The sequence below is a fragment of the Atractosteus spatula genome, chromosome 8 (genome assembly GCF_055471065.1).
Source record: "Atractosteus spatula isolate fAtrSpa1 chromosome 8, fAtrSpa1.hap1, whole genome shotgun sequence".
NCBI classification, from domain to species: Eukaryota; Metazoa; Chordata; class Actinopteri; order Semionotiformes; family Lepisosteidae; genus Atractosteus; species Atractosteus spatula.
The window spans coordinates 23,204,779-23,276,867 of NC_142713.1; the positions used below are offsets into that span (position 1 = coordinate 23,204,779).

The following is a 72,089-nucleotide window of genomic DNA, read 5'->3' on the forward strand; positions in this document are numbered from 1 at the left end:
CTGATCAGTTTCACACACCAGGAAGAGAAAAGAATGGGATTTTTTCTCTTCGAAACGTGTGTTGTCTTTATGAAATTCGTGTATTTTAAACATTTAATTAAGAAGTAAAAACCTTACAGCGTACACAAAGATTCTGAGCTGATCACGAGGAAGAAAAATCACCCATTTTTCGCGCATAAAAAGTGGTTTTTAACTCTCGAAACCCGTTTTTATAGGTTTTAAAGTCGTGCGATGTCTAAGTTAAGCAGGAACACATCATTATATCTCATTTTTTATTTCTTTTTAAAAAAAATAAAAATCGTTTGCCCAGCCTAGTTAAAGCAAGATAGTTTGTGAAAGAAAATTATTTATACTTTATAATATTTATATATAGTACCACATATATAATATTAAAATAAAAAAAAAACTATAATTAACATCTTAATTTTATTTGAAATTGGACTATACAAATCTATTCTAAAAATGAATTGATCTCAGAAACATCAGCTGGACAGATGGATAGACAAATTGAATAATTAAACCTAAGTCTTAAAAGTGATTTAAAAATGTGAAGAAAATGTTTTACGAACCACTTCACTTATAGAGGGAATGGGGAGGTTTGTGAGCAGCGATTGCTTGTTCACCGGGGGTGCCAGCTGCTGGTAGCTATATTAGGATCACCCCTGTCTTCAGTTTCTGCTTGGAATAACAACAGCATAATCCTAAATACTATGCTAAGAACTGTGCTGTGGTAGCTCAGACGGCAAGGACATCTAGCTTCCTCAGGACCGGAAAGTCCTGAGTTCAATCCCAGATAGGGGCAAGTGATGTAGCTTGCTTTAAATCCTTCCAGACAGGTCCCAGGTCCACTCAGTGTGCTTCCCAAATGAATACTGGGGGGTTAATCCTTCCGGGGGTAATAGGCTGGTGCTGACTGCATTCTCTTCACTTCCAGTGTCAGAAGGTCAAGAAAAATGGTGGCCCTTTCCCCCATGGGCCTTTATGGCCTGTAATGGGGACCTACCTATAGTACCTACTATCCTAAGAACAGGATCAGCTTGTCTCCAACTTTGGTCTGCTGGTTTTTGTCACAACTGTAGTCCCTCCCCCCTTAAGGGCGCTCCGGCCCTTTCACTTTGGACTTGATTTTGTGCACCTGTCTCCTGTTCCCCGTCCACCTTAAAAGCCAGGCGCTGACGTTAATCCGGGCTCTGCATCTGATCTCCGTATCGTGCGAGTCCGGGACCTGAAAGTGCCTGGTCCCATTAAGGTTTTAATCTCTGTTCCTGTTCCCATTCCGCCAATTCTGACCCGGTTCTTGTTTTTATCTAGTCTGTTTTTGGATGGACCTCCTGGTTTTGGACTTCCCCTTTCGTGTTGGATTTCCCATTTGGATTACTACAGGATTGTTTGCCGCGTACTCACCCCCATGTCTTTTTCCCCAGTGTTTCCTCACCATTCCGAATTGTGTCGTCCGCATAGGGTCCGGAAAGAACTGTTCATTATAGTTTTTTCATTTCAGATGAGCACACAGCTGGGGATGATCCTGAGATAATGTCGTACTAGCTAGTATTTATCTTAGTACACAGCTTTATGCTAAATCAGCACGTTAATTGCAGTTGACTCCATGGATGCTGTACCCACCTCTGTACAGTTCTGCAACACCGCAGTTGACAGTCTGTTCCTGAAATCAGTGACATTAAACCCTTCTGGTTTGGAATCAGACTAGGGATCCTGGTCTAGGGATGTTCAAATCGTACATCAGCAGCAGCTGACATCTAATTGACTTGGACCGGGCTGTAAAAGATTGTACTTTCAATGAAAATTTCATATTTTCACTCTCTGAAGTCTCTCTGAAAGACTTACACATATTTTACAGAACGAGTCTAAATAAAAAATGAAATTACAAAAACATTTTTGTAATGTATCCGATCCGCACATGGACAACTCTGACACTGAATGGAAACTGAAGGACTTGTATTTTACAAGGAGAAACAAAATTAAGAAACAAAAGATTTCCCTGGTTGTGGCTGTATACACAGCTATACTGAGACAGACACTAACATACAGTACATTATTTCTGCACAATTACTTGACATCCTATATAAAAAAAAACCTCAATGTGCCCATCTAATTAAATTTCCACAAACGGTCACAATTTAAATGAGGTTTATTTACAGTACTTTTTGTGATTGGGTATCTCTATGGTACCTGTGAATGTGGGTCTATTGTTACTGCAACCCACCCAAAAACAATTTATGGTGGAAAGTCCACCATACTGTACCTGAGCAAAATAAATTAAATTTGAGATTGCCAGTTGCCTTAGAAATTATCTGTCAAACACACGTAATGTCTTTATTTTTTTCAGGTAAGGTTGTATACAATATATTACATAAGTAAATTGCTAATGATCTGCCTTGCTAACAAGGTAAATCAGAAATGTTCAATACAATATTGCATCAGTATCTTTTTTCTTAGTAATGACTGATGCTAAAAGTTGAACTGAAGACCAAATGGACAAAATAAATAAAGTCAAGACATAGTTACAATCCACTGATGGTTCCCAATCAACAGGTCTGTAGATCTAGATGTTTTAATTGATGTTTATTTATGAGTCTGTCAACGAGAAAAGATAATCACATCCCATATTTACAGTTCTTCAAAACATTTTTTGCATTGGTTTCTCAGCAATTGCACACAAAAACTCCAGTTCTTTCCTATTTGACTTAGAGCCTGAAGCATAATAAACATACTGTATTTAAATTCTCAATTTGTTCAGAGGGTTAAAATTACACACTCAGCTCTTTGAAAACTTGACACTGTAAAACTGAAGAAGTAATCATTTCATGACCAAAAAATTATTTTTCTGACATTTTGTTAAATATGAAATGGGATTTTCCTGCCATTCATATTAAAATGTACTGTAGTAATAAAAGACAATGGGTGATGCAATAATACTAATACTAATAATAATGAATAGTGCAGACCAGTAAACCTAATTGACTGTGAAATACAGTAATTACTTATGTTTGAGTGTTCTTATTTACATATATATTTCACAGTTTGAGTAATTTGTCATGTAAATTCACAATAATGGGAGGCAGACCCACAAATTGATTCAAATGATTTAATAAAAATATACTTTAAATTAAAGAAATTTTGTTTTTTAATAAAAATGGAATGCATCTGATTTAGGGATGGCTGATATACGTACAAGTAAAAACAGGATTGTTTCTGTTTTTATTATCATTTGTAAACCTGATTAGAAGCAGCTCAAATCTTAAATTGTCCCACTTTCAAGGTGCTTCAATGTGAGTATGAAATCTATAGCTTTAATGCAGTGCACTGTATAGTACTTCTGTTTAAGAGTGTTTAGTGATTGCCCAAAGTACAGTATCTCTATATTGTATAAATTGGTTTATACTTGTTATAGAAATCATCAAAAGTCCAGATTCTTTCTGATGGCTGTAATACCTCTTTTTTACTTTTGTAGAAGAATGTTTTTTTTTTTGTACTGAACATGCAAATATTGAAAACTGGGTAAAAAGACAGGATATTGTTTGACGTCTTACACTTTCCAATATGTCAATAACTTAGAAGTATTTCATCATTCTTAAAAGAGTGCTCATGACATACCTCCTGTAATGGTGATGAATCTTATTGCCTATTTAACAAATGTTGTCCATTTTACCAAGATACCAGATATTCTTTCTTCTATTTGTATAAAATATAAATGGGGAAATTAATAAAACTCTAGCATCTTTTTGAGTACATAAAACAATGGAAGCACATAGAAAACTGAAACTTGATTGAAAGTCTTCTGCAGAGAAGGAAGTCTGGTTTGCAGGAAATGGGCTTTGTAGTCTATTTTGGTCTGTCTGATACATGATGCAACTTCTTAAGAGGGTTGCTACTACTTCTGCTGTTTGTGATCTTTTACCTGTTATCTTGTGCTGTGTTCAAATATTCCGAAGTGACAAAAAGAGAGAGTACCAATACTGCCAATAATTTTTCTGATCTACAACAATTTTAGATGACCAAAAATATTAGATTCTACATGGTTGGTGGTAAAAAATTAAATTCATACACACATGCACACATAAACCAGAGACATTCCACTTTACTTTTAAAATACCACAGTCCTAATGGTAGCCCTACCAGCTTAGACTGGGACTTCACCTTTGAAATGATTTACATTCATTTACTTTTCATCCTCTTCAATGTTTTACTAAAGTAATCAATTAAAATGGAAAAATACATTTTCATAGGACTACCTAGTAGACAAAGGTCAAGAAGGGAACAAAAATCAAATTTTTTCTTTGTGGAATGCCAGACAGTGCAGTCTTGAAATCACACAGATATTCCCAAGTGTTGTAGTGCATGCCCAGATATACTGTACTACTGCCAGTCTTTTGTTCTTCACTTTATAAATAACAATACACATAACTGCATAAGCATTTATCATATTGTGACATAGTTAAGACGTCACTTTACACCAGCTGCTCCAAATCACAATCATTCCTGATGACTTTCTAGGCAAATTTCCTCCTACCTACATCACTGCCACTGTTTCCCAGAAATTCTCTCTTCCTGGGTCTCCTGATCTGCGTCTCTGGGTGATCTTTCCAGATTTCAGCAAGAGGTCCCAACTCCTTATTATCAGCCTGCCAATGCATCTTTGCCATCAGCCATTTCACCAATCTTGTCTCCTGTTTCTCAGGCACAACCAGCTCCAACATAATTTGAGCATTACAGACTGAAGGCCATGTTTCTGGTTTGGAAGGAGGTTGGTTGAGTGAATGAGGAGATGGACAAGGTTAAGGTCTATTAACAATCTTAGGATCAATTGCAAGGCTGATCTTTCTGTCAGGGGACAGAACCAGAAAATGTTAGGACACCTGAGCCGGAGGTCGAATGTCAGATAGAACCAAAGCCAAGGAAGAACAAGGCTTGTTTATTGTGAATAGATAGCAAAGACAGAAGGAAACTCTCTTCCTGGATTTTTTTAAGGAAATGCAATGCCAGTGGAGAATCCATTGCAGTTTAGTTAGATGGTTCAGCATTTGATAATGGGAACTTATTATGGAAGATATAAAGGGAACAATGCAGGTGGTATGGTGTAGGCGGAGTTGTCCAGAGGAGGCCGTCGAAAGAGATACTGACGGGGAATATAGAGATGTTTCTCTAGCAGAATCATGGTAGCGGATCCTAATCTTCAATGAAGCAGAGAAACATGAGAAAATAAACCTTCAGTCTGTAATGCTCAAATGTGCCAAACCCTGCCTTCTTCCATCCTTACAACCTTGTAATTCTGTCTTACCTTCGGCATTTACAGAGGTGCTCAGTTTACTCTACACATTTTACCCCCTCAATAACTTTAGGAGTACATGCATATTATGTTGAATTCATCTTTCTGTTTTGGAGACTCTACTTTCTAAGAATTTTTCCACTTAAGCTGTGGATTGTCTGTTCCACTGGAACCAACATTTCTACTCAGGAGTCGTGTATTTTAATCTGTGCTGCTTCATTTTCACTGGTGTCAGATCCTTCTCATGTGGCATTTGCTTCTCTCAAAATTGCACTTCACACCTCTGCCCTACCACTATCTCAATCATAATCCTTTCCCCTTCCCCTTTCCCTTTTGAATTAAGTAATGGGTATTCTTTTATTCTTGATTTTCCAGGATACTTTGTGGCCACCCCATCTTGTTGGCCAAAAGTAATTTGTTCTGCAATAATTTCAATTCCTCATCCTGCTCTTTTTTTGCCATGTGTTCCATATCAGTATTTTCTGTCACAGAGCTCATGTGGCAAATCTCACCTCAATTATGCAATGCAAATAATCTTACCAGGAAGAGCATCTTTTAGATCTTGCTTCATAATTCTCCTTCTTCCATCACCACATAACTACCACTTAAAATTCCAAAGCACAGCTCCAGTTGTGGCATTTATTTTTGGAAAACTAGAATATGCTACCCTTCTTTCACAATGAAGATCTCTAGCTTTTTACAGCTGTTACTGTAGCTTTGAAGGCTACTATCAAGAACATCTTTTCATTTAATTCACTAAAATGGCTCTCTCTTACTACCAATTTCTAACCATTGCAGCGATCATCTCAGGCTATATATATAGCATCACTAACAAACTCTGGATTCTTCATAAAACAGTTCTCTGGCCACTCATTTTTTAATAGGCACAGCCTTCTCATCATTCCACCAAGACATTCCTGATTGTCTAATAAAGCATCTAAATCTTCAGTCATTATTCCTTGTGCTCACTCTTTACTGGAACATATAAAGCTTTTAGCATTAACAGTGACAATGTTGTGTAAGTACAACTTCAAATCAGACACACAGGTCATAGAACCTCTTGCTTTCCTTGAGGGAAACCCCTGTTGTTTGTGACCTTATAACTATCTTAACAACTAGTCACCAGGAAAAATATTCCACAAATGTCAGATTTACTAAGCAAAGACAAGTAAATCCAATATCAAACAACTAGAAGAAACAGCCGTTTATGACATCAAAGAACCATTGTATCCTGTGGGTAAAGTCCAATAATCATGCCAGGAGCCTTTGAAGGAGCTGATCACAGCAATATGATAAAGGACAACTGAAAAACTGTGATATTTTATCCACTGACACAGTATACATAGTAATGGAATGTTAGATTTGACATGTGTGGCACATTAGTTTTTTTCTTTTCAACAGTCTTTGTCCACTACAATATATTAATTTACAATGAAACACAATATTAAAGGTCGGTTTAGTACAATAATCATCTGTAGCTGTGTTTTGTGACGCGCATAACCCTTTGGTATTTTCATAATGTAGCAACTCCTTTAAAAGTGTTAAAACCTGAAATTTGGAAGACAGAGGTCTGGACTATTGGGTAGGCTGAGTGCCCTGCAGTATGTTCTTTCAAGTTGTTGCTTCATGATTTGTATAGATAGTCACCAAATAAATGAACTTTCCTAGTCAGCGAACCTGGAGTTTGGCCATATTTCATACTGGTTATTTTCAGCATTTATGTATAAAAATTTGTTCTGTGATTTGGTACTACCTTTAGTAGTAGTTAATGACAATGCATAAACTTTTCCATGAACATACCACATTTCATCCACTGTAGGGTATAGATAAGCATGTTGTATTTGATCAAACTATGGTTTGTTTTATTAATACCTGGTTTTGTATTGGTTTTTTTGCAAGGGGAAGGATGACTGGCAATGTTGCATAATCAGGTGAAGAGATTGCAGTTCTCTTGGCATATTCATGCTTTATTAGAAGTTGCTAAGGCGATAAAAGAGGGCAACCCATTCCACATTGTAACATTTCTCTGATTCAATGCAAAGAAATATATTTTGAGTTAATAGGTTAGCATTTAAGGGAATTAAAGTGTAAAAATTCTAAAACTTTGTTGTATTGCAAATGTTCTTGTATGACCTTCTCGAAAGGGTTTGTGCCAATCTTGAGGTCTCTATCAAAGTCTTTAGCTTGATGTTGACTGTCACAAATGAACTGACCTTCATGCATCACAAATGACAAGACCTTGGAGCATCTTTAAGGTCTTCAGTCTCTCTTTAAACCTCTTCACCCTTTCATAGACATTTCATGCTTACATTTAACTCATATTTGTATATTTTAATATACAGTACTGTGATTTCTGAATATTAAGAAATAATATTGATACATCCATCAATACATATATTCTTTTTTTCATTTTTGATGCAGTATTGACCCAGTTGAATAAGAAAACCAAAATTTTGTCTCACAATAAGAGAATGAACATCCCTGGGATTCTGCATGTACTGTATAATGTTGATATATTTACATAAAATTTTACATAAAAGCTGAATATTTTTGCGACAGAGCTCTATTTGTGTGGGGTGTTTTTTGAGCTGTCATTTCCCCCGACATTATATTACAAAGCAAAAGCTACTTGTGTTACAGGAATATAACGCGTTTAATTTTCTTGTTTATTCTGTGCTGTACTGTACAGTATATCTAAAGATGGCCTAACCTGCTGTAGGTTCTGTCTCACCCTATGATACTGAGCGTATTTAGCGGGGATTCAGAAAGAATATGCTACACAGGCACTAATTCCAAATGTAGGGGGATGCATGCACGTTTGATTAATGTCAGTTTAGTTAGAAAAGATAACCAAAGAGGTAGGTTATTCTCCAGTAGTTTTAAAAGGTACATTTTAAAAAAAAACCTTTGCTACACACCATAAAACCTTACACGCCTCAAAACAAAAACGTAACGCTTTCATTGTGGTTTTTAGCAACAGTCGTAGTAGGTTCTACCAAAAACCCGGGTGGCGTAGGGGAGCTGTAATAAAGCCACATCAGAGAAAAACAAAAAAGATGTAAAGCTCTTTTTTAGCGTCTATGTATTTTTTGATAAGAAAGCGAAGTTCGTAATCAAACGTTTGACCGGAAGGCATCCAAATATTTTACATTATTAGTCATACACTTGGATAGGCAAATGAACGCCCCTACACAGTAACATCTTACTGTGTACAGCCGCGAGTTCTTCAGTAACCAGCAGAGCTCCGTACCTCAGCTTCCTTACCAGCAAGTGACAGTCATTTAAATGATGGTGAGTGCATGTGCTGCTGCAGCATTCTGATATCATACAAAAATCCAGTAGGTTATTCCGCTAAATCTAAAGGGAAAACGTACAGCCTATTTGTACAAAAAACAGTATACATCTTGATGCGGCGATAGGTAAGAAATTAATATTTTATAACTTAGTTTATGTGGCATTTTATGTGCATGATGAAATGGATGTGGCACATGGATGCCAGTCATATGTGACGGCAGGGCGGGGGATTAAATGTGCACTGTACTCCTTACTTGTATGTATGAATAAACCGTAGACGTTTTCATTCATAACGGTAATTATTTATATAACTCTTCAAAAATGTACCAGTATTCCTTGACAGAATAAATCAAGTAACATTTTCTATTGTTTGATTTTCATGCATTTATGTAGTAGGTACTGTAATATTATTTTAATACAGCGTATGGTAATTACTAAGGTGGCCTATTTTAGCGGTCTTTCATATACAGTACAGTACTAATATACTATACTAATGTATATTATATACGGTTTATTTAGGTTTTTATTGATACAAAATAAACTAAACAATTTCTCATTAATGGGCATATTTAATTTTCAATCGAGAGACGGGGTGAGGAAGAAAATGTCTAAAAGATATTTACACGAGGCTAATCGAGGAGGTGTAAAGCAGATCTTTGCCTAATCACTTAAGCCGCGTACATGTGAGTCTGCACCATTCTGCCGCACACTGTAACAATTTACAAATAATGCAGAATAATTAAGTAATTTGATGTTTGTCGGCTTTGTGCAATACGTGGTCTGTATTTATGGCGTTTAATAATATCAATAATGATTAATTATAAACGTTTTTCTAACTTGAACAACGCCAGTAGTGATAGAAGTGAAAATGAGTTTTGTGTTTGGGTTTGTATGCAAATGAACCTCGGCTGGTGGCATATTGCGTCACATTTTAAATTATTAAGGTACCTGGAAACAGTATCCCCTGTAAAGCAGAATGTTTATTGAAAAGAGACGTGTTAATTTTATCCCTTGGATAATTGCATTTAAACATGCATGTAATTCAAAAAAGGATACCGATGAAAGCCGAATGTTAAAATGACAATGAAAAAATCCTGATGGGCGGCTTGTATACTTGCAGTTGCATATTGGTAGAATGTATGAACAATACAACAGAAAAGGCCGATTAGAATATTTTGTCATAGTGCTTTCGCTTTGCTACAGTATGGAGTATAGAAGTATGTACCCATCGTAAGATAATTAAAACTGTATGTATCATCGGTTTAGTTTAATTTTCTTAGGGTGTATCACAAGTCTGCATGGCCGTCGGTACAGATTACACTAAAGAATTTTAGTCTGTGGTATGGCATGTGACTTTCAGTAATTTATAGCCTGCGCTAAATAACACAGTGACAGAAGAAAACTGCAAAAATGGCCAGTTAGCTTTGTTACTGCAATATGTCCTCATGTAAGGTATCTCAGACATTAGGTATAATTATGTAATGATGAAATGGCATACAGTGTAATTAGTTTAAATGAAAAAATAGATTTAAGAAAGGTAGGGATTAGTTACTGATTTTATCAAATCACCAGACTTGTTACTTATACTTGCTATATCAACACAATAGACATCAGCTATTAAACGAACACGCATACTCAGATAAAGAGTAAATATTTTGACAAGTTTTAGTGGTTTAGAGACACGTTTTAGAGACACCTGAAGGTTAATGTTTGGATGCTTTTTGTAAATTAATTTAATTTACAATTAAATTGTAAATTAAAAGCTTTGACTTTTTTTTTCTTTTCTGTAGATTTCTTTCTGCCAGATAGTTACTGAATAATTAGTTTCAAAATTCAGTGCAACACAGTGGTACATTGGATAAAAATCCTTAAATCCTAAAGACAGATCTTAACTGCCACCACCAGCTGTGGCTTGAAATCCCTAGTAGTGATGCAGGAATGGCCTGGTGCCACTGTTATTGGGTGGGGCTGATTCAGCTGGCATGTCTTTGGCGCACCAGACAACAGTGAGTCCTGCTGATGCAAAGGAACCTGCAGGATTAGCTGGTATCGGTAGGAGCTCTCTGTCTTGCAGATGCTGTCTGAACTCTAGATTGGCACTGTGAAAAGAGGCAGCCTGTCAGCACATTTGTGTGTGTGTTGAGGGGGAGGGTGGGCATAAGTATGTACAGTATTTCTAAGCTTTTTTTGATTATCAACAAAGTATAATTGTGAGAGAAGTAGAGTCATAATTCTTATCTACAAAATACTTTTAAAACAGCTTTTTGACACATATGTTCTTCATATCATAAAACTCTATGTTGTACTTTTTATACTGAAGAAATAACTGAATTACAAAAGACTGTGTATACTGTATAACTCTAGATTGCCAACCATCCATTTTTTGTAACCACTCTTTCCCAAGATAGTTAAAGTGAGCTGGAGCCTTAACTCAAAAGACACAGGGCACAACCTGCCAGTGTGAGGAGACACATGTATTTGGGGTGAGCAATTTAGGGATGACATCTTAACTCGTACAGCATGTCTTTCAACTCTGTGAGTATGTACCGTAGGAAAACCCTTACCAACACAAGGAATAAGATAATGATTCTTGTTCTTGATGATTTGCTCATCTTTCAGGGTTCAGGATTCAGGCTCAATATTTCAGGAAGTGAAAAATACAGTACTATGTGAAATGACTAATTACTAATGACTTAATTGATTCATGCTTAGACATAATATATTGCTTACATTCGAAACTCTCACAAATGTATTTTGTATTTGGGGTGGGCGGTATAACCGGTATAGATGGTATACCAGTAAGAGATATGTGCCACAATATGGATTTGGCTATACCGTTTATACAGGTAGAGAATGGAGTTTGATGTTTACATAGATGGCACCGCCAGCATCGTCGCAAAACAGGGTTTGGAAATTTTTTCTATTGACCCGTCATAGGTTAAAATTTTGCCGGATTTTAGCTCCAGTTATATAATTCTGAAAATGTTCATCTTGCTGATATTTGGAAATCTGATTTCCAAATATTATTGATCTTCAGTGGTTCAGACGTCTGGTTTATTACGCATCTGAGGTCATTGCAGCCAATAAAGACACGCGGATGTCCTCTTCCCTTTTCCGTGAAAACAAACGCACGTGTTCGGTGCGCCTGTCTGCAAACACAAATAATGCAGAGAAATAGAGAAAGGCGGCGTTAGCGAGACGGGAACAAGTGACGAAATTGTTGAAAAGAAGGGTGCTTCATCGGTTGTTTAGAAATGGTTCGGATTTAACAAGTCAGACCACGAGCAGACCTGTATCTACAAACTATAGTATGTCTGGCAACGATTAGTCAGATGCGGCAATACAAGCCACCTCTTCTATCACCTAACGACGAAATATGTATGCGAGTATGAGGAAAGTACGAGAATAAACCCTGAATTAAGCAGTTCTAGTGTTGGTGTGAAAAGAAAAGCCACAACGCAGACGTTGCTGCCTGAGTCATTAACTAGTCATTGTCCTTATGACAAGAAAAGCACCTTCTGAGAGGGCATTCAGCACTGGTCAACTTTGTGACCTGTCACAGATCTACACTCAAGCCGGAGACTGTTGACAAGGTTGTCTTTCTGGCATGTAATCTGTAACCTGAAGTACAATTTAGTGTGTGCAAATACTCTCTTTTTCAAATTTTTACACTAAGTAGCCATTTCAATACTTATTCAAATGGCTGCTTAGAGTTATTACTTTAATGCTTGAATATTTAAAACTTTTTTTGTAATTTTGTTTTAAAAAGTATTACATATTTACTTATTTAATCCATGTTCATAAATTCATTGTATTGTTTCAGTTCTGCAAAATAAAAATGTTCTTAAAAATGTTCGACTTCTACTCCAGTTCAATGTGAAATTTCAAAAATACTAAAATACTAAAGCACAATACCAAACAGCACAGTAGCTAACCAACAGTTAATAATAACCTAATAGTTAAGTCTAAGCAATAAAAACTTACTATCCAAGACTTGTACTCCTTTTAAAGCATGTTCTATTGAAATTATGAGAAAAAATCTATATCATGATATATATCGTTACCGTCCAAAATTAAAATTACACTGTGATATAAATTGTAGGCCATATCGCCCGGCCCTATTACTTGTTATGCAACACTTTCATTTTGTGACCTACAGACATATTATAATTTTAATATTATTAAATTGATGTTCCCCTACTCCCCTATTGTCTGTTTTTGGCTATTTTTAGTGTACACATTTGTATATGTTACATTGTGTTATATGCACCGATATATATATACTGTATGTACAGTACAGTAAAAGTGAAATTGTGTTAACAATAAATTACGAGAGGTTCAATATACTTTTCCAGCATATTTTTTGGTAGTGGTATTTGGTCAGTGGTGTGGGTCTTATATTGAGTAAATGCGTTTCTATCAAACAGGATTTTAAGTGCTTGAAATCAGGTGAGTCTCTAAGGTAATTCCACATCTGGTTTACATGATATTATTTAAAGCTGGTTTAAGCCTGACAAAGCAATTAATCCTGTCCCATAAACTGCACTGTCTAAACTCGTCACTTATCCTTTAAAAAGTTCCTACTTTGGAGTGATTTCCAAGCACATGTAAACTCAAGGTATGACAATGAATGACTTTTCTTATGACAAGTATGTTTTCGTGCTATTCAGTAAAATGGAAAAATCATGTTTAATTTAAAAACGAACGAATGAGAAGAGATTCTTAACTGTAATTACTGTGATAAAAACCTCTATGTAGGTATAACTTGACAGGTTGTTAGGTTTTCAGTTCAATTCAACATCCTTTATTTATCCCCATCGTTTGCAAGCCCGATGGCATCTGGAACAAAGATAAGTTTCCTTTTATTTGTTTTGCCCTGTACACAGCATAAACATCTCTCAAGGCAAAAAGGCAAAAGACTGATGAAAGACATGAGATGATTGGATCAGAAGTTAATATTCAGAAATCACTTTAAATAAGTCTGTTCCTCACTTCTTGAGAGCACTCTACTGTTCTAGTTATATTTTGATAATAATCCGTATATTAATAAAAAAAACGCTTTATCCAGAGTGTAGTGCTTATTTCTAAATACACCAATATGCTTTAATTATAATTTAAAGATACAATGTATTTTAACAACGAGTCTTATTTTTCTTTTTTGTTTTTATCCTAGATATTTTGTGATAATGAAGAAATAAAATCCTTGAATATTAAATATACATTGCCAGCATATTAACTTTTGTTCTTCAATCAAAAGAAGTGTCTGTTTTTAAAAGAACCTGTATTACAAAGGGACTCGGCCAGATCAGAACTTCTCCCCTTCCCCCTCTACCAATAGACATTTTCATCCCTTTGTACTTGTTTGCTAATCAAATGCCCAAAAACAGCAAAGTCGTCAAGAGAGAGCTTGACGATGATGTCACAGAGTCTGTCAAAGATCTGCTTTCCAATGAAGACCCTGTTGATGATTCTTTCAAAAAAAGTTCATTAATAGTAGATGATGTCCAGGAAGACAAGGAGAGAGACATTGAAGAAGGTTCAGACACTGAGGAGGAAAGGCCTGCCTGGAACAGCAAACTGCAGTATATTCTGGCTCAGGTGGGCTTCTCTGTAGGCCTGGGCAACGTCTGGAGATTTCCATACCTCTGTCAGAAAAATGGTGGAGGTAAGCCCATCTCCTAAGATTTGTCCTTTTAAAAAGCATTTTGTCTAAAGTGCTATGTAATTTTATGTAGCCGGTATTATAGTTAATTTATGTTTAAATCTGTGTTTTTACCCTGCTGAATGCTATTATTTTGCATTTTTGGTGTTTACTTACTGTCTGTCGCTCTTTTAAAGGTATTGTACATGGAAGTCATTGCTCTTTCACTGGATTGCTGTTTAGTAAAACACATCCCTTGCCCTCTGGGGTATAGAATGTTTTTTTAGAATAATTAACCATAATTAGTTTAAATATTGTAATTATGATCATGGTAAACTACATACACTGTCAATTGGTTAAAAATAATAAGTTTGTAAGGTTGTTTTGTTTAATAACTGCCTGCACAACTGTCTACAAATATATCAGTAAAATAGAGGACTGAATGTTAGTTAAACAGGCTCTGGAACTAGTGATCAGTATTAACTGTAAAATATGCTTGAGGATTCAATGATGCAAAGTTTTATACTGTAGATGTTTTGTGAGAAGCAACTCACTTCTTTCATAATTCAGAGTTTTAGTATTTTTGTCTTGGAAACAGAATTAGCCAAAGGTACGTTCAGAGGGACATTATATGAGAAAATCTGAACACTGAAAACACAAAACATTCTAGCAGATTCTTACTAGTCTTACGTTTTAGAAAGTTTGGATTTCCTTTTTAATTTTCACTCTCAGAAGACAATAAGAATCTAGAGAGAAAATTAATCCACAATGTGCATGAATCAGAAGTAGCAAAGCATGAAGAAGTGTTGACAACAATTCAACAGGTTTTCTTACCATCTACAGTGGTTATTAAATCTTTGTGTTTTACAATGGCTCCAATTATTACAGAATGTTTTATATGGAGGCATTTTATGGTTTTATACTTACTGTATGATTTTGTTTAGACATATTTGTCCCCAGTAGCTTCAGCTTTTTAATGTGTCAAGTCATATTTTTCATTATGAGAAATTCAATTAAGTCACTTTAAGGGTTACAAAATCTCTTTGTACAAAGTGATTTTGCAACTGGTGTAAGTATTATACAGTATGTAGGATTAAGTTGAAATGTTCACTTCAGATGTTAAAGAAAGCTTTTAGTAGGTGAATACAACATTCAGATACTTTTATGTACTGTATACAGTATATTGTACGTGAACCTTGACTTGTGAGCCAAGAGTGACATTAGTTACAGTACATTAACACACTAAAATTGTGCTTTAGTGCTCACAATTTTTTTAAACCTACCCAAAGAAAAATAATAGTTATTTTGGATAGCCTTTTATCCTGCTACTTAATTACATGGTACATATTTGATCATTTTTCTTTGCTAAGCACCAATTAAATCAGTTATCTGAAAGTGTAATCACTATTGCGAGTTTCTGTCATAATACGAGTGTCACACGTTTCCCACTGTGATAGAAATACATCCCATTCAGAGTGACAGCTAAGATTTCTTTTATATGTACGTTTGTGGCTTACAAGCCAGGGAACAGAAATGATCCCATAAAAGCTGCTTACAATCCTGGGATCCTGGGATTTCTTGTGTTGTCAATACAAACTGGACAATTTTCACAACCTGGCTGTCCTAAAAAGACACATTTTTTCATTGGATTTAAAACAGCGAGGTCACCAGTAGCAAAGCTCCTGTCTTGTCATTTTTTCCACCAAGTTTTAAATGTTAGTAGCAGTCTGTTAGGTCATGCCCTAATTTAATTAACAGCAGATCAATAAGCATAAGACACAACTGTTTTACTTTTTTTTGTGTAAGTTCATTTACTGCAAAATCCATATATAATATACAGCATCACCTGTTAAACTAAAGTGCACTTTGTTCTTGAAATTTTGTTTTCTCAAAACAGTGTTTTTTTCATTCCAGTTTGGGGTAAAACAGCAGTGTATCTTCACTGATTCTGCTTGCTCAGAGCCTTATGATTGAAACTGGACATGAACAGGATTTTTATAAGGTGTATGCACAGTATTAAAAATCAGAAGTAAAATTATTTTTTCTGATTCTTTATCTAAAAACAGTTTATTTATTTTCAAGCATAGTGCATCTCACTTTGTGAAGTTTCATGTAGCCCTTACCTCAGCTGCTATCTGAAATGACAACTAAATTGAAATCCACCACATTTCTTGGATCCTATTTGCACTGTCTTGCTCTGTTTAAAATTGTCATGTATCATCTATGAATCATTAAGATCTGTTACCTTGGCTCTTACGCTGGAAGATATTATCCCTCTAATAAAAAGCAAGGCTTAGCTAACCTGCTCAATCATCATTTTCAAATTTACCACTTGTGGCAATGCTTTAAAAATTGGCTGTTGCTCTTCAGGTCAGAGCTTACTTATCTGCAAAAAAGACGCATGAGCCATTTCAACCTGGGTTTTGACTGTAGTAGTAATGAAACAGCTCTTGTTAGAGTTGCCAACGATAATTTACTTCTGGCTTCTGAAAATTTGTATCCACTCTTGCCTTGTTGGACCTCAGTACTGCCTCTGATACTGTTGAATGGAGGTCTGCTGGTATTACTGGTTGTAGCAGGCCAGTAGCAATTAGCCTAATAGTTTCAGCTGACCTGCTAGAGGTTGGTCAGATCTCTATCACTTATAAATTGATTCACAGGTGGTGAATTAGTTCATTAAATGGATAATTATTGAAGGGCTAAGAGCTATATTCTCACATAGATTTTAATTTATAATAGTTTGGTATATAAAGGGATCTCGGTGAGAGTTGGTGCTTGGCTGTTAGAGTAGGTTTGGTTTGTTATACAGTTAAACTGTGGCTAAAATAAAACCTTGTTTAGTATTTTCCTCTTGGTTTGTCCATGCACTCAAGCCTCACAAGCCACCTCTTGAGAGTGATCAGAGAATTGTTGGTATCACTGAAACAGCTTTGGCATACAGTAGTTTAAAATATCTAATAGAAGATTTGTTCAGCTTAATAGCTTGTTAGCAGAGTTTGTCTGTGGTTCCTCAGGGCTCAGTTCTTGGTCCCATTCTTTTTAAAATCTATATGCACATACTCATAGAAGTAGTGTGTCAAGTATTTAACTTATTTACTTCTGTTTATGGATCTGTGTGCTTTAGATACTTTCTAATATCAATAATACTTATACTTTTTTAATAAACTTATTTTGTAAGTTTCATTTATTAAGGTGCAGGTATTGCTATTTAGGGTGATCCTTTTCCTGGCTTTCTCTTGTCACATTCACTGATTTCAATGTTGTAGTTAGATGTTTTAAGCTGCACCAAAGCCTCACACAAGCCTCACTGTTCAGTCATTAATTGGCTCCTGCTGGGAGAAAAAATACTTATATGAAAATATCTGTTTAAAGAGATATGTAAATCCAAATGCTGAGACCAGTGAAAATGGCTTTTCAGTCAAATTTCATAGTCAGGGACTTCTAACAGGTATCAATAAAGGTTCTGTGTCAAGATTTCAATAACAATCAAGGTTTAAATGTCCCGATAAATGGTAGAGTTTGTGAGAATTTCTTATATGTTTCAGGAAGAACTATGAACAGTTTGTCCTATACCTTAGCTGAAATTTGGGTCAGTTAGAAACATTAGTTGTGCAATACATTTATCATCACCCAGTTTGGAGTGGTCAACCTTTTTCTGAGTAAAAGAACTGATTGCATCAGGGCCATCCATAAGGAGTGCCAAAATCTTCCAGTGGCTTAGTCAATGAACTTTGCTATGAAATGGAATGTGGTGCAATGTGCAAAACTTAGCCTGAGGCTGTGTGTCAATTCAGATGGAACAACAAGAAAATTCATTATCTTCACCACTGTAGTTACAGTATCACATTATTAAACACAGAATTAGAAATCTTGGCACAAAGATGTTCTGAGGAATAACATGATGATTATTTACCAGTGGGTGGCCATTTTGATCTTCAGTTGTCATTACAAATACCTTCTGTTTTCCAACTATAACAGGGACATCATCACTTGTCACAAAAAATATTTTTCTGATGTCAAATGCTCTGTCCTCGAAATAATTAACAAACATCGTTGCTATGACTCATGTGGGCTACACACGATTTTTAGAGTTTTAGGAAAAATAAAAATTAATCCTAGTCACAGTATCTCAGAAGAACTCCTAAACATGGTACATCATTTATATCCACGCTATAGATCCTATCCTGGCTGGCAGTAGGCACAAGGCAAGATACACCCTGGATGCCAGTCGATTGCCAGGCGAACACACAGACACAAACACTTTTAACTAGGGACAATTTTCCCACAAGCCAGTAAACTAACCATATGTCTTGAATGGCTTTGCACCGTGGGAGGAAACCAGAGCACTCACAGGAAACCCATGCAAACACAGGGACAACATACAAACTCCATGCAGATAGCACCCTAGGTCCAGAATTGAACCCAGGGCTCCCGGCACTGTTAGGTAGCAATGCTAACCACTGCATTACTGTGCCGCCCTCATCCCTACTCTCATTTAATGAAAAATGGATTAGAAAAGCATTTCTGACACTATCATGTACTGTATGCTATTATAATGAAAGCTGTTTTGAAATATATTGCATTGTAGACTGACTGGGAAATTAGAGTAAATGTAAAGTTACATTTTACAATATTTCACAGAAATATATAAATATAAAAAACAAAAATATTAAGGTCAATACCAATACAATAGAAATATCTTTACTACTTTATTTAAGATCATAATTTATAATGGGTTTATGATTTGTCCTGTTCTCATTTTACTTTTAGTCTTTGCAAAGACACAACATGATTTGTTTCAGAACGAATGACCACTAGAAGCTCACTAATCCTTAGTTCAGGAAGGATTTTATAAATTAAGCAATTAAAATGAGCTGGTCTGTAGAGAAAACACTTACAGTAGCTGATGTGAGTAACTGATGGCATATACTGTGCATTAACATATTGAATTAACTAACATGTCTGAGGTTTTTTAATTGTAGCTTTGCAGGGGGAACAAAAAAGTTGTTTTTCCCTAACCTGAAATGAGGTAATAACATAGTTTTACAATATGGTCTGGTTTTGCAAAGCCGTGTGTGGAAGTCTAATGGTGAGCACACAGAATTTACATGAAAAATATACATTTTCATGATCACTTACAATGTAATAGCACTTTCCACATAGAAAAATCTTACAAAACCTCCCATGAAGGCATTGTTAGATTGTATTTTCTTGAAGGAGATGAGATTTTGCTCCTTCTAAAGCTTCACATGTATAACTTGTTTCATATGTCAAGGATTCCTTTTCTGCACACTGATGCTCATACATTATATTGTTTCTAAACATATCTGATCTGACAAAAATTAAATGATACGTGAGAGGGGACATTGTTATAGAATATGTTATACTCTCAACTCAAACCAAAAGTATATTCTCTTTGTAGTATGACTGTCCCTACAAATCATCACCGCTAAAAGAATCCAGATAATGTACAAAACTATGTATTTTTCTTAACTATGAAAATGTAACAAACTTTTTTGCCTATTTCTAAAAGAAATCAAAATAAAACTTCTAAAAATAACCATGACGAGCCTTGCAAACATGTTAACTAGTTCCTAAAAAACATAAAAGTAATACAATAAGCATTTTACTTTTTTATTTATCATTCTGTCTTCAAAAAGGGCTGTTTGCTTCTGAAAAGGATAAAAACAGTTTGGGCCAGCTGTATTTATTCATTGTCATCTGACACACTGACACAAATTGGGATCTGAGTTTAATGACTTAATGCATTTGCGCACATTTTTTCTTTATCCTGTTTTTCTGTTCATCATTATTCTGTACACTTAATGGAACCATAAGTATGGAGTAATAGGCAGCTGTGTCTTGTTTGTACATGATGTTAGAATCACAATAATGAAATTGCCTTCAATCTGAAGAGGAAACAAATTGAGGCAATTTACTTGTCATGCTTTCAGCTACAGTGTTTTTCAAATCTTTTTCTACTGTTTGTTTGTTACAGTAGATATCTAAAACAAATTATTTCAATTTGGAAATAAATGTTTCACTCTGTGGAAAACAATAGTTGATAATATAAACCTATCAAGATGAACAGAGTGTGCCTTGTTTACCTGAAATTGCTTGAAAAAGACATAAAAAAAGCTGCATTGACCTCTTCTGAGCCAACCTAATAATATTGTAAAAAATAGCAAGATAGAAAGTAAAATTAATTATCATAGAAATTAAAAACAATGTCTGTCTCAATTTGCTCACTTTGATATAATTAATTCACATAACCTGGGGCATTGTTCTACAGCCTGGAAAACATTAAGGCACTGACCCTGTACTAGACAGCAGGTTTTTATTTGGCAGAGTCTACTGGCTTTTAGCAAAATGATGTAGGAACATGTATCAGGATTGAATTTGTATTTGTTTTGATTTCAACCTGGGCCCAGATTTTTGAAAGTTTACACACACCACTGCTAATAATCCAAGGACAGCATGCAATTACACAGTAATAAGCAACTCTTTTTTTATTTTCAGAACTTACATATTCATTACTTCTTTCAAACAAACTAATGTAAAATTAAAATAGAATTGTCATCTTGTGTACCTGTCCTACTTGTGATCAAACATGACTACAGAACCCTATATGCAGGGTGTTCAAGGGCTGCTCATTTCATTTACTTTATTTTGTTCATAGAGCTGCTCTAACAAGTGTGAGGGTGGTACCACTGGAACAGTTGATGCTAGTCATTTTTTCTTTGCGCAAGTCATCAGTCAGAGAGATTTAAAGATCAGGTATTTGGTCATATTGGACACCTTTGTCACAAATGGTTTTGACTACCATTTTCTGTACTGTAGATCTGAATCCCCTTTTTGTGGGGTTAACGTAAAGAAAAATTGCATATTAAAAACCTGAAAAATATTCTGAATGGCAACTGGTATTATAAAAGACCCGTTAATTGTAAGAATTAAAAACTTTTAAACAAGGTTGACATATTGTCATTTTTCAAATTTGATGATGCATATTTGATAGTTTTACATAAAATATTATACATTTTGTAAGATTAAAAATTAATATGACATTGCTAATGGATAATATGTATAAAATATGATGACTCATAACTTAAGGTAGAGTATATACAGTACATGTAGGTATAGGCCATAGGCTATAGGTACGTTTAGATATTAAATATCTAAAATTGGCACCCATAAAGAACTTGGTCCACCGCTTTAAAAATGAACTGTATCTGTAGGTATTTCATAAAATATTTAGGTGTAAGTACTGAATAAATACAGAAATAAAAATGGAACAATAAATCTAAAAATCCTGAGATCATCTATCAGATAATATTCAAATTCTTCATAAAATCAATGAAGACACTAGCAGGAAAAGAAAAGTCAAATGAAATGTATATAAAAGTAACACAATTAATTATCTACATGAGTTTTATGTACTTGCATGTGGTTTATAACTTGGTTTGTTCCTTAATTGACAGGTGCGTACCTAGTTCCTTATTTCATCCTATTGGTGGTGATAGGGATTCCACTGTTTTTTCTCGAACTGGCAGTAGGCCAGCGAATCAGAAGAGGAAGCATTGGAGTGTGGAATTACATCAGTCCACGCTTGGGAGGGATAGGATTTGCAAGCTGTGTGGTAAGTGAGGTAGCATTTAATGTAAGATTTGTCATCGTAAGATTAGGGAGGCACCTTAAACTGTATATTATATAGGAAATCTTTAATGAGTGACTAAGAAGGAAATAGCTGCTTTTATGATCTCCTAGTGAAATCTTGATGTCTTTAAGGAAAATTATATTATTTTGTTTCAAATAAGGATTGCAGCAGCCCCTGAGATAAATTGAACCCAAAACACAAATCCCATATTATAACCCAATAATTCTAAACTCATGTTATTTATCTAATTACAAACATAGTTTGGCCTAATTGATATGCAAGAAATTGTTTTTACCATGTCCCACTTAAGGGAATGTCTATTAATTTTCTTTAGTTTGCTTTAAAATAACTTGGTTAAATATTATTAAAATACAGGTAACCACTGATTATTACAGTGATTATAGAAAGTCACTGCCCCCTTTCAAAATGTTCACCTTTTGTTGCCCTGAAGCCAGACTGAAAATCAGACTTTTTCCAGTTGTATTTACAAATTGTACCTTGCAATATCCATGTGAAAAAAGAAAGCAAAATTTCTGAAAACAAAAAGTAGAATAACTGGGTTGGATAAGAGAACACCTCCCTGAGTTAATACTTGGTGGAAGCACCTTTTGCTTGAATTACAGCCTTGAGTCTGTTTGGATACATCTCTAACAACTACACACCTAGGGGGAGGAATATTTGCCCATTCCTCCTTACAGAATTGTTCAAGCTCAGTCAAACTGCGTGGTGACCGTTGATGGACTGCCCTCTTCAAGTCATTCCAAAGATTTTCAATGGGATTTAGGTCGGGATTTTGACTAGGCCACTCCAGGACATTCACCTTCTGGTCCTTCAGCTGCTGTACGGTTGTATGGCAGTGTGCATTGGGACATTGTCATGTTGAAAGGTGAACCGTCTTCCCATTTTCAACTTCCTGGCTGATGGATGCAGGTTTTCTTCATGAATTTGCCTGTATTTTGTACCATCTTCCCTTCTATCCTGACAAGTGCCCCAGTCCCAGCTGAAGAGAAACACCCCCACAACAAGATGCTGCCACCACCGTGCTTTACTGTAGGAATGGTGTTCTTTGGATGGTAAGATGTATTGGGTTTTCGCCAGACGTACCGTTTTGCATTCTATTCAAAAAGTTCGATTTTGGTCTCATCTGACCATAGCACCTTTTGCCACTTAGTTACAGAATCTTTAAGGTGCTTTTTAGTAAAGCATAAATGAGACTTTTGATGTGAGTTTTTTTCTTGCCGCCCTGCCATACAGGCCAGATTTGTGATGTTGTCACATGCACACAATGACCATGTCTTTGCCATAAAGGCCTGTAGCTCATTCAAAGTTACCATCGGCCTCTTGGTAGCCTCTCTGATCAGTCTCCTTCTGGCTCAGTTATCCAGTTTAGAGGGACGGTCTGGGTGGTGCCATACGCCTTCCACTTGTTAATGATGGTCTTGACTGTGCTCCATGGGATACTTAAAGCCTTTGAAATCATTTTATACTCATCTTCACAACTTTATCTTGAAGTTCTTTTGAAAGCACCTTTCCGCCCATAGTGGATTCTTTGCTTTGAAATGCACTTGCAAGCAGTTGAGTCCTCTAGAAATAGCTGCTTTTATTCTGAGCTCATCAAAATCACCACAATTGATCACAGGTGCCAATTAGTTTGTTGTGTGATCTGTAAGGTGATTGGTTATTCCTGAGCATGTTTACAAATGCAACTGGGGGGTGTTCACTTATCCAAATAAGGTATTTTACTGTTGTAATATTAATTAATTTTCAGAATATTTTAGAATTTTATTTTCACTTGGCTAATGTGGGTTACTGTGTGTAAATAAAAATTTATTTTCAGTGTCATACAACAAAAGGTACAAATTATGAAAGGGGTTGATGACTTCCTATACCCACTGTACCTTATCTGCTTTATAAAGAGTGCTATTTTATAAATGCTATTTAAAAATGTGCTCTGAAGCACATGTTGCTGCTGAACAGTGCAATTTACTGATTTTTTTATTACAGTATAATAATAGTCTTTAAAAAACAAAATTGTGAAAAATCATGTTAGTAACGAAAGCATAATACCCGAATAAGTCAATGCATAGCAAAATGTTTTTTATCTTCATATAGATAGTTTGATGTTAAAGATTACATTTCAGAACTGTAAACTGTATAAAAGTAGACTATTCACAAGCACAGTGAGATTGAGAAAATTGAGAGCCTTTGAGTGGTAAGCCTTTGAAACTATTTTTTATAATGTTTAATATATCATATTCATTTTCAGATCAGTGCTTCTATCTAGTAAAATAATTATGTACTATGCCATTCTTTCATGTGTGATCTGTTTATTTTTAACCAATCTACAGGGTAGGCACTGTCTTTTTAGGTTTAAGATAAATGAAAATGTTCTGTTCTTGTTTCAGTTATTGACAGCATAGTACTTTAAACATAACCGAAAATATGTGATGAACAAATGTCTCACATTACCATCCTTATTTGTTTGGTGTAAATGACATTTACTATTTTATGTTATTCTGCTGTGTATTAAAGAGCTTTTAACAAATACCACACAAAACTAGTAAATAATACCACAAACAACTAATAAGATCGTAGATAGTAAAAACTAATCTATATTCTTTTTAATTTAAGGGGTTAACTTAAAGACAAGTTTCTGGTACCATTCATTTTTATTCTAAATTTATAGTAAACTATTTGAACATAATGAAATATATAGAGCAATAAAACAGAATTTCTGTGAGGGGTGCTCACAGAACAGAAAAGAAACTTAAGGAGAAGGGGCAGATTAAACAGATTTTGTAACTGAAAATGTATGTTTCCAGGCTTACACAATTTATGCACTAGAGCAGAGAAAGTTAATTGTACTTCTTTCCTATACTTAAATGCAACCAAGGGAAACAGACGTATCTCAATCTCCACCCGAGCCGCACAAAATAGATTTTTTCTGCAGTTACAGTAGATGCCCCAGTAAAAGAGGCCTGAAGATTAACAGTAACCTGAATCGTTATCGAGCAGAAGAAGTCTGGGGTTTGTTGGCACACCATTTCACAGCTTTGGTTTTTTGTACATCTCAACGGAGAGGAACTAATTGGTTTCTCTTCTCATTTGGGGGAGTCTAAATGTATCCTGGGAGGGGGTAAAATGACCCGACAAGGAATGATGCAGCCTTCCTAGCAATCTTGTTAGCAATGTGTCTGTTCTGACATGCACTGCATTGAAACTTAGTTTTGTTTTTTGACCATTAAATCATCACTATCGTTTTCTGATGAGTATTTTCACTTAATGGATCAAATACTTGAACAGCTTGAAAAAGCTATGGTTTCTGAGGTTTTTGCCAGCTTAAATTATTTTTCTATTTCACCTGTGTGTAATGGTACAGATACCTACAGTAGAACAACAAAGGGTACACCATGTAAATTTTCCAGGCATTTTGAAAAAAACAAACAAACATTTGTATGCTGTGTTAAAGAATATGGTCTGCTATCCTGCAGGTCTGCTTTTTTGTTGCTCTCTACTACAATGTCATTATCGGATGGAGCCTCTTCTACTTTTCACAGTCCTTCCAACAGCCTCTGCCATGGGACCAGTGTCCGCTGGTCAAGAACAACACCAATACATGTAAGTCTCTCAAAGGTCTTGTATGAGAACTGTACAGAATTTCAAGGGCTGTTTTTACCATTTAGACAGAGGGCTATAACATTTATTGGAGACAGCTGAGGTATATTTGTTCGTGCATTAAAAACATGAGCAGCCAATCAAAACCCAACAAGATAAAGAAACCACAGACACCTAGAGTGTGGGAGACCTGCAATGTTAGACCGAAGACCTCAAATGTGAATTAGTTAATATTTTCAGCTACAGTATAAAGTCTCTAGGCTTCTCATAATCTATTCCTTTGTGTATAGAAACCAACACAACAGTTTTAACATAACTGTAAAGTTTACAATTTCATAAAATACCCCAGAACATGAAAATAACAGAAAATGTTACATCAGACCAAAACTTTACCATTCAAATAATTAGTTTGGAAAGAGAATTGTGTCCATATAAACAATTTCTTTTCAAGAACTCTATAGCCCAGAATTCTGCTCCAAGGCTATTAGTGACTGGCAGTACATATGTAGTCAAGTGCCATTGTGGTGGATAGAGAAGAGTCACCAGGGGGGATCCTAGTCTTGCCGAGTAAGAGTGGTTCCTGTTCCTGGTCAAGTGCCAGTATTCAGGAAGGCTGTTCGCCTTTTTCAACCAAATCACAACTCTGCTGCTTGAGCTTTTGGCTTAATTGAATGTAAGTGAATCTTAAGCAAACTAAGGTCTTCCATTGTACATTATATGTTTGTTATAGGCAACTAAGAAAGCAAAGGTATTAGCTGTCAGCAGCTACTGTATATCACCCTGTAACTCACAACTGGCAATCTGCTAAAGCTAAGCAGGTGTGAGCCTGGCCAGTACCTAGATGGGAGACCTCCTGGGAATGGGAAGTTACAGCTGGAAGAAGTGGGTCCTAATGCCCTAAACTGTATAAAAACATTATACTGTAAAAAAAGTGCTCTCCTTCAGATGATACATAAAACTGAGGTCCTGATTTGCTGTAGTCATTAAGAAATCCCAGGGTGTTTTGTGAAAAGAGCAGGAGTGTTACCCTGGCATCATGGCCAAATTCTCTATTGGTCCTTACCTAATAATCCCCATGTATGAATTGACTTTTCCACTGACAGCTAATGTGTGATGAGTGTACTGGCATACTATGGGTGCTATTGCATCATCCAGATGGGTGCTGCACATTAGAGATGGTGGAGTGGAGTCCTCATTACCGTAAAGTGCTTTGAGTGGAGTGTCCAGAAAAGTGCTATAATAGTGTAATAAATAATATTTTTATTAATAATAAACACTAGAACAATAAATAAGATATTAATTAATATTATTTTTTATTATCATCTGAATGAAATATATATTGAATACAAAACAAATCAATATATCTTGAATTTGTTGCTTTTACAGTTGTGGAGCCTGAATGTGAAAAGAGTTCTGCAACCACATTTTACTGGTACAGAGAGGCACTGGATATCTCAGACTCTATCTCTGAGAGTGGAGGCCTCAACTGGAAGATGACCATCTGCTTACTTGCTGCGTGGGCCATGGTGTGTCTGGCTATGATTAAAGGAATCCAGTCTTCAGGCAAAGTTAGTATTTCTTCTTGTAGTTGTTTCTTATCAAACATTTGGTGCAACAAGCAGATACATGCACACCATTTGATCTCTTAATCTCTACACAGTGCAAAATATGGGGTATACTATACTGTGGGTATACCAAGCTACTCAATTGGTAAAAGTACCTATCTATGTGCAGTTTGAGTTCTATAATCGTGAGCTAAGCCTATCAAAGTCATATCACAAGCTGACTGTATCCAGCAATCATCAAGTTTGGCCAAAATTGACTTAATGCCACAGAATGTAAGGTAGAAATTGTCAACGAAGACACTCTTGGCTCTCAGAGGTGCATGAAGCCTTCCAAGGTTATTTGCAAGCATGCAGTGCTCTTGGCGCAGGATGTGCCTCTCCTCCAATCGGACACTAAGTTCTGGTGTGGGGCAGTGTTTCCTGTGACATGTTAAAAGGTGAACGGCTTGCTGGTTTGAGAGTTGAGGAAGTCTGCTTCCACTTCCACTTCATGTGTGCAGTCTTGGTTCATAACTGTGAGCCAGTACTTGAAAAACGTAAAGACTTTAAAGCGATATCTGAACTTCATTACACATAGTATGTATAGAGATTGCTTGTGTATTATATGGAACAAATAAAAAAATGAAACAGTGCATAGTGTAACATAGTTTTATAATGACAAACAGAAGTTATCGAGGGATTTCAACTATTTCAACTAAAGGGAGCTGTTCATTAAACATTTACCACTCTGATAGGTTTACGTCTTTGCTAAGAAGAACGCAGTACAAATGTTTAAGCTGGCTTAATTATGAGTTCATATAGGACATTGAAACTTTTAAGGATTACTTCTTACTCAGAAGCTGAAAATGTGCTGCTTTTTGTTAAACAGAGAAAGGAAATGTATAGTTCTCTATGTGATTTGTAAATGAAACCTGGTTACTTAAGAGCATTGTATCAAAACATCTATTTTATCATGCATTTACTACCTCAGATTCAGCCTTATGTGTTGTCCATATGGAAAACATATCTCTTTACGCTTGTCTTATGGAAGACATGTGAAACAATTTCTTTAAACAACGCAAATATATTTTCAGGATTTTAGGATGAACACAAGGGGTACTTAGAAGATCACAAAAAGTTAAATTGGAAATAAATCTTGCCTTATATTATTTTTTTTATTATGATTTTCTGTAAACATGAATTATAAGAATTTTGTTTTTTTTCTGTGTATACAATATTTTCTAATATGTACCTGTAGGTTATTTAATTAATAACTATTGTTCTTATTATTTTGGTTAATTTCAGTGTTCCACAGTAGCATAATGTGTTAAGTATAAGTCGTGAGCACACTATGGTATTATAATGGTAAATGGAAAGGAATTTCTAATTTAGTATGGTCACATTTTGCTTTCTTATGTTTTGTGACATAAAATAGTTTGTTGTAAGATTTGAAGTGCCATGTTATGAAACAGCGCATCTAATATCCTATAGAAACTTTCATCAGGCTGTTAAATTTGCCAGACATCTTATGTTTTCTGTTTCAAAGCCATGTCTAATTTATATCAGAACTTCATTTACATTCAAATTATTTTAGAAATCCAGCTTCTACTTGTACTTTTCAGATACCCTGAATTTCCTGTCTTGGCTGTATCAAATCTGAACTACTATGTAAACTACATATTTTGTTCTAGGCTTCAATTTCAGGTGAATGTTCTAACATGCAAATGAAAATCTGTCTTGTGATGTGTGACCTTATCTCATCACTGTATGTTAATCAGCTGACTGCCCCCAAGTGCCGCCAGCACAGTTCAGAGCTATAGAAAGTACACAAGAAAGTTGGCCTTACTTCCCATGTGATGCTATAGCCTGAGGCTGAACAATACAGCTATATTTAATGTTTAATAAAAGGTAATGGACAAAATATATTTCTACTGAACATTAGAACAGATTGTTCATTAATTACAGGGGTCTATAATGACAGCCAAGTCAGCATTTTGTGCATAAAATCTCATTTTGATATGGCAAATACAGTATTTGCCTCTCCATAAATTCATAAACCAATGACTCTTTCGGTTCAAACTAAAATAAAATGAATGTCCTATATGTTAACGTATTTTGAAGTAACATACCCCTAACAGTACTTTTTCATTCCAGAGAAATTATGTTTGCTTATGTAAATGATGGAGGCTCTCTCACCTAAAAATGTGGTCTATGTATTGTAGTCTGCACAGTTCTTCCATTGCTTAATTATTATGTGAAATAATAAATGTTCTGATTATACTGTAAAAAGAGCATTTACAATGTTGTGGCATTATATACTGTAAAAGCCGTATGACATTCAAAAAGCATTAATTACTGATGAATTTGAAGAATCAGTGAGTGAATCCTACTACTGTGTGTGTAATTGTTGCACCACTTAAACCCAGAGATTATTTAGCATACTGAAGATTTTTCAAAGTAAGGTGGTATCTGCTAAAAAAAAAGAGACCCTACAAAAGATGAATTGTGAGTTAAATTTCCCTTACTTTCAGAGAAGGTATTGTACCTTTTGGTAAAAACTTTGTATTACTGTTTTGATCGGTTGAGTTAAATACATTCAGCACCAGGATTTACTTAGGTTAATATTACCATTTTAGCTTAAAAGACTTAATAGTCTTGAAAGATGAGTATTTATTGACTTTTAAATACTATTAAATATAATGCATAATATGGTTTTAATTTAGACTTTTAAAATCTTTCTGGAGATTGTGTCAGATGACTCATCTCCTTTGGTAACAAAAGTTTTTATTCAGTTATTATTCAGTTTAGTCAGATCATTTAAGAGAAACAGTCAAGTTTGAAATTTAATTTTATTTGAAAGCCTTTCTGAAAAAAAAAAACTTGCAGAATTCTGAAAGAAATTCTTATTCTAAATCTGGAGCGTGGCTATTGGGAATTCAGAGTTTGAAGAGTGAGCATATGGCATTCCAAAAATGGTAACAATGGATTACTTAAAAAAACAGGATATGGAAGAGATGATAAACTTATTTCCTACTGTATATATATATGTTTAGATCAATTCTTATTAGTTTCCATAGTCCTCAGATTCCAGTTAAAAAAACATTTAGATGTTAAGTGGAAAAATATTTTCAGAAAACTTTAATAAGACATAATATTTTGTAGTTTAGAACTTATAGATTCCGTGTTGCTACTGTATCAGCTGTATATACTGTACAGTTATAAACTTGAAACCATGGTTTTCAAAATTATGGTACTGTATGTAGCACTCTTTTCAAACTGCTATTTAAATATGTATTACTCATCTTTCATTATGATAGACAAAGGACTTTGAAATGTCATACACATTCAAAGATTACAACAAAAAGAACCTCCTGAGCCATTTTATCCTCAGTAGCGTATGCATACACTCATTTTTATGGAAACCTCATTTCTTTTATTGAATGTATTAACGTTCCATTCATAGTATTTTAATAGGTTTGAAATGCTTTTCCTGCATGTGGAAGAACAGTTGAGAATCTCTGTACTATTTAAAGCCAAATTACCAGCAGATGTTTTTTTTCATAGTGTGCTCAGTGTTATAATAATAAAATGTTCAGGAAAGCATAGGCACCTATAAATACTGAAAAAGAAATCAAGATTGTGAACCTGTAACACAGGCAGTTAGCAACTATGGGACCAATATCATGGTGATTGGTGATCATGCATGATTGCACATTTATCACTCTTGACACAGAGAATGCGTTCTTCCAGTGTCTGTGGCCAGTGAACAAACCCAAACCATTCAGTCATTTGTATATCAATATTATCGACCAATGCAAGCAAGTAAGGAAAGCAGTCATCTGAAACATCATTTTTTTTTAAATTAAGAAACTAGCAACACCGGTCTGTATCAAAACATACTTCTCAGTTTCAGGTATAGGCAGGCAAACAAATCAATAACATGATTCCATTATAATAAGAATTGTACAGTATGTGACAAAATTAAATTAGTGGTCAATTTCTGAAAAAAAAACAACGTGTTAATATACCCTAAATATATGCTCTTAAAATGTTTTAGACATGATTTGTTTTGCAATCCTTGGGTGGAAACTAATACATACAATAAAATCCAAATTCGGCTGTGAGCAGTTGTCTCAAAGTATTGTGTTTTTATTAGCAAGAGCTTGCTTTTACAATGAACACATAATAGATGAAAAACTACTGTGCAATTTCTTGATCTGGGTTTTCCTTTTAAATGGTTAGTAAATTGTTTTAAATAGTAAAAATGCCTGAAGGTTTGTAGACCAACGGGTGTAGTGCATTGCACTGTATGGATTTCCACTTTGGAGAGCCCTAGACCCACTTTTTACTCATTCCTAGAACATGTGTCATAATATAACATCCACGCTGTGTCAAGGTTGCATCCAGATGTGTCTGATAATTAAAGAAAATAGCTAGAATATTAAATCAGCAGTGTGCCTGTTTTGATGTGAGAATTACCATGTAGCTATATTTCAGGAAAACTGCATTCTTGACTAATTATACCTTGAGTCTTAACTATGAAATACTTAACTACTTAGTACAGTTCATACTGTAGTACGGCTAGGGTATTCCTCAGTGTTTTTTATTTACACGGTTTCATCCATCTTACTAGGACTTTCCTTAAAGGTCTTGAAAATTATTATTAGCTTTTTCCGTGGTACTTTAAGAATATTCCTCAGATGTTTGAAAGCATGTAGGTCCCTCAGATATGTTAGAAAACATGCTCTGAAAGCAATTATTGAGTGGAAAAACGTTATCCTCTACTTTAAACCAGTCTGGAGAGAATTTTATGAATTCTTTCAGACAGTGAGTTTTAAGTTCAGGAATGCAGTTTTATTTGAAACACACACCTTTAAACATGTAGACTACATCTTTGGGAAGGCTTGCTTGTTATTTTCATACAGTATGTCTTTTTGTTGGTGTAGTAGATTACTTTCTTTCAGAAAGAAGACAGAAAATCATAATTATTTTGGAGGACACATTTATGACAGATACTCATGAGTATGTATGAGTATTCACAGTTATGTAACAACAGAGACTGAGATTTTCCTTTTCTTTTTTCTAGAAGAGTCTTGAATGGCATCTTTGCTGTGGAAATATGTTAGTTCTCATTTAATGTGTACTGTACTTTTACAGTATCTTTCTACAGTTTAGTAATTTCAATGTTTTCACTGATCTATTGATTCTTTTTCGATTGAGTGATTTGTCTGTAAAAGGCCTTCCCTTCAGAAAAGGATGACAATATATTTTTGACATATGGAGATTGAAATATATTTTTAGAAATATATTTTTTCTATTTGTATTAATTAATACAAGTGTGTTTTTGTGTGATATCATTGGTGGCAAATGGAAAATATTTTTAATTCTTTAGATATTTGTTTTGATTACTGTTCAATCAGTTGTCTTTTAAAGTTGGTTCTGTATCAGTTTTTACTTTTCAAAGATGTTTTGTCTTCATTTTTTATTCTTTTTTCTTTTTATTTCTATGCTTGATTTCTTCACTAGGTGATGTACTTCAGCTCCCTGTTTCCCTACGTGGTGCTGATCTGCTTTCTTGTAAGAGCTCTTCTCCTGACAGGATCTGTAGATGGCATCCGTCACATGTTCACCCCCAAGGTGTGTGGCTTTTCGTAAATGGAGTCAGAAATGTAACCCAACTTGGACTTAAAGCATTTTTTCTTTCCATCACATTGTTCAGCACTGAGGGGTGTGATTATCTATATTTATGTGATGCCCTACAGTATATTAATTAGTCATGCCAATTTACTTTTTTAATGTTTCCATTAATTGTCTATTTATGAAAACACATATCCCCAGTAATCTTTCTATTTGCATGTAAGATTTTCCTGGGAATTACTTTGTCTCTGGAGTTTTGAGACCATTAAAGAGATAGAGTGAACCAGTTCTGAATTCACACTGAAGAATCAAGGGACATTCATTCCCAGATGTGTGCTTTTACTTCTGCCTCTTCTGGCACTGATGATGAATTAATTATCTACTTACTTCTGAAGATAACAAAATAGTGTACTGCCCCAAACACACAGACATGTTTGAAGTTGAAAATACCATTTGGTTTTGGTAGAAAATTGTCGATTTCTTTTACTAAGCTGAAATTTATATTTTTAAAACATTCCATTGATATTGAACCTTTTTTAAAATAATGGTTTAACATCTGAAGACAAGGGTGTGTTGAATTTAAAGCAATGTGTTTCAGGGCTTAAAAACTGGTGTTGAATTGTTTGCTTAAGTGGATCTGTTACGGAATTTGTTTTGAAGAGGGTTTAGATACACCTTGTGTGAGGAATCATATTTTCTCTTTGTTGTAGTATGCATACTGAACATATTATAGGTGTTTCAAGTATAGCAAGGTGTTTGAGTATACAAAATATCTTCCAGAATTGTCTTATATGATATTGTTCCTTTTTTATCCTCTTTACATTATTACCAATAGCTTGAGATAATGCTGGAGCCAAAGGTATGGCGTGAGGCAGCCACTCAGGTGTTCTTTGCACTTGGTCTTGGATTTGGAGGCGTCATTGCCTTCTCCAGCTACAACAAGCGGGACAACAACTGCCACTTTGATGCTGTGCTGGTGTCTTTCATAAACTTCTTTACTTCCATCCTGGCAACATTGGTGGTGTTTGCTGTTCTTGGGTTTAAAGCAAACATCATGAATGAGAAATGTGTTGTTCAGTAAGTCATTTTTTTCCCATTCACTCAATCTAAAGTCACCTTTTAATTTCCTGTTCTGCTTGATTTAATAAAGCCTGGTTTAGCCTGCAGTTTTGAGACACACCATGTGACATTTGCCCCGGCATTATGTTTTCTTAAACAAAAAGGAGTCTTATAGCATAACTTGACATCACAGACTTAGTCATACACACTTTATTTGATAGTTTCTAAAATTTAACAGTTTCTTATTAATTTCAGAATTTAAAAGATTGTGCTTTAAAATCAGAAAATTTGCACTAAGAATATTCCTGTTTTTTATTATTTTATAATATTTTGTTATTATTGAGCTTCTGTTACTGACTTTAAATTTATCTTAGAAAGTGGAATGCTCAATTAATAGAAAACATGAAACAGTATTTTTCAGTATCTATAGTTATACAATTACAGTTCAGATGTTTATTCAACTGTTTTGTAGGCTGGAGATCACATGATATCCATTGACATTTTTTAATTAAGGTAGTCAAATCTTTTTGTCAGAAGGAATTTCAGAATTAACATGCTCTTTCAAGTGTGTTTGGATAGCTCAGGCTCTAAATTAGATGTTACCATGTCTTGATGTATTTTCATGTAGAATCTTTATCAAAATATTATTTTCATGTATTGGTAAAGGTAATCATAATTCAACAGGTTATCACTATGTAAATAGACACTAAATGATAAATAAGAGGTGTGCAGTGTTTTCCAGTTTACCTTATAATCTCAGTGTTCAAAAGAACGGGAAAAGAAAATGTTCCTATTTTGTACCAGAGTACACAGGAAACAATTGCTCTCTGAACTTCTCATCCTTTTGTTTCACTATAAAACGTTCTGATTGCATTTGAAAAAAAAGTTGACAGAAGATGGGAATTTAATCCCAGCTCATAGCCCACGTTCATAAGAACTGAAAAGTGACAGAAGAACTTTCAAAATGAGTAAAAATATAAAATAGGACCCAGTAAACATTAAGTTATTTAAAGTTATTGTAGCATCAAGAACAGATACAGATTAAGACATGGACTGAATTATTATTTCAATCAATTATCAGAAAGTTTGTAGTTTGTTTATTTTTCATGCACTAAACAATATTTGATTCTCTCCTTTTAAATACTACAGAAACACAGAAAAGATTGTAGCACTGCTTGGCAGTGGCATCCTAAGCAATAACCTGATTCCCCAGCACATCAATTTCAGTCATGTGTCTTCAGCTGACTATTATCAGATGATAGACATTATCAAAGGAGTAAAGGAAAATGACTATACCTCTCTGGGACTTGATTCATGCAGTATTGAGGATGAACTGAACAAGGTAAGGAATACTAGTTTCATTAAGTTTCAAGACCAAATTGAAACAAAATAATTCATACAAAATAAACATTGCGATGTTCACTCATATACAAATAAATGTCAATGTTATGATAAACCTTCCACATGAGACAGTAACCTAATAAGAGGAAATAAATAGTTTGATCAAATTCTAATTACAAAATTGTCAGTGTACTTAATCATTTAGAATTAAAAATCAGCAGTTTCATATCCCCATAATTAGGAGGAATGAAGCAGAGAAGCAGCTACAAAGGTTTAGCTGGTTTAGAGGGAGGAGCGCTACAAATAATATGTGCCGAGTTTTTGTCAACCAGCAAGTACTTTAATATAAGAGAGTGGATTTGCAATATAAGAATTTGATCTCCTCCTGTTAAAAATCATCATTTAAGCAATTTGGTCAAATTCTAATAGTGAATATTATTAATATAAATGAATATAAAGAGATGGAGTACTTTGATCTTAACATACCTTGCTGAGCAAAGGACAGTACTGGCTGAAGATCATTACTGTCACAAAAGTCAAAAGGATCCCCAAAACAGCAATGCAAATTTCTTTGAGCACAAAGATTAAAGTGCATCAGTTCAGCTGCAAAGTTTTGTAGGAACCAATCTGAGAATGATGCCGGCTTTTATGTATAGTATAACCAACAAACAGTACCTAGCTTGAAATTAGAACTGATGATATGATCCAGAGGGGTAGCTAAAGGTAAATTGTGCTTATGCAAAAGCAGGATAGGAATATGTAGTTAGTTATCACTTGTGACATTTGCTAGAACTAAATGAATGAGGATGGTTTCCTAATGTAACTCCCAAAAGAATAAGAAATATCCAATATGTTTGCAGTTGGTTGCTTGGGGTTGACACTGCACCAGTTGGACACCAGTGGAGCAGGGGGTAACACCATAGCAGCCAGGGCCCATCACTGGGAACAAATGGTGAGGGCTACAAACAAGGAGGCCTAGACCCAGTACAGACTGATTCCATCAAATATAGACTGGGTCTATAGGTGCAGTGGGGAAGATGCTTTGATGAGAAAGGGAGAGAAAAAATGTGGAGGATGGAGTTAGTGGGTTTAGGAGAAGAGAGAAGGAGGAAAAATCAGATGACCACAGTTGATTGGAATTCCAGCTAGGGTTGACGCCACAAGGACAACAGAGAGAAAATAGCAGGCAGCATGGTAGGTGTGGGCACCCATTTGTGTTCCGTGGAGAATTTGAGGTTGATGAGATGCTTGGTTAAAATGAAGTGAGGTGACTCCCGGCCTGGCTTAGAGAAGGGGAAACAAAGGTTGTCTCTTTTAAAGGTGTCTGTTTCTGATGATACAGAGTGCTAGTAAAGATGCATACACAGGTCTGTGAGTATACAGTTTATAGGGGAGTGGAAGTGTGATGGAATTTGACGAACTCAAATTTACAAACCATTTTGTAAGGTGAAACATCAAATATTTTTCAGCAGTGATATTTTTATTTTGGTGAGGAAGATGCCTTCCCTCAATTTGGTGCTGAATCTCCAGTATAGGGCTTTGTTGCCTGATGTGTTAAAAGACAACTGACACAAAGATAGGCAGGTTGGAGTGGTCTGCCTAAACTTATTCATTCATACAGTAGCTCAGAGACAAGACATAAAAACAAACAATTGCCTATCCAATATTTGGTGGTTATAACAAAATAAGTGGCGATTCTAATTTTATAGAAAATGTTTTTTAACATTACACAGCAGAGAGTGTTTTATGGTAACTTAAAGGAATATTGAACTGATTGTGGCATTATACAGTATGTCATTTTCAAGATTACTCATAATGTTTACTGTTTAATGGCTATTAAATAATTGATATTAAACTGTTTACATTGTTTTGTAATTTTGGGGTTACATTAATTAGAAATTTAATACCCATTCTTTCATCAGATGTCTATTTTTAATTTCTGGCTCGCAGCTAAATTAGTTTTCCACTGTCTTTACTTTGTTCAGATGGGGCATGAATAATTGACAGCATATTCACAGTAAAATAAAACAGTTCCTGTGTGAACTTAGTACAATATACAGTGACTATTTCTAAAGTGATTTTCATGTGTGCTTATAAAGGAGGAAAGTTCCTGTAACATGTTTTTTTTGTTGTTTTTAAGACATCTGGACTGTTCTAATCTTTTAGCATAGGAAGAGTTTACAGTTATGTTTTCTGCATGTACAAAACATCTTAGCACAAGTGTCATAAAAAAATCTAAATGTATGTGGAAAGTTCATTTTACATTCATTTTGGCATATTAATTTACTGGTTAAATTGCATTGAAACTTTGTATTTTCTGCACAGGTTTTAAGGGTGAATGGCGAACACTATTAAGAAGTGCTAGAAAACAATCATTGTTTGCAAACATATAGTAAAAGAGAACAGGAGAATGTGACAGAACAAACAGTAGAACACAAGTAATACACACATGCTTTCCACAAACCCACATTTCCTCAAACTCCCTGAATGCAAGACGTGTCTCCTATTAATTTGCCCTTGGGAGCTGTGACATCTCAAGGAGAGGAAGCTTTTATGCCAGTGGGAGCTGAACATATTTGCCCCATGTAGAGAGAGTTCAGACATTTTTATCCAACTACATGTGGGTGCACAGTCTCTCTAGATGCTGAACCCCCAGGGCATGACAACTGCCGCACTGCAGCACCCCTCTGTTCTCACACATGCAAATATCCATGTGTACAGAAAATGTCCTTCTTTAACTCTTCAGGGCTCCATATGCTTTGGCACTCCTTCCACAGGTGGAAAGACTGACATTTTTTGCAATGAGAAGATAATACATTACTTGGACAGGTGCTCAGTATAGCAACAGATTTAGCTTCCTTTCACTTGGTGAACAATTTAAAGATGAAAACTTTTTTCTGTGGTTTACAGGCAGTCCAAGGCACAGGCTTAGCTTTCATTGCCTTCACTGAGGCCATGACTCACTTTCCTGCTTCTCCATTCTGGTCAGTTATGTTCTTTCTCATGCTTGTCAACTTGGGTCTTGGAAGCATGTTTGGGACCATTGAAGGGATTATTACTCCCATTGTAGACACATTCAAAGTGCGAAAGGAGTTCCTAACAGGTGAGTGTGAGGTATTCTAAGAAAACAATTTAATAGCACAAGTATTTTTTTATTCTCCCAGAACAAAATCAGTCTAATATGTACTATTACTAATGAGTACTAATATGTATATGGATTTCAGGTCTGCAACAGTATTTCATAAACAAATCTAGGTCACATCAATAAATGCTTCAGCTGCACATACTGTATATAAGAAAAGATAGTTTAATCTGACCTCGTTATTTCTTATTCAGTTTTTCTATAGCTGTTCGGGTTCTTTTCAGTTACACATAATTCACTGTAATTCTGGAAATCAAGATGTCTTTAATACTCCCTGTGATTTTGTGTTGTCACAGAAGATTAAAATTATTATCTACAGGAACAAATATCATGCAAAGGTACTGTATTACTGTACTGTATGTATAGAGACAAATGCGTTTTTTTTTGTGGTCCAGCCTCACAAACCCTGAGAGACACTAATCAGATCCTTACAGAAATAAATGTTTCAAGTACACATCTACTTTGTTTATTTGACAATTGCATAGAATCTAGGCCAAAGTTTTTTTTTCCTAGTCTTCTGCTTGTATTATAACACAATGTAATGTCCCACTTTGAAAATAAAGCCATTAGTCTCTTGAATTTGATACTTGTTTCCCTGTTAATATCTCATAATGGAACACAGGCAGGTAGGTAAAACATTGATATTTATTATGTGGGACATTAAAATACCTAAAAATGATTAAATTAAACTAATTTGACCCTTTTCACATTAGAAACAATTTCTTAGACTTAATTCTTCTTCATGTATATTTTGTCAATGAAACAATGACAAGCAGTCACCAATCCAAAGTTTTGTCTGATAAATAATTTATTTTGTATAATAATGATTTTGTATATTAAATTATTTCTGTGTTAGCTAATTAACACCATGCTTCAATTCACCCTGCTAAAATATAATTTTTTCCCCATGTGGGTAAATTTCCAAAGTATGCAAAACACTAAATATGTAATTTTACATAGTGTTTCTTCTCTCTTTCTTTCCAGTTGGATGCTGTCTCTTGGCTTTTAGTATTGGCCTTATCTTTGTCCAGCGTTCTGGGAATTATTTTGTAGCTATGTTCGATGACTACTCTGCCACCTTGCCACTTCTTATTGTCGTCATCCTGGAGAACATGGCAGTAGCATGGATCTATGGAACAGACAAGTATGTTCTCTGCAGCTAAAATTGTTATGATCCTGCCTAATACAGTATATCCGGATTGGTTGTATTTAAATTCATATGGCCCTACTATATATAGAATCACATATCTCTTCCTTTCACTGAAACAAAAGAACACTCACATCTCAAAGCCATTTGGATGACTCAGGGGAACCTATTTTTCATTTATATTTAGATATAAATCATGTACATACAGTCACTTACACGTACACAAATTGTGGAAACCTCTAGTCAATTAAGTGGAAATGGCTGCTGTACTAAATGTGTATTTTACACAAGAGTTGTAAAAAAGGAAGAAAACTACTTGCTTTAGGCAGTGAAAGGATTAAATAATAGTATTAAATAGTATTGGCATGGAAAGGGTTGACATTTTTTGGGACCTAGAAGCATGATTACCAAATCTGGTAGATTAACATATCCCCAGGACCATATACGTGTAGTATTGTTACAAATAAGGGGTTACAAAAATGCAAGATATCAGGAACTGACAGAGAGGATTAGTCAATAATAAAATAAATGATCATAACCCCCAACTCGTAAATGATTTGTCCAGAATAAACCCGAGCAGTTATTATTAGAGGTACAGTAAGTGAATTCTTTGTTCTCTGGCATAACTTTGGTGAAAAGAGTAATACTCCGTGCACACTTGGTTAAACAAATATTTATTATCAATGACACTGACACATGCTACACTACACACAACATAAACATACATCACACAAGTTACTCTATGTATACAGTATGTACAGACAAGGTGATGTAGAGGCCTAACGTCTTAATCATCCAGAAACTGCAGACTGCTACCAAGTGTTCAACTCCCAAGCAAAGCCTACAGAGGCTGAAATAAGAGATACAGTATGCCTTCTAAACTAAATGCAATTCAACCTGCAATTTAAAGACAAAAACTTTTTTCTGTGGTTTACAGGCAGTCCAAGGCACAGGCTTAGTTTTCATTGCCTTCACTGAGGCCATGACTCAGTTTCCTGCTTCTCCATTCTGGTCAGTTATGTTCTCTCTCTCTCTGCAAACCCGGATGCCACAAAATAAATTGGAGCCTATCTCCCTATTCTAAAAATGGATCCTTAACAGAAAAAGCCGTCTTTAACTGACGTATTCTTAACTCAGACACCCCAAGTTCTCTAAAACATGGAATAGTAAGCTTTTTCTGGCAAGGTTTAAATATTTAGCTCCAATAGGGTTTGGTTCGGATGATCATGAAGTTTGGTCTCTCACCTGGCACAATACTCTTTTCCTCTCTCTCTCTCATGGTCTGACCTTCGTTTCCCCTCTTTCTCTCTCCTTACTCTCCTTTCTCTGTAGTGATCTGATCTTATATGGTGTCTTTCTGGACTGTTGATTGACACTTAATCATTTACCCAGAATTTAATTAACTAAGGTAAACCAGAAGATTCTTTTGATCAGTTTCTCACACCCAGCACAACTACTGTAAATAAACATCTCTTGGTTAGAAGCTCTAGGAATTAGAAATATTGACACTAGTTTGGTATTTCCCATTGTGTTTAGATTTTTAGAGACCTCCATTGTCATCTACCTCAGCCTGTAACAGTATTTTACCTTTTGTACTTAAAAAAAACAGTACAAAAAACAATTATTTAACAACCATTGACACCACTCTTCCATAAGTTGCTGAAGACAGTGATGGTTCAAATAATTTCTAATAATGTGCCAGTCCATTTAAAATGGTGTCAGAACTGAACTACATAATGCAAGACAAATATGGTCATAAAAAGACGTTTATTACATTTGGGGAAACGTATGGATTAAAAACTGATTGTAACAGATAAGGAATGATGTAATACGGCAGGGAGCCACAAGAACCTATTTTAGGACCAGTGTTCTTTCTAATTTATGTAAGTGATCTAAATTCTGTTAGAGTTAGTAAACCAGTCAATTTTCAAGCAATATCAAATTTGGAGAACAAACACTGCTGGAGCTTCAAATGAAATTAAAAAAAGATTAAGATAAAATTCAAGACTGGGATACGCCTGACAGGTTATGTAAATGTGAATAAGTGCATAACAAACTATTGATACAAACTGGGAAACACTGAGTTTGAAGAAGCTATTTATGAAAAAAAAACTACTAGGAAATATGAAGCAATAAAAAAAGTTTCTAGGATATATAGTTAAAGCACAGAATTTAAGTCAAATGATTTTAAGTTAAAAAAAAATGTACAATGCACTGTTGGTAAGACCTCAGAATATTGTGTACAAGTTTGATCAGCACGTTAAAAAAATAATATCATTGCTCTTGGAGGCTTAACGAACTGAACCTTTTGAGTCTCAAACACAGATGACTATGATGGAATATAATCAAATTGTTCAAAATCATCAATTTTATCATTCTTAAAGTCAACCCAGTAGACTTCTTCCAAAGCAATCATAAAACTTTAGTGTAAATTTCATTCAAATGCACTTAAAACCAAGAACAGGAGCACTTTACACAAAAGGTTGCGGAAGTATGGAAAGAGACATACTACTCTGTATTTCTCTAGGTTTTCTGAATGCAGGAAGTCCTCTATCACCAGTGTAGTCTTGGTATTTTTGTAATTGAAGTAAAATACTGTATTCTTTGTTTTGCTTTTGACAGATTTTTTGAAGATCTTAAAGACATGCTTGGATTTTCCCCATTCAAATTTTACTACTACATGTGGAAGTATGTTTCGCCCCTAGTTTTACTTGCCTTGCTTGTGGCAAGTATAATTCAGCTAGTAATGACCCCTCCAAGTTACAGCGCTTGGATAGGAGAGCTGGTAAGTTCTGATCAGAATGCTATTGTCAGTACCATAAATTGTGTTAAATTACAAGCATCCACCTTTTTTTGTTTTTTATAGTAAGGAAAAAAAACTGTCTAGTACAGCGGCTCCTCATCTGTTGTCCTGTTTTTTTTTTTATTTTGTTATCTCACATACACATGCTCTTTTATTAACCCTGAGTTATTAGCGTTAAAATGGAAAGGAATTTGTGCCCAAGGTAGTAAAAGTATATTTTTCCATTCCATTTGTACTTCATAATTGTATTAAATATACTGTACATTTAAACTGGGTTATACAGAGTGAAAACCAAGAAGAGCTGCCACTTTTTCTCAGAAATCGCCATCAATATCCATTGTAATACCCAGTATTACCCACTAAAATTTATTTTGAGTGCAGTATCTGGTGCACGAGCACCACAGAAACAGTGATTCAAATCTTGGTTGTGACATTTCTGTTCTGTCTATAGCACACCAATTGTAACCTGACAAAAAAACAGCCTTTTTTTAATTTTACAATTGTGGAATGCATTGCTGATACAATATTGAATAATAACCATATCAGCAGAAGGAAGGGACAGAAAAAAATCTGAAAAGTAGTAACTCTTTAGTCTGGTATTCTCTGCACATACTTCAAGTATCTTTCCATTGCTGTTGTTGACATGTAACGTGCAGACACATGTGGCATCTGCATTGAGTGCAGCTGCATTTTCCTTCCATCTGGATTAAAAGTTAAGGAGCTGCCACTCAACACAACCATATCAAAAAGATTGAAAATACATTTTTATATTGCCTAAGAGGCCTTATTTTTCTAACAGACGTTTTTGCTTGTATGCGAACATCATGACCATTTGTTTCCGTTGTAAAGATAGATTTTTCTCACATAACTGACAAAAAGCTGTTAGAAGGATACAAAGGTTTCAGTGTACCCTTTCATTGGTCTATGTTTTGTGGATTTTCAATGTATATACTGTAGTCAAGGAGTTTTGCAAGTCCATCAATTGTAAGTAGTAGGACGTACAATAGCACCATTACTCCCACCAGCCCAACGAACGAGAGTGGGATGTGATCAATGTTTGGAGAAGTAGCATAAAAAAAAGTTTTGTTTGTGTGTGTTTCTTTAGTGTGACATCATGCTGAAGCATGTCCTAACAGAATCTGTAAAATAGACAGCAGACATACCGAAAACTGCTGAAGTGTTAAAAGAAATACCAGTGCTCTTTATTTTACAGAAGCGTGGAAAATCAAAATTGACCCCAAACAAATACCAAAGCTCAATTTAAGCTACAGTACTGACTAAACTACTCCACAAAGTCTCTACATGTCATATTGGGAAACTGAGCTGATAACCAGCTTCAAACCACTTAGTCTCTTCCAGACTCTTTGCAAATATTGGTTCCAGTCTCACCCTGAGACTTCACAATATAACCACTTCCAAAATTCACAAACCTTCCTTTGTCCTTCGGTCAGCTGCTTCTTTCGCCCATCCCTCTGGTGAGTGTGAACTGCAGAGGATTTTCACTCTGCCATACAGGAGACTGACCAATCCAGAAAGCTTCCGCTTCCTGCTTTTTAAACTGTCTCCTGTCCAATTGTTTTCAAGTAACTGGTCAGGTGACTGAGAGCTACAGCTCATTTCCCCAGGGATTTCTGGGGAATGTGGTCCAGACAAGTCTTTACTCTCACAGTACATGAATAATATAGATGTTAGGCATATCAGATTTAAGGGACATATAAAATGACAGCCTAGAACCTAACCCACCCATATTCCATTATTTCAATGTCTTTCTTTATTTCATTATTATTACTGCTTCTGTTAACTAAAGAAGAACAAGTTCTACTGTCTGAATATAGCTTATTTATTACAACATGCCTCATCTTACCCTGCATGAATTTCATTTAACGAAATCTATATTCAAACCGCAAAAGTAAAATAGACCTTAGAGGTGAAAGCTATCTGATCATAAAAGAAAGTCCTGAGTAAAATAAATATGTTACATATGCAGAACTAAAGGATTCATTTTGATGTAATGAGTCTAGGAGCTGCTGCAAGGGCAATTACAGCAATAAAGAAGGGATGCCAAATGATGAATGCTGAGAAAAGGATGACTGTTACCCATATTTATACTTAGATAGGCATGGAAGCCTTTCAGACTTTGATTTCAGTTCTAAACCTGTTTATGCATTCATTTTTTTAGGCTAAAGAGAAATCTCTCAGCTACCCATCATGGGGCCTGGCTGTATGTGTTTCATTGGTTGTCATGGCAATTCTTCCTGTTCCTGTTGTCTTCATTCTTCGTTACTTCAACCTCGTTGAGGAAGGCTCCAGCAGCCTGTCATCTGTATCTTACAAGAAAGGAAGGATCATAAAGGAGAATATCAGTCCTGAAGATGATGATACAAGTCTAATCCATGGAAAAAGTCCCAGTGAGATGCCTTCCCCAATGCCTGGCAAAAGTATCTACAGAAAGCACAGTGGCTCCCCAACAATAGATATGGATACTGCTCCCAATGGCCGCTATGGAATCGGGTATCTCATGGCTGACATGCCAGACATGCCAGAGTCGGACTTGTAGTTCTTCCATAAAGAAAAAAAAGACAAACAACTTTCCTAAGCATATTGTATGTATATAAGCGTGCACTTACAGTAGCTGTCTGTAAACATCTGCATATAATAACTGTATATCTTGTAGATAATTTAGCACTTGTTATGTGTGTGCACTAATTTCCTTGTCTCTCATAAATACCGAAGAGTTACTAGTTTTGCTAAAGAATGGCTGTATATAGTGATTTTGCCGCAGATATGCCAGACATCGCACAACTGAACACAAGAAAGCAAGTTTGGTGCTTGATTTGATTTAGAACGCACAGCAGTAAGATAAGATACGAAGCAAGAACTCTGGTTTTATGATTTCTTTTTTGTGTAATTACAAAACATTGTCAAAGGTAAAGGATGATAAATTCAACTGATTGTTCTCAAAAAATGTGTGCCTAACAACTTCTGATATTTATTGTTTATAGAATACTTAGTGGACTTAGTATATTTATATGGTATTCTGTAAATATATATATATTTATCTGAATTGTTTGCAATTCAAGTTGTTTTTGTCAGAAGTACTGAGAATGTAAATTGTCAGTCTCTTTTGTTAATGTGCTGTCGCTGTAAAGCATATTTCTTATTCCTGTAGAAAATACTTTTCTCCCAGTAAATTGCTTAAAAGCACCTTTTTTTGAAGTGAGGTTAATATCAAATATATATTGGCATTTATTTTTCAGTAACTCCTTTTAAATATATCTAATAAAATTGTAGAGAGCTTATTTTGCAAAAATCAAGATCATTATAGAACTAGTAAAATGTAGGGTGTTGACACCAACCCAGAGATGGAGAAAGTGATACTATGAGAGAATATTCAAATGTAAAAGGTAAAATGCTAACTAGATTTATTGGCTCAAAGGAAAATGATGAAAGAATTCACATTTGAAATACAGGATGTACTATTTAGGTTCATCTACACTGCTTGGTAAAAGTATTCAGCAACTTCTGATATTTATTGTTTATAGAATAGAATTCGTATGGTGTCCCAATTTTTTAAATTTGAAAATGATGCATACACACTTTTTAAACGTAATAATGTTACAGAATAGCTCAGAGTACTAATTGTGTCCCAAACTAGAAAAGATAAACAGTTGTATAGTTACTATACAGCATGGCACTTGCCAGAGTCCTAGTTGTAGATCTAGAAAATCCAGAATTCTGCCCCTGTAACCCAACAAAACACAACAAAACCCCTTAAACATGCCAACAAAAGAAAATCTACATCCTAGGAAAACATTCCTACCCAAGACTATATCTTCCTTTCTAAAACATGTATGCTCACAGGTGAATGGGAACCATATTTTCCTATTCAAAAATAGGAGAGATATTTTTACCCTAAGGATTCCACAATACAGGACATCAGTTCCTAATTAAATGACACCAAGCTCTCTTACAAAATCATTTTGATTACCTAGACAGAATCTGGTTAGAAACAGGATCTGTCCAGTCAAAGAGTTGGAGTTGATGAATGATGAGTGATGAGATCTGTTCTTCCTTCCTATTCTTTATTATCTCCTCTACTTTTTCCTTTTCTTCTCCTATATTTATGCTGTCTTTGGTAAATGTCAGCAAAAACCAAGTAGAAAACCTGAAATATGTTTATCTCATTGGTATTCAGACCCCCGACCTCAATATTTGCAGGATGCACCATAGGCAGCAATTACAGCCTCAGATTTTTTGGGGTAATCTCTACTGTATGCACCTCAGCATAGTATAACTTTTCAGGTGGGTAGCTACGTCAGCATGCGTAGGCTGCAAAGGAACAAGTAATAGGTTTATTCCATGCTGAAAAAAAGGAGAGAAAAAAAACAACGTTTCGGCCGTGGAGCCTTCTTCATTCTTCTTGACAGATTTGCTTAAGCTCTCAATCTGTTAGGGGATCACTTACGGACAACAGGTTTGAAGTGTTTCTATGAATTCTCAACAGGATTAAAATCAGGTTTTTGAGTTGGCCACTCAAGCACATCCACTTATAATATTCCAGTTTGGGTTTGGCCTTGTGCTGTGGAACACTGTCCTGCTAAAAAAGTGGATTTTTGATTTGCCAGCACATCAACAGTTTTTGCTTCATCTATTTTCCCATCAGTCTTGACAAGCTTCCAAGTCCCTGGTGGTGAGGAACAGAATTATAACCATAATGCTTCCAACACCATGCTTGACAGTAGGTATGGTGTTTATTGATGATGAACTGTGTTGGATAAGCATTGGATGCATTTGGACCAGACAGTTTTGTCTTGTCTGAACACAAAAGCTTTTGCCATATGTTTGCAGTATCACTGACAGTACATACTTTGTTGCAAACCTCACACAGTATTTGAGATATTCTTTAGTTCATTACAAGTCCCTTTGTGGGGTGACCAGGATATTGTTGACTCATGAACATTTTCCCCCATCTCAGCCACGGACTCTGTAACTCTAAGGCATCATTGAGTGGCTCTAAGGCAGCACCCCTAACCAGTTAGCTGTTCAGATTGGAAGGACAGCCTGATATAAGTAGTGTCTAGGTGCCTTCCACTTCTTAATAATTGAGTTCCCCATGCTCAAAGAGATATTAAGGATGTCTGAAATGCTTTAATGCCCTTCTTTTGATCAGTGCCTTTCTACAATTTTATCCCCAATTATTTTTTAAAGCTTCTTGGTATTCATGGTTGAATCTTTACTAGAAATTCTTTACCTACCACTACTACTAATGATATCTGTATTTGTTATGAAATCATATGAATCACAATTTTTGAAAACAGACCACAAAACACAGGCCACTCACCATATTTTGTGGTTCGTTAAGGTAATTTAATGCATCTATATTTAGGTTCGCTATAGCAAGGGGTTTGAATACTTATGCAATTCTGACTTATAATTCATATGCATTTTCTCTTTACTTTTGCATTGAATTTGTGGAGAAAGTTGTGTCAATAACATATAATAATTTCTAATTCAAAGTGTCATGACTGCAAACATTAAAGTGACAAAATGTGAAAACTGCAAGGACCTAAATACTTTTGCATGGCCCTGTATACAGTGTGCTCACACTGTTTGTTAAAGTCTTAGATGTTTTGTATTGTTCAACTCTTTTCACTCAGTTTTTCTATCTTTATGCAGAAAAACAGTCAATCTAATCTCCTATTGAAACATACTGCATTAACATAGCTGCTTAGTTTTAATCCTGATACAGTAATTGAATCCTGATTGATCAGTATTTTTCAGAAGAAAAATAGCCTTTTAGCATCATGGATGTGCAGAAAGCTAAAATGAATTAATGATGATGGACACCTGACAATTAGATCTAATATTTAAGTGTGATTGATTAGCTGCTACAAATCTTCATACAGGTGGCAAGTGTAGTAGAAATGTTATCACAATTTTGAAAATTTGAAAATCCACCCCAATGAAAATCAAAGATTGTTAACTGACAAACTTGGTACTGTATATTACATTAGTGGATTTGCAGTATGATGAAAGAGGGGGGGGGGGATTAACACTGTATACCTAAATGAGAATTTGAGCACAGAACTAATCTAAATAATGTCCCCTGCATCACTGAGAATTAGGATTGTTTGAGGCCCCAAAAAACAAGAATGTACATAAAAAATGCAATGATAGTCCTTAATTGCAAGGCCATATTGAATATCATAAATGAAAAATTATATTACCAAAAAATCTTAATTGCCAAAATACAATAAACTGCCAATGTGTTGTGGCTAATAATCTTCTTTAGGATGTGTTGCCGATTACATCTATTGTATGTTAGTGCAGTTAAATTAAGGTTTATGCAATTCATTATTGATAAAGACAAAAATAAATTATTGCTAAAATGTCATCAAATATATTTGTTATGTAGACTTATCAAATGATAATTTGTGTACACTCACAATTTTCAAAATCTACAAATACGGAAATCTAATTCATTATATAATCCTGTAAAAACAGAGACTGGATAATCAAAAAAAAAGTCTCTTGGAAGAGTAAATGATTGAATCAATCACAAACTCTGATTGACCTATAAATTGATTGTTCATCAACACCCCGAGACTAATGGCTTTACTTTGAAAATACATTTTATTATGTTTTACTATGGCAAATTATTATGTTTTACCAAATCCAAATTACCAGTACTAATAACATATTTCAATTGATCAACTTTCTCTTTTTGTAAAGGAGCTAGACTATAGTACATGCGCAGCACTGCAATTGATAAAACTGTCATTCTCATAAGAGGTTCAAGAAAATATTTAACCTACTGTACCACACATTTTCACATCAGTAGAAAATAAATGGCAAGAGCTTTTAGATACTCTGACACAAAATAGATTTATTTCACAAGCAACTAAATCAAATTTAGAATACAGAGGAGCACAAACTAGTGAAACAAATCAATTAAGAAAAATTTGCTGAGGAAAAATGCAGTATAAAATATTGAAAAAAGATCAGAATCCAGTTAAAGAAAATGAGTACAGGGAATTACAAGTACATATTAAAAACTTGTACTGCCTGTTCCCCTCCAAATCCATGTAACTCAAACCGTACTCCTAATCCTCCTAAACGTGGGCGGTATACCCATCATAAACAAGGAGGGGCTTGTGTACCATGTGAACCCCAGCAAGACATCCAACTCCAGCTCAGGGTCCCAGCCCCCAAGTACAGTCAAACAGGTGGTAAAATGGAATCATATCTTTGTTCAACCAAGTGTGCAGCCAGAAACATATTAACCCAGCTAAAAGCACATTACAGTTTGTTACACCAGAGGCTTTCTAGGTTTTCAGGGGAGATGTTCATTTTCCAGGGTCTAGGACCCTGTTATGTTTTACCGTGGAATTATCGTGGTAAGACATAGATTGGCATAGGTGGCAAAGATTTCAACACAGAGCTGTTCAGTTGTTGTGTAAGATGATCTGATCTTTAGAACTGGTTTCATAGTTCAATCAAATATTCGAGTTTGATGTCAGGAGAAGGGTTCACTAAAGGGATGGCATTGCTTAAGCAAGTAATTAGAAAGAGAGTACAAGAAATATTGCAATGGAGGCATACATAAATTGTTTTCCAGTATTAATGTCAAAGGCTTCAAACTTAGAAAACACAAAGACTTGTATTCAATAACAGAGGAGACAGAAGCCTTACATAAAAGTACCTTAAAAGTACTTAAGATAAATCTTCAGGACTCAATGATTTTGTAGAAACAAGAGGTGTTTATCATAGGCCATTTATAAATATCTTCCTGTGGTCTGTCAAGATGGGTGTAAAACTTGCTGACTGAAAAACAGCTAATATAATCCCATCAAAAAAAAAATAATTCAAAGCAGTAAATATAGACAAATGTCTAACATGTAAGTTTATGAAAACAATAAGAACGGTGCTATAAGGTTAGCTGCATGGCAATAGGGTTGTAATGAATTGTCAACATGAATTTAGAAAATGTACAGTAGGCCTTGATTATTTTGTTTGAGATCTTTGAAGAAGCAACAACAGTAATGGATACAACCAGACTGTATGACAATGTATATTTAGATTTTCAGAAGACATTTAATAAAGTTCCTCATTAATTCTCAAATCCTAGGTGATTTGATGATAATGCATCACTTTTTTTAGAATGAGATAATCTGTTAATGGACAAGAAACAGAGGAAACTGATAAAGGATGGATGCTCAAATTAGGGGTAATTGGTGGTGTAACACAGGGATCTTTATTAGGACAACTGCTCTTCCTAACATACTGTATATATGTACTGTATATATCAATAATCTAGATTCAGCTATAGAAAACACATTTGAATAAGAAAATAAGCATAAGAATATTAATGAAGACACCAGGGTATTACATGTACTGTATGTACTAAAAATCTAAATTAAATATATAAAATTAATAACACCAAGCGTGATAAGGTTACTTATAAAACTTAGGTATTTATACTGTTACAAACAGGGATTAAACAACCTACAGTACAACATACTGTACAAGTTACTTTTTTTACAAACAAGGCATCCCAGAGGCCTATGCCCTGATCAACCAGAACGATCCCAGACTACAACCAAGTATTCAAAGATCTCATATAATCCTTACACAAGCCAACAAGAGACATACTATAAACATACCTTGTAAACTAAACAGAATATGACCTACAGTTACGTTTCTATCTAAAGCTGGATGCTACAAAGTGAATGGGAAACCTATATCCCTATCCTAAAAATGCACCCACTGACCAAGAGAGACCATTTTTAACAGCTTTTAACCTAGGGATTCTTTATACAGGAAATCAGAGTTTCCTAAAAACTATAGGTTGGCAAGATCTCTCAACAAGGGTCAAAAACTTAACTAGAATCTGATCTCTACTGATAATCTGGACAATGACCTATGGTCCTTCCCCCAAAGAAATTCTGTCTCCTTGTGTCTTTCTGTGTCTTCTTGTGTCCATCCCTCTTTCTCTCTCTGATTCTGTCTTTTTGTACTATTATTCTGGACTGTGGATGACCCTTTTTCAGTTACCCAGAACTTGATAAATCAAGGTAAATTAGATGATTCATCTGATCAATATGTCTCAGACCCCCAGTACTCGACAAACATCTCAGTTCCTTTCTTGCTTTGAATCTCCAAAGAATGAATGTTGACACAGCCTAAGTTTGACCATTGCCTCTAAATTCACAGACATCTCAATAGTCCCTTTCTCAACGATACAGATACCTCATTTTTGTGTTTTGGACACCATAAAGAAACAATAAGAAGGCAAACAGAATCATTTAAAAACATTCTAATTAGGGGATGTTATGGTACTGTATAAGTCTGCAGAGTACCAATAATACATCATTTAGAACATATTCTACATTTTGGTGAGCACAACACAGAACATTTTTCTTTTCTATAGTAAGTCCTGAGAAAAGTAACTAGATATATTCTCAGCCTCTAAAGGAACTGAATCGTTTTACTCATGAACAGAGAAGGCAACCAGAGACCAGAGAATCTGACCTTAATATTCTAACCCTCAAAGACAAATAAATAAAGTCAGCCCTATGGAATTCTTCACAAACAATAGATCAAAAAGAATTAAAAAGAGCAACAGTGAATAAATGGAATATACAGGGATGCACTTTTAAAACTGAGAACAGAATCTACTTTTCAACACTAAGGATTATGGGAGTCTGGAACAAGCTATCTGACTATGCTGGTGTAGCCCATACCCAAACTTCTTTCAAGACACAGCTCAATTAAATTCTTGGATCATCTGAAAAACCACATGAGCCTCATCACATTTTATAAACTTTATTTAGGTTCTCATATTTCTTATTACCCAAATTAACCTGCATAAATAACGTAGTTATCACAATAGTGAAAAAAAACACTTGAGAAGGCTTTGAGTAAATTGTTGATATTAACGCATATAATGTCATTCCCAATTGTGTCTAAGATCTGTAAGGGTTTTGCACATCAGTATAAATATAATGTAAGACGTGATGAAAACGAAGACATTAAAAAACATTTGAACATAAACACCTAATGAAAAAAAATAATGTTAGTGCTTACAGTACATTTTCCATGTGTGATTTTAAAAATTATGAAGCTTTTAGAAACAAATGTTGTGCTGGCTCACAGTTTCAAAGACTTTAAAAAAATGCAAATTTGAGGATGATAAACAAAGTGCATTGGCTAGACACATAGGAAAGAAGTGACTTCTCTCAATGGTGATAGGCTTGACTGTAAATCTAGAAAGCCACACATTTCCATATTTCTAAGTCTCATGTGATAAGGCCCTAGACACAAAAGCTTATGGAAAGTGGCATGCAAATTTTGACATTTACATGCATCCTATTTGACCTTGAATTGCCCCTTTTAACTTGACTAGAAGTTCAAAAATGTAGAAGAACTTTTTAATACAATTGCTTTTAAATGTACCAACCTAAAAACTAATGACAGGTACTTTCCTTCACACCTACCACACATGCTGATAAATTAAACTTAGGTTGTGCACTGAACTGTAAAGCTTTCAAATCCTAATTTTGTGGTTGTGTACTTTTTTTAACTTTTAGGCAAGATGGTTGTCTTCAAAAAGTTGGCTGCCATCTAAGTGTAACAAAACCTCATAAAATGAAATTAGTACTATGTTTTGCAGGTCTGGAGCACTGATATGAAACATTCAAATCCTACAAGCTATACTAACAGCTGTGCATGAACACAATTTGTCTATCAAATTTTCCACTGTTATTTGAAAATTAAGAATCACTTGGAAAAAGGGCGCTGAAAATAAGAAAGGCATGTGCACATAATGTAATGAAGCATATTTACTTTGTATTATAATTCACTGGTAAGTTAAAAAAATAATTTTGAACAGCAACAAATGGATGATTCATCTCAACAAATGTGCAGTGCAGCAAATAGTAACAAAACAACAAATAAAGATCTCAACACTAAGATAAGAGACAACTGAACTGATGATAAGTATTGGCTTCATAAGTGAATAAAAACAGCTGAAAAGGGGGGTCTTAAAAGCAATTAAAAAAAAATTCAAATGTTTCTTAAATACACAAATTTTGATATACAGTACAAACACCTCATAGTTTCGAATTTCCTAATTCAGATGGAATTTCTCCTGCATTTCAGTTAAACTATCGGGTTGTACAATGTACATCATGCCATTATTGATATCAAGATGGTCAAGAAGCATTACATCGCGATATTCTAATTTTGACCTTTAAAGTTAACTTTAAAATATTATTACAAGTTTTAAGCAATGAAGCAAAATAACCGCAAAAGGATTAAAAGAAAAAAAAACATTCCCAAATACTTTCCACGTTGGTACCTGTAGGGCCGAAAAATATAAGAATAAAAATATTGGACACAAAGAATAAAGAAATCGGACATTTTAACTTATGCGAATTACATATTGCTTAAGTAGACTTTTGTGCACCAGAGGGAGACAAAGTACAAGAATTGAGGACGAGAGCTCTTTAGACCACACACACTTTTCATATACAGTGTTTTTGAATCCAGATACAGAAAATGTTAGGTCCAAATTCAAGTACTTACTTAAAAAATACCTTTATCGTGTGTTAATATTTAAAAAAAGTCATTTTTAATGATAAATTGTTTTTTAAGTATTCAATTTAGCATTTTTATAATATGTTCAAGTAGGTAGCTGTGTCAGCATACGTAGGCTGCAAAGGAACAAGTACAGGTTTATTCCATGGTGAAAAGAGAAGAAAAGAAACACAACGTTTTGATTGTGGAGCCTTCTTTGGGTGTCACCTAATATTTCTGAAATAATGTGGGACTTAAAATGTTTTGCAGTTTGATACATTCTCTTACAGGAATAATATCATATAGTCTGTTGATTGGCTTCTTATGTCACATAATAATATCTAATCACAGATACAAGAGTAATTATTAAATGTTATAAGATGTGATCCTCCAACAATTAATCAATGATATTCATTTAATTGTATTTCTTTGTGCTCTTGTCATAAAATATTACAATTTTATTTACATAAAACATCTTTACCAGAACATTTTTATAACAGAAAAATCTCCAAATACTCCATTACCAAAGGCCTGTTGATAAATGATTTGAAAACAATATGTACCAAATATACTGTAAAATGTCTACTAAACTGAGTTCTGAAGGATGCATATACTGTATTTCACTTTTATTTTAAATTACCAAATGAGTACCATGTAGTTAGAATTAAAGAGAGACAAGACCTTTATTGCTGTATATAAACTGAACTCTGTCTCACAGACGTACTGTACCATGATGACTCACAGATGAATCCAGGATTAAGCTCTGGGTATCCTACTATGTTAACACCTGTTATACTGTCACAATTAATAATGATTCATTACAAAAAGGTCATACAGAGGTTTTTGAAGGGTTTAAATTATTTTTGATATGTTTGAGGCTGATACGCAGTTAGTGGTACAAACTATAAAAGAAAAAAAACACTCTGTCTTTATATATACAGTACTTTATAACAATCATATTTTTTCTATCTGTTCTTTAATAAAATTTTATTAAAGCCACAGCACTGTCAGAAAAGGCCTTACGTTGCCTGTTTTTAATTCCATGTAATTCTGAAGCAGCTAAATGAAAGGAGTTCAGTCTATTATTTTCTAAATACTAGACTAGTCTCACTGAAGATATAAGCTGTATTTAAGCGAAATTCAATGAGACCACCCAGGATCCTTTTATCTTTTCTATTTTTATGTTCACTTTACAATCACCCATATTTAACTACAAGCTGCAAATGGTATGCATTTAAAAATAAAATTACCAGCTTTTTGACAATAAAATAAGAAGGTCATTCAAAAAAAAAAGAAGAAAATAAGATACTGGAAATCTGTTTATGTGTTATCAATATTCTTCCTCTCTTATTAACCCTGTTTTACATATTGTAATGTCCCAGTAACACTCCACTATAAATCCACTTTTCATATAATATACAGGAAATTAAAATCACAGAACTGGCAAGCAACATAAATGATTTTTTGTTGGGAATAAAATATTTTTCTCACTTATATTTTTTATCTGCTTTTCTCCAGAACTCATAATCTGCTCATAAACAAATAAAGTGTCCTTAATTTCTCTCTAGATCAGTCATCATCCTTATGATTTTCTAAGTCTTAGTAAAAGCTTAATTGTCTGGTTTTGCTTTTTGTTTCCTGTGAAGACAGTTCAAATGAACTTTATATACGTCATATTGATATAGAACTGGGTGACCATTATCAGAGATGTAAAGTTTAGATTCATTAGTGGAGCAATAGAAATCAGTATGAGAGTACGGAAATATGAAACTTCCATAGAACAAAGAAGGTCTGATGATGATACAAAGCACTGTAACAGTATGCATTGTGCAAGTGAATTCTCCATAATGAATACATTCTCCAGTTCAATCTACTGCATTGATTTCTTGGTTTGCCTATCGGCAATATTGTCCGTGTTTCTTTTGCATTAGAGGTATAAAGCTAGTTTAGCTGGAAAGTTATTTTTATTTAATCTAAATAATGTTAATTCTATAGGTTTTGCAACTGTTAATATACAGTATGAAGAGTGTTTGTGCAAATATGTAAGTGGTAAAATTTAAAAAGCAGAATCCATACAGTATGATCACTCAATTAAAAAAAGCACAACTACACACTTAAATCCAATGAAGTTACAGGTCTTTGGCAACTTAAACTAAACTCATTAACTAGGTGGTGAAGTAGGATGTAAATCCTAATAGTGTGTGTTACTTGTAGAGTTCCTGTTTATCAATTGTAGTGATTTTGTAATTTTTTACCCTTCAGTATACTTTATATTTTAATTGTACAGCACAGAATTTTCCTTTGGTTAACTTTAAGAATATTATAAGCCTTGGTTAAAGGTGTATGTCCACTCTCAAAAATTAGAATAATTCAAATATTAATAACAACAAAAATAATGCCTAGTAGAGTAGAAAAAAATGTATAATAGGATAGATATGGTTTCTGAATTCTATATCGTTCAAATGAATCAAAATACTGTATTGTTTTTTCAAGATGACTTGGCAGTGAAGCAAAATTGTATTTTGATTCTATCCCTGTTCAGCTTCAATACATACAGGACACCATCCTAAACCTTCCAACCCCTGAAAATCCTTATTTCCAACCTCTTTGGTCACTCTGAAGCTTTCTATTGTATTTATAATAAAATAATGTACAGGATAATGTATCTTCCATCGGATATATGCTTAGCTAGGACACTGATCAAACACCCACACAAATATTACGAAACGTTCCAAAGAATATCAACTGATTGGTATACTGTATATAAAAATAATTTTCTAGAAAAAAAAGTTTCACAGGTTTATTGGATTTGGGTTCCCACTAAAGAAAATGTTTGTGAAATATTAATGACGGTTGGGATGTACTATAATTCTCTGCTAAAAAACATGAAGAGGATTTAAATCAGGTTAGTAAATTTTATTTATCCTGCAAACGTGACAGTTCATTTAATACATTTCCCTCATGCAAACGTCAAATCTCCTGCTTTGTGTTGCATTCTAAAACGCAGAAATTGTGAAGGAAAAGTAACTACTGTATTTTCAATAGAGGGCACTACACATTGCTGGAAAACGTTGTGTGACCTAAGGAGCACTGAAATTACTTAAGAGTTTTGCTATTGACAGACAAGTCCCCATGTTTTAGAAACAGCCTCTTTATATTGAAAATGTCTGAAAAAGATGCTTCAAAATATAATGTTAATTTTACAAAGAACCACTCATTTCCACAACGATATTTTTCCATAAATTAGAACAGCACAGTTCAAAGTCACTGATGAAAAAAGACAGAGGGAGACTAGAACACCTACTATAGCAAAAAAAAAAATTCTACATAAATTAGAATCTGGTCACAACTGATTTAGATAACAACATCTAAAAAATTGACTGTTATTAGTGTATTTGATTACCAAGATTATAAGTTTACAATTATGGATTTCTATTAATCAATCATTAGTCATAATGATATGACATTACAGTATATATTACATGTTAAGATGATATATATATATAACATATCACTGGATATGTGTATTATTTACTGTATAATGTTTTAGCATAAAATCTCATTGAAAACTAGTGGATTTTCAAATCTATGAATATGACTAGATACTGTGTTGTCCCTAACTTCTAACTCTGTATATAGCAATGTTCTCACACAGTTCAAAGTATCTAACAGTGACAGCTAAACAATCGTGTCTCTGTTGTAATAATACTGTACTATGATTATTTTAATCACTGCCTTGAAGGCATAAGACCATCCTGGGAGACCTTCACCAAAAATTGATCATCCAGGATAAACCAGTACAGCGCCAAAACAAATGCACTGAAACTAAACATAGTTAGAATTTGTTATGAATTCTGAAAAGAAGCCAATTACTCTGACAAATGACTATTTTTCTGTGTGGGACTTTCAAGAGTATGATGTAGAAAATAGTTTCAAAACTTCTTCACAACAGCAAAAAAAAAAAACATATGGGGATAGTAATCAGGTCTTTAAAGATGATTGTTGTCATTTGTCAGGTACATACAGTGACATTGTACATTCATTATTCTATTTTGTAACATTTGTTGGTAAGATTAGCCATGATCTAGATTCTGGCTACAGTCAGCAAACTAGTCTTGTTCACAGATGATAACAAAACAAGAGGATTAACAAATATTGTAACATCAGCAATAGTAACTGAAAAAGATTAAACAGAATTCAAGACTGGGCAAACATCTTGCAGATAATATTAAATGTAATCACATTACAAGCAGACAGCAAAAACATAAATTATAAATCTAAAATGGAAAACAATGAACTTGAAGAAGTTACATATGTAAAAAACTTACTGTCTATGTTTTTTATTGACATTTACAAATTCTAGACAATATTGGGAAACAAATAGGAAATGTGATGCTACAATACATAGTTAAAATTGTAGAAATACATTTTGGAGCTGTTATATTAAAAGTTTACAGTGTGCAAACTTCCAAATTACAAAACAGAAATTGCAGCTGGAATTTGTCCAGAGATGAGAAACTAGATACATTCCCAGACCTAACCTTATCCCGCCATGAGAGGCAGATTCAACCTATTACATCCCACTCCCAGATGGAACCCAAGGTCCTCCTGGAATGGATGTACTCTTTAATATATGGAATTGTCATGGAAAGTATACACATTACAGGCCTATTTAGAGTCTTGAAGTAAAAGGCAGTCCTTGGACAACCAGTGTGAATCTTCAGATTTTTTTATATCTTACTCAGTACACCCATTGGAAGAAATAATCAAAACAAAAACAGAAGAAAACACATTGTATTGTCTTTCTTCAAAAGTCACTTTTTCAAGTTGTAGCACACCTAGAATATCAATTGCTCTTTTCATGTGTTTCTAAATTGTCTGTTAGCTTAGATGCAAAATAGAGACTAACTGAACAGATATAAAAAACTGCATTAATTTTTATTAAGGTAGGACCTTGAAATGGTTTTCTTCACCATCCAAAAAACGTAAAATAAATAGTAAAAATCAAGGAAAATAATAAAAAAATCCATTACTGTTACTATTGCATTCACTACTGGCAGTACTAGAGATGCTATTTCAGGTTTAGAAAAGCAATAGAAAAGTGTGTTTTTGTGCTTATTTGCACACTTCTTCAGTTGAATGGTCAGAATTGTTGAATAACAGCTACAGTATTTCTATCTATTAGATCCGCTCTTCCATAGGCGGTCATTTTGAAAATATTAGGACCACTTTTATTTGGTCAGCAGGCATCTTCAGATGTGCTGTGCATGTGTACTGTATGGAAGGACATTTGAATGCAATTGTACATGGAATTTTCTCTATTTTACAATAGCCTTGATTTCTATCATGTCCATTTGGTCCTAAGCTGCAATTCTGCCTCCTGCTGCTAGGGGGCAAATAGCCATATAAAATAACTATTTTTCTCACAGCAACTACAGCAACTCACAGAAACAAAAACAAAGAACAGAACCAGGATAAACTGCTATGTTCCTGGTGTTCTGTTCCCTTCTGGTTCAGTAGCTTATAATAGCTTATAATAGCCAGAAACAGATACATTTCAGCAAGACATTACACAATAATAAAAAGGGACATGTTTCTTAATTAGTAGTGGTTGAGTACATAATAAAAAAAAATAAAAATGGTATAAAACTTTTCTAAAAGCTTTTTTTTCAAAAGGTTTTTTCAAAACTTTTTAATAGTAAGAAAAAAAATATTATTCTGCATCCTCCTTCCGCTTTCCAGAAACCATCTTATTTTTAGAAAAGTTGCAATGCTTACAAACACAAAAAAGTCTAGAAGAATACTCTTAAATGTATTTGTCTATATTTTTAGATGTTTGAGTATAGTTTCTCAACTTTGTCTCACATATCTTCTTATAGGACAGAATGTTTCTATTTTTTACATTTCCCTTTCCTTTACCACATAGTCTTTATGTTTCCGTCTTTCACAATACTTTTCAATTAATGATATTTCAGACCCCATAGAAGGCACCAGAAACTGATATACAGTACCATTACCTCAACACCCAGCTTTCAGTAATGACAGGATCTTTCTGCAAAAGACATTTTAAATAATATATTACATGCAATGTTTACTATGCCTCATTATTATGTCTGTATAATCTGAATATCCATACACAGTGGTATGTAAAGAAGGAGAAATAAATTATGAGGAAATATACATTTTCGACTAGTGTAAAAACAAAGAAGGATCCAGCCAGCCCATAAACAATTTTCAAAATGGTCTGTTTATTGAAATTCTTCCAAGCTCAATTGTGGAAAATTAGGATCAGATCAGCATAAAAATAATTGGCTACATTTGAATGTCGGAATAACCAATGCATTGTTTAATGTTAAGGATGGCATTAAAAAAGGCGAAGGAAGAATTTTTTTTTGCATGACGTGAACATACAGATAGGATTAACGTATTTAAACAGAACATCACTGTGATGTTTTGCATGCATTTCTTATAAGTAGTTTTTAAGGGATTTTATTTCCTGGAGATTCGAATTCTTCCCTCTGAAACAATCACTGTCTGTTTTGGGGGCATGAACAGTATGTCTGAATCTTTACAAAATTGGACAAGAAGAATTTACAAAGAAACAGTGTGTTTTTAATTTTTTGTTTTAATGTGAAAGGAAAATGCAATCCTTTAAGATTACAAACTATATGCTTTCAGTTTAAGTGCTTAAAATTAAATATATATACAAATAATTTTGCTTACAGATATTCTATCATAAAAAGTGGCATCTTCAAGAAAAAACGCTAAATTGTATGGAGATCTCCTTATAAATATCCTGCACTGGTATGAATTCCAGTATTATGTTTAGTCGGATATATTATTCTATGAATATCCAATGGTTTACATTAAAGCCAAAGCCTCTGAACAATCAGGCAATTATAAAAAAGATTCATTAAAAAAGAAACAGCATGCTGAGGTTACACAAACTGCTGCATTTGGCAATGATATAAAGCATTGTAAAGGGGTCTGAAAACCACACTGTATTGTTTTCCATCTTTACCTCCAAAAAAAAATCAAATATTTACTCTCAGTGAAACAGACGTTAATAAAGTCTGCTATACATCCTGTTCTCATCTTTTTAAATTTCGTTTTTTTTCCCCCAGGAGTGAAAGAAGAGCTAACCATAGTTTGAAAAGCTGCTATTCTTTTCAGGGGGCACCAAGGGATTAGAAAGTGAAGAGCTAAAAGTCCTGTGTGTCCACAAATATATTTGTATTGGATTTATTTATATTGTCCGTGCCCTTTTATATCGAAATTGTTTATGCTCTTCTTTGCGTGTCTTTGTAATTTCCTTCTGTCCTGTTTGGTTTGCTTCTTTTGATTTGTTTCCCGTTCTTTGTTCCTGAACATCTTGGAAAGAGAGTGAAGATAAATACACACTGACAGCCAGGTGGCATGTGAAGAACACAGCAATATGCTTGCATTAGATAAGCTGTGTTATGCTGTCTGTCATCAGGGTCATGCCTTTTAGATGAGTTTCTTTAGATTTAATTCTGGCGGGTTTTCAATTCTTTCTTTGGGTTGAATTTCAGATCATGTCACCTTTTCCATTCTAATTCAATCAAAACAGGTTGTAAAGCAATTTAATGGCCATGCGGTCCAGCCTTTCAACGAATGCACTATAATCATTCGGTGCAACAGATGTAAAAATTAACGAGTGAGTTGGAAGCTGTTATTGCTGGCTTTTAAAGATTAAATCGTTGAAACAATATTTTGAGCCAGTAATAGTAAAAGCAGGTCAACAAAATTACTGAGATAGAGTTCCTCTAAACATCAAAGATAAATCATTGCTACAAAACCTTAGGGTAATCCAACTGCCTTAAGAACCAAATATGTCAAAGCAAATACTCTGATTAAATCAATTAAGAAACATTTATTCTCTTAGGTTTTTTATATTGGCATTATCTCTTGGGGAAAAAAATAATTCTGGTATACTGTGTGAAATAAAATGGAACTGTCAAAAATGAAATATTACAAGAACATAAATTATGTAGAATATCTCTTTACAATATACTTCATAACTTATTTTCTATTAGAATGATAAAGTGTATAAGAAATATTTGGCAGAACTCTGACAAGTTTTCTATTCCATTTTATGTACTGTAGTTAACTCAGGCATTTTAGTTGTTTAAAAGGAAATACTGTACTGATATGCTTCATGAAACACTAGAAAATAGTTCAACCTTTAAAATCAGTAATAATCTTTAGATTATAACTAACCTTTAATTCTTGATTTATCCAGTCTGATAACTTCAATAATTCAACACGTAAAAAGAACTAAAGCCAAAATATTGTACACAGTGGTAGCCATCAAAAGTGGTACAGTATGTTTATTAATTTGGCAATTTCTGCTTTGCAGTCATGCTATGTTGCTATTGTGTAATAATGCCTATATATCAGATATGAAATAAGACATGTCTTAGTACTCCTTTATCCTTTATTCTTTATTACAATTCTTTATTCTTTATTATTAGTAGTATTTTGTTGAATGTGAAGATTTAATGTCACCATTTACCTTACATCAGCCCTGAAGATCAACCTAAATATGAATTTTGTTGTTTAAGCACAGAGTCCTAGGATTATTTGTGCTAAATTCATTCTTCATACCCTTTCCTGACATTTCTTCAAAAGACCTCAGCAAATGATTACAGGTGGGTTCAAAACTCACCATCTCAGTGGAGCAGGCCTTATCATGTCTATTGTATCTGTTAATCTTTAAGGCCTAAAAGTCCAAAACTATACTCTGCATTAATCCTTGTTTTAAAATATGAAATTAAGTTAAGATTGTGAAATAAGTAATATGAATTAATTGTTTTTACAGCTGTTTGATTGGCGTCAATGGCTTTGGTTGGAGAAATGGTATGTCTTTAGAAATATAGTGCAAGAGTGAATAACAGAATTTTTGAACACTTCATTAACAGAACGTTTTGAGGAAAATTGAATAGGCCAACAGTTTATATATTATTCTAAACGAAAAGATCAAAAGACTTAACACAAATTCATCATCTGACACATTGTTAACATGACTTCTTAGCTGCCTAAGCTATAGAACACTACAGTAGATCTGCTGTTAAATATTAAAGTTTTATGAAGTTAATTTTTAAATCCAAAGCCTACTTCACTGAGTGTTCACTCAAGTCCTTCAATGAAACAGTTATTGAAAAAACTTACAATATGCTACTAAGTAGAAGAAACACCCTAAAAATCTAGGATTTTTGTCTGGAACAGAAGGCAATTCCTTATGTTGAAGGAGAATACTAACCAGTTATAACACTGTAGCAACAACCAATTTTCATGCTTTACATGTCTTAATGTCTATACTCTACCATGTTGTTTAAACAAAAAAGTAATAATACATTAAAATGTTTTAATCTTATTGATAACATTGTTATAAATGGGTGGTTACAAAAATTGTGAAAATCAGGAATTGACTGGTTTAGTCAAAAAGTAAAATAAATATTCATAACCCCCAATATACCCAAAGGGTTGGTACTGTATAATTAGAGGCATGTAAATTATTTGTTCTCTGGCACAACTTTGGCGAAATAAGTAATAATCCAGGCACATTTGGTTAAACAAATGCTTATTAACAAGGACTAAACAAACACAATACTACAGACAACAACAACACACAAGTTACTTTATTTACATAATGTACAAACAAGGCGTTTCAGAGGCCTAACATCTTAATCACCCAGAAAATCCCCTCTATTAAATATTAAACTCTTAATGTCTACAAGAAGTGATAAGCTGCCTTTCTAAATAGATGCACAAAAATGCACCCTATGCAGGAAAGATGTTTTTAACTGAGGTATCTCTTACCCAGGAAACTCAAGTTCCCTGAAAATACAGAATAGCACACTCTCCCTACTGTAGCAAGGTTCAGATACTTAGCTCCAGTCAGGTTTTGTTTGGTATGGCAAGGTATTTGGCAAGGTGCTCTTGCCTGGCACAAGCTTCAATTTCCAACTACTCTCTTGTGGTCTGACCTTCCCTCTCTCTCTGTCCTTCCTGTGGTCTCTCTGTGGTCTTGATGTGATCTTACATGGTGTGTTTGTGTACTGCTCATTGACAGTCATTAACCCATGACTTAATTACCTAGCTATAACAAGGTAAACTTGTTTTTGATCAGTAGACTCCCCACATCTCAGGAAACATCGCCTCTGCTTTAAAACTGGAAGTGTTTACTCTGCCAGGTGTCACAAGCTATATCTAAACTCTTAGAGACACCTCCTAGTCATAGCCAGCAGCCACATCGCCCTGCAACTTACAACTGGAACCCACTGAAGCTCAGCAGGTGTGAGCCTGGTCAGTACCTGGATAAGAGACCTCCTGGAAAAAACTAAGGTTGCTGCTGGAAGAGGTGTTAGTGGGCTGAGCAGGGGGCGCTCACCCTGTGGTCTATGTGGGTCCTAATGCCCCAGTACAGTGACGGGGACACTATACTGTAAAAAGTCACCTTCCTACAGATGAGACATAAAACCCAGGTCCCGACTCTCTGTGGTCATTAAAAATCCCATGGTGTTTCTCGAAAAGAGTAGGGGTGTAACCCTGGCGTCCTGGACAAATTTCCCATTGGCCCTTACCAATCATGGCCTCCTAATAATCCCCTTCTATGAATTGGCTTCATTACTCTGTTCTCCTCCCCACTGATAGCTGATGTGTGGTGAGCGCTCCGGCGCACTATGGCTGCTGTCACATCATCCAGGTGGGGGCTACACATTAGTGGTGGTGGAGGAGAGTACCTGTAAAGCGCTTTGAGTGGAGTGTCCAGAAAAGCACTATATAAGGGTAAGCAATTATTATTATTATATATAAAGCTGTAACAATATAAATATTATTTTAGAAGGACATTTATAAAAATTGGGTACATATGTTTTGAATTGATCTGTTGATCTATGGTATCAATATGCTTGTAACCCAATGGCTTTCACTTTGTCAGAAGTTGCCGGGGCCGCAGTGTTGAGTGAGATTCAAAAAAGAGGATCAAGATGTTTTTTTTTTACAAATGCTAGACTGCTAAGCCTGAAAACTCTTTTGAGACACTGTTCATAGTATTTCACATGTGAAGTGTGAAGACATGTGAAGCAGCTGTTTCTTTAAAGCTTAAATCCCGCGACCCTGTGCCAATGAGCAAAATTAAGTTTTGGCACCTAACATGCAGGGTTGTCTTTTGGGGAAAAGAAAATCTTATTTTGTGGTGAATACTGTAGTCCCTTGGTATAATGACATCAATGATTAGCATATTTCCAGAGCTTTTTGTTTTCAGAAATAATAGAAGGCTATGTGTTTTCTGAGCAACTCTATTGTGGTTTATATACAGAACAATTTCTGTTGTTGCCAGAAGGGAAAACAAAATGAGAAAGTCAAATCTAATCAGTTGATAAAAGCAGAAATCTGAAGATATACCAGTTTTCATGAACTAAAGGACAAATGTTCATACTTTTTACTGTAAATATTGAAACCAGACTAAAAAGGTTCTGTAGACCCTTTTATAATACACGAAGTTTGAATTGTAGGTTTAATTACACTTCTATTTTAGAATAACAAATACATTTTAACTAAGAACAATGGCAATACATATGAGACTCTTGTGAACTTGTAGCTACATAATACTATTAAATCATATGAGTTGTCTTCTTAAAGTGATTAAAAAAGTAATTATGTAACTTTCTCCATTAACTACATCAATTAAAATAAATACTTGAAAATTATAGGCACAGAAAACAAGCTGTGTTTAATATTAAATAATCTGTCAGTATGTCATCTCTTCCAAAAAATCTAAAAGTACGAAGCACAGAAACAAATAATGATTGTTTAATGCGGTGTTCTCAGCACATAGTATTTCTGCATTTATTTCTTTAATATTGCCTCCCTTGCTTTAGACTATTTGGAATAACTGAGTCAGAGAGTGCACCAACTTGACTCAAAGGAAAAAAATAACACAGTAATGCTGTGACATTAACCTTGTATTCAGCCCACCTCAGCAGTATATTTTTAAATAACATTTATATGACAGAAATTAATTAAGCTGTAAATCTTGTTTATACTAATCCTGAATAGTAGCTGCATTAAGCAGTTTTTATAAGAGATGTCAATGATCCCAACATACACTGGGAAAATGTTGAGAGAACCATTAAAGTACTTTAATACTGTTGTACTGTAACTATTACATTTATTTTTAATATTTCTGAAGTGTACAGAAATGTCATAAAGTAGAGTATAAGATCTCATATACTGGCAAACTGAATTGCTTAACATCATACCATATCCTATCTTCTGATAAGTAAACATCAATAACTTCTTGTAGTTCTAAGGTTAAAACTCCTTTCTCTCTATGACCCAGATTAAATGCTCTCACCATATAGTACAATGCTTGTTGGCAGCTTTCATTTGAATTGATATTAGATTTATAAAATGAAGTAACATATCTACTGTATTCTGATGCAAAACATAAGATTCTGTTAACAAACAAAACCATTTCTTATTTGGGTTATAACCCTTTACCACAATATGATGCCTGTATGACACTTAATATACTGTATTTGGGCAATTAAGAAGAAACACAAAAAAAGTGATTTATTTAATCACTGAGACAACATAAAGTTAATTTTAAATAAAATAACAAATTACAGAATAAGTGTAAAAACTAATTTTACACTTTCAAAAATGTATTAGCAATGAACATATGTTGTATGATATATTCATAGCTAATTAAAAACATGATTCAACATAATTTATCACTTGGCACCTACTATACAATACACAGTTGCTGATATAAAAAATAACTCTGAAAATTAGAGTACAGCTGAAATCTCAAAATGTACTACAATATGTAGGTTGTGCATTGACAAGTGCAAAATAAATGATTATTAGGAAGTGTTACGTCCCAGTGTGTGTTCTGTGTGTGTTTTTTCTGTTATGTCCACACTGCTGACCCTTGATTGCTCTCCCTTCCCCATTGGCCCACCATTACACCACACTTTCAGTATGACATCATCATCAATTAGCTCTCAGCCAATCAGAACACATCTTATTCAGCATATAACATGGAGGTTTTCAGCAAGAAGAGGCCTTTTGTTTGAGTTCGGTCCCGTTTGGTTTTGGTTATCGCTTCGCTTCGCTTCGCTTCTGGTTATTGCTTCTGCTTCGTTGTTTTGTTTTGTTTGTTCATCCTTGTTTTGCCATTACCTTGCCCCAGTGTTACATGTTCAACCTTTGTGTTCTTTTGTACCCTGCTCCTGTTGATTACTCTTGTTTTCCCTTATTTGTATTCCTGGTTCACTTGTGTTTTTGTGTGAACTTTTGTGTATAAGGTTAGTTTAGGTTGTTGGGTTCACTTTACACACTTAGTTGATTTTGTATTAGTACACTAGTTTAGTACGGGTGAGTGCCGTTTGTCTTGTATGGTTTTGGGTATTCAGTGCAGGTTAGCTAGGGTGTTGAAGACGCCGAAGACCGTGTGTTTCGGGTTTTCTTTTGTAGTCAGATTAGCTTTCCCTCACTGTCCTAGCCAGCTCCATTTTGTTTATTTTCTTTCCTTTGGCACCACTCTAGTTCCTTACCCTTGTTATCACGCTTCCTAGTCCCTCACCAAAACCCCCCTGCTTCCAAAAGAATTATCCTAAATGTTACATCCCTTTACCCCTAGACACTTGGGGTCGTAACAGGAAGTCACAAATAAGAGGAGGCAATTCTGCACATCTAGCTCATTTGGTAGTTAGAAGTTAATTGATTTAAGGATATCATCTTCCCTTAATTGAAAGTAACAAGGATACTTGCTCCAACAATATAGCTAGTAGCTTGATCCATACTTCAACAACCCTTTGGATAAAGAAGGACCTCCTGTTCTTGACTTTAAATGAACTTCTTCATAGTTTCCACTTGTACACTCAAAGTTATGGTATCACTGTTCATTCTGCATAAAACTGCTGGGTTGACTTTGTCAATGCCGTTGAGTATCAGGTCTCCCCAAATTTTCTGTTTATTACTTAAAAAGATATGTTCCTTCTGCCTGTAAATGTAGGGCACTTCCTTAAGCCCCAGAATGTATCTGGGTACTCTTCTTCTGAACCAGAGCAGCAATATTTCTTGTATAAAGTGGTGACCAATATTATACCAAATTATACACAATAGCCTAAATAAATATTAATTTAAAGTCTATGCTTTTAAGTATATACAGTATTCAAGCATTTGACCTGCTTCCCCACATTGTATAGAAGATGTAAATAATGTGTGGAAACATAAATTGCCTCTTCTAGTCCAGCATTTCCCAATTTGTATTTATAATTTATGTCTGCATTAAACATCAATTATTTGGCCAGTCTTGAACTATATTTTGATCTTTTTAATTTCATTAGCTGATGCTGTAGTATTTTCTAATTCTAATTGTGTATCATCTACAAACTTGACTAGTTTACTTGGTATTCTGAAGAGAAATGGCCCTAAAGTGGACTCCTGAAACACTATACTAATTACATCGCCCCAATTTGAGTATTCACTCTTTATCTATACCCTCTGTTTTCTATTTAATAACTAGTTCCTAATCCAAACATTTGGAACTGAGAGTTCCCCAGTGACCACCATATATGTATCTATTTCCATTGTTGGTTCTAAGAAGTCTAAGAAGTTGGTTACGCAAGATACGTTTCTAAATCCATACTTCCTAGGATATTATTTTCATATACAGTAGGTAATCCTCTAGTTAAGTGCTTATAATTGTTTCCATTGCATTACATGTACTGTAATACAGGACTACCTTAATTACTCACCCTTTTTGGACAAGGATTACATTGACAATTCTGTAGCAAAGCTGCAGTTGGAAGCACAGGTGAGTCATCAAGGGGTGGAGTCATTTAATTCAGAAGAGCCAAATTCTTCAGATTCTCACAGGGAAATCATGGAATCGGCTGCTGCTGGTAACTTTAGCTCCCTATATAAGTGCTTCCTGAGGAAGCCTTTGCTTTTCCACAAACCCTTAAGGTTTTATGAAGCAGTGGGCATAGTGGGATAACATTGATAGCAGCTTCAGTTATTTTCCAGATCAGGATGCCATTAAGTAAGAAGATGGTTAATGAGCACACCTGGCCAACCGGATTCGAGCAAGAGAGGTTATTGCCACTGCAATCTAGGTTGAGACAGTTACGGGTTAAGGAAAGATAAGGTTACAGTTCATGTGGAAACCCCCTGGCCACGCTGCCCAAAAAAAGGGGGCTCTTCCACAACATCATAATATGATCACAGTTCCTTAATGGTTCTCTCACCATTTTCCCAGTGTATGTTGATAAAGTTGAAGTCTTCTTGAAAACTGCTTCTTGTTTTGTACATTTCTTTTTGCAGTACTGAATTAGAATTAGCATCTGCATTTGGTTGTTTTTAACACATTGAAAACACTATTCCTTTGGAATGTTTATTAGTCTGATCCACAGAGATTCAGAGATTCTTGGTTTCTCTAGATTATGTTCTTGAATGTAAATTATCTTTGTGATACTTCTCTTACTCTCTGAACAGGGTGTATCTGCTAATAATAAACTCCTCTTCCTCATTTTCAGTTAGATAAAACTGTTACATCTGTACAGTTGACCTTAGATGAGAGTCCAAGTGGCCCAGAAAGCTGAACCTTCTTATGTACAATGTAGTGCTTTTCTTTAGTTTCTTTTTTTTGCAAAGTTGTAAATTTGTTGTGGATGGAACCAATGGTATTTATACCAAAATGGACAACAACAACTGTGCCATCATCTGCCCTACCTAGGACTCTGTTAACTCTATGGACGATATAAGGCACCTTAGCAACTGAGCTCCCATGTCTGATTCTAGGTCCTGGTGTGGGGCAGATTTGACATGTTGATGTAAATAATTAGGAGTAACACTGAGCTGTTAGAAAGTCAGTTGTCTTGAACCTGCATTTCCTTAAGCAATTATGCTTAAGACGCTGTACTTTAGACACTCCGCTTGGTGGATTAGCTTAATGATTACCATAACTGTGATAACAGGTTTGAGCCTGGGTCATGTCACTAGCTTGCTGTGATCAGTGCACAATTGGATGTGGGCCACAGAGGGGAGAGTGAAATTAATTGAATAAAGTTCTCTTGGTCCACTGTGACTCAATGACTTCTGTGGCCTCTCAGGCTCCTGTTTTCATTCCTGCAATAGGCTCTGAACTTCTGATACAGGACTGACTTTTCTGTGATGTGTTAAAGGACACGTTGCTCAAGGGTGTTTGGGAAGGAGGAGTCATCCCACACTTCCTCATTCATGTGTGTGATTGCAGAGTTTGTAGATTCATCAAAACATACAGTTGGCTATTCCAAATTTATATTATAATATATATTATAATAATCAAAAATATAGTCGGAGGAAGAGAACATTTTTTTAAGAAAAAGTTTGCCATGCCCAATGGAAAACATGGTGGACGTTTTGTAGTGGTAAGGGTTCATTGTTCTTCTTAATGCACTAGTAGCCTTTGTTTTGTAGAAAGATCAATTAATACTGCAGAATATCTGAAGAAAAAAACTCATATTTACCTACAGTACTTCTAAATAGCTTACTCCAGCAGCATAATGAAACTAAGATGACATCAAGCTCTACAAGGCTTATTCTGAAATAAAGCAAGATTACAGTTATGGATTGACCATCTGCTCTCCTCCCCACTAATAGCTGGTGTGTGGTGAGCATTCTGGCGCACTATGGCTGCCGTCGCATCATCCAGGTGGGTGCTGCACATTGGTGGTCGTGGAGGGGAGTCCCCATTACCTGTAAAGCGCTTTGAATGGATTGTCCAGAAAAGCGCTATATAAGTGTAAGCAATTATTATGAATTAATCTCACCGCCCTGACTTGAATCACATTGAGACATTATGGATGGACTTGAAGACTACTGTTGCAGAGAGAAAACAAAGTCAACTGCACTTCTCAAAGCTTTAAATATTAGGAATGAAGATAACGTATCTCCCTATAGGAGTCAGGAACTGATTTCAATGTACAAAAATAAAATGGTCTAAACACTAAACTAACAAGAAGATGTCCAAATAAATTTGTATAAAAAGTATACTGCTATATAAAACATGGTTTTGGCAAGTTATTTTTCACTTTATATGATTGAAATATTTTTGTTTTTTAAACCGAATACCTAATCTTTCAAATTTTAACTGATTTGATTTTTCTATTGTTTTTAATCACTCAAATAAATTTGTCTTTGACAAATGTTAATTGGTATTGTTAATTAACTGCATGTTAATTACGCACATTTATATTCTTGGTCACACATCAAATTAATTAAAAACCATTGGAGACTATATTATTATTATTAAAATTATTATTATTATTATTATTATTATTATTAAAATTATTTAGTCATAAGATCTTTTTTCTACATTTTAATAAATATACAACTTTGTCACATTTTTAAAATGATTTATGATTTTTACTCCACAAAAAATAAGATGCCTTTTAAAACATTTTATGATGAATTGTTCCTTCATATGTTTTCTGGAGTCTGTTCTGGATGTGTTACAGGAAATGATTAGTTTTTAAATAACCTTTACCATTGAACCATTTTAAGTTTCCAAAACAAAAAAAACCTGTATAGTTCATGCAGATGTAAAACAGTAGATTATTTTTAAAGTTAAAAGTTAAAGCCTCTACAAATGTTATATAAACACTCACAACCGTAGCCTGTAAACCTTTCAGGTTACATTTCAGGAAAGTGTGATATACAGTATATTCAAACGATACATAAAAGGATGTTTTCCTCATAAACACGTTAAAATAAGGGGATAGGTTTATGACAAATGTCCACTACCAATTAAGATAACTATTATATATACAAATATAAGAAACACAAACAGTGGAATAAAATGCAGAACGCACTGGAGAATTTTGTGCCATCTTCTCTCATCTAACTTATTGTTGGAAAACAGATGACAACTGAAAAAGGGAGGCTTCCAGGGTATCTTGAGCTCTCTAGGAAGAGAGTAGAGTGTCTGTTATGTACTAAACCAGAAGGAGCAAGGAAGTGACTGACTACGACCATTCCATTTTGAGAGAGACTTTAGGTCTGGCAAGCACCTTAGTCGCCTAGTTGTTTTATAGAGAGGATACTGATAGTACTTCAGGTACAACTCAAAGAGAACTAGTTTTGTTTGGTTTGGGAAGCAGTCTTTAGTTGCTTGAAGATGTGATGAAAATTTTAAAATAAATTAAATATCCTGCACCTTAAAAAAACTGTTATTGTAAAAAACACAGGAACATAAAACATCTGTTTACACAGGACAGTAATTTTTAGAATTACTTGATCTAACAAATATTCTGCAAACTCTAATGTTGCAAA

General features: G+C 34.6%; 1 protein-coding gene across 2 annotated transcripts; it reads left to right on the plus strand.

Annotated features, from left to right (window-relative positions):
* The first annotated feature begins 8,312 nt into the window (after window positions 1-8,312).
* Window positions 8,313-45,368, plus strand: slc6a15 (solute carrier family 6 member 15). Of its 2 annotated transcripts, none has more exons than XM_088923383.1 (12): window positions 8,313-8,578; window positions 13,755-14,246; window positions 21,701-21,858; window positions 25,368-25,494; window positions 26,878-27,059; window positions 32,562-32,672; window positions 33,508-33,749; window positions 34,881-35,073; window positions 37,983-38,175; window positions 39,199-39,358; window positions 41,984-42,146; window positions 44,344-45,368. In XM_088923383.1, exons 2-12 carry the CDS (start codon window positions 13,955-13,957, stop codon window positions 44,719-44,721), a joined length of 2,199 nt encoding a protein of 732 aa, XP_088779509.1. In that variant the 5' UTR covers window positions 8,313-8,578; window positions 13,755-13,954; the 3' UTR covers window positions 44,722-45,368. The 2 variants fall into 2 exon arrangements, with proteins under 2 accessions (XP_088779509.1, XP_088779510.1); XM_088923384.1 differs by having other exon boundaries at window positions 8,516-8,706.
* The last annotated feature ends 26,721 nt before the right edge of the window (window positions 45,369-72,089 follow it).

Excerpts from the sequence above, each read along its gene's own strand:
- slc6a15 (XM_088923383.1), top strand. The coding sequence starts at position 13,955 with ATGCCCAAAAACAGCAAAGTCGTCAAGAGAGAGCTTGACGATGATGTC. Across the intron at positions 25,495-26,877 it reads CAAGAACAACACCAATACAT|TTGTGGAGCCTGAATGTGAA; the intron begins GTAAGTCTCTCA and ends TTGCTTTTACAG. Across the intron at positions 35,074-37,982 it reads TTGAGGATGAACTGAACAAG|GCAGTCCAAGGCACAGGCTT; the intron begins GTAAGGAATACT and ends TGTGGTTTACAG.